The following is a 72089-nucleotide window of genomic DNA, read 5'->3' as shown; positions in this document are numbered from 1 at the left end:
GATATTTCTGATACCCTGTTGCCGAACCCTGCCTGTACCTAGACTCTGCCTCTGCCTTCTGAATCTGTACTTTATCTGTCCGTGTGTTACGACCTGGCTTGTCCAACCTTGAGAACCGACCTTACGATTGGAGGCGGTTCCTCCTGAGTGTCACTTTCAGACTAACCTTTCTACTCTCAGCCTGAGTGCTCCCGCCTTGGAGAGTTCACGTCTTCAGAAGGAAGCCGTGCAGTACCCCTCACTGCACTGAGGCCCAGTCCTCTAAGTGTTACTGTTACACCAAAAACACTACACTCTACTCAGGTGAACAGAGGTTAGCTGGTATATCGGATTATCGGTGATACTGCAGATCACTTATAATCTGGTATACATCTGTATTCCCAGTGATACTGCAGATCACCGGTAATCAGATCCTCTCTGTGCTTCACCGTTCGTTACAATATGCCAGGATTATGCATAATTGTTTCTTGAAACAATTTGCATTAGTTACAATCAGAAGCTGCTATTTTTTTTTTTTTTCACAAATGCTAGAATACCCTAAACTTTTCAACATATTCATTTCTTATGCAATCTTTCTGGCTGAACTAATTACATGAGCATAATGAGGACCTACTGCAAGGCACTACTCCACCCAAAAATTACTCTTGCCAGTTGCCCAGTCAGGTAGGGTCAACTGCTATGGCTGAATAATTTCCATAGGTACACACTCACTTGTTCCATAACTGTAAATTAAGCTCAGTAGGCCTACTGAGCAGAGAAGTGCGAGTTTCTCAGCCCACAGCCTTCAACTTTTTTGTGCTAGTTTACAATGTGTTTTTCCTAAAGGACAACGCATCTTGGCCATCACCATCACTAAACTGGAAGATAAGATATGAGCAGCTCAGTTAACCCAGTTCAAAACCTGACTTCCACCCTTTAACAGTGCCCTCTAATACAATTTACCAGTGTCCTCTATAAAAGAAAAGCAGGTGTAGTATGGATTTGGTGTACCACTCTGGAGGTGTGTGCACTTTGGAGTAGATGCATTCTGTTAAATGAATGGAAACACATCTGCTTTTAGGAAAAAAAAGTTGTATATACCAAGTTTTGCATTAAAGTCAATGGCACAGAATCTTGCATTTCAATTTTTTGTTCAAGTATTTATATAGCGCTGACATATTACGCAGCGCTGTACAGAGTTTATAGTCTTGTCAAGCCAATTAACTTATCTGTATGTTTTTGGGATGTGGGAGGAAACTGGAGTGCTCAGAGAAAACCCACACAGACACAGGGAGAACATACAAACTCCTTGCAGATGTTGACCTGGCTGGGATTCGAACCAGGGACTCAAGCAAGTGCAAGGCAAGTGCGCTAACCACTATGCCACCGTGCTGCCCACATTGAAAAAAAACCCTACTGTATGTGCTATTGTCACCATATTTGCTAGGTATGTTAGGGCCAGTAGCATGTACAAGTCAGGAAGACCGACGCCATCCATTGAAATTTGCTCTTTTATTTTCTTATAAGTAGCATTACAGCAGTCAAAGCAACATTTCAGGGCAACCGCCCCTTTATCAAGCTGTGCTGTCAATGAACATTCATACACTGAACACCTACTTCTATATATACCCCAGCAGTAGCAAGGAATAACTAATCATAGAACAATATCAGGCATTTGATCAATCATCTTGGTCCCGCCTTGTGCGGACCTGATGGGGAACTTCTCAAGTTACCTGCTATTAGAGCATTCAAACGCGGGCCTCTCCCACCTCACCAGAAACCGCCCACAGCCCAGCCTTCCACAGGGGGTGCCAGGTCATCACTGCAGTACCTCCCACCAGGCCACCGCACTAGGGATGATCGGAAAGAGCAAATTCCATTCCGCTGGAAATCACGGATTCCGTCAGTGTTAAATTCCGTCTCTATGAAAATTCCACCGGATTTGTGCGGAATTCCGGATTCCGTCGGAAAATTGAAAAAATCGCTAAAGTTACCTTGTTTATCCTATATTATAGTCCGTAGACCCTATTAACTGGTCCTTTTCCTCCCTTCCTCGGAGGGTCTCATCTTCTAGGGAATTGTACTATTTCAAAAGCCAGCTTACATACCATGGCTGGGAATTGAACCCAGGTATCAGTGTGTGGTAGGTAACTCGCTTAACTACTATACCACCAACACTACATGCTGAAGCCAGCCTAGCATGTAGCAATATGATCAATCCAAGAGAAAAATTAGCTTGCTTAATCCACGGAATTGAACTATTTCAAAAGCCATTTTACATACCGTGGCTGGGAATTGAACCCAGGTCTCAGTGTGTAGTAGGTAACTACCACACACTGAATTGAAATAGTTCAATTCCGTGGATTAAGCAAGCTAATTTTTCTATTGGATTGATCATAATGGTACATGCTAGGCTGGCTTCAGCATGTAGTGTTGTTGGTGGTATAGTGGTTAAGTGAGTTACCTACCACACACTGAGACCTGGGTTCAATTCCCAGCCACGGTATGTAAGCTGGCTTTTGAAATAGTACAATTCCCTGGAAGATGAGACCAGGTAGAAATTAGTTAGGTTCTGGCCGGAATCACGGAATTTACAATTCCGCGGAATCCAGCGACCATACCTACACCGCACCGGTGGATATGATGGGGAACCTGCCTGTGTGACGTGGAGAGCGGGGCTAAGCCTAGTCCACCGCGTCTCCCTAGCAACCACAAACGCAGGCGGCGGGGCAACCACCACTCTGCGCTGTGAGATGTAAACAGAGGGAGTGTCGGCCAATGGGAGGAATGCAAATCGGGAATGTAGACAGTTCCCTGTTGGTGCGATCTGGCAATCCTCCTTGGGCAGCTCTCAGTATCCACTAGAGAAAGTAAAAACATGCAAAAGAGAGAGCGCTCTGAGTGACAAATAAATAAGAGCATCGGCCCTGCCAAGGACAGGTCTCACCTGTTCAGAAATGGCTGCTCGTAGGACACAGCCTCTGATAGCGTTTGTCCCTTTAGGGGCCAGGGACCAGGCTCACGATCCAGCTCCAGGCGGGGAATCCGGAGGGCCACCAGGGAGTCACGGTCTCAGTTTGGACACTTCCAGGGAGGCTGTAGGCAGGCCAAACGTTAGATCCTGGCGCACGCTCACCTTGCGGGACCAAACGGGAGTGAGCGGCGTCTATGCGATGTCAGTAGCGTACTGAGTAGTATTATGCGGTTAGCAGATATAACCGCTGACTTGCCGCAAATAAAATAGAGAGTGGTGAGGTAGTATGGTATAAAAGGGGGGCTTATTTATTGGTAAAAACAACGCGTTTCTCAGAGAAAACGTTCTCTGTTTCATCAGGCTAATATAAAACAAGATGGCGGCATCTCTTTTTATAGGAAATGCTAAACATTGGTCTTTGGGATTGGCCAAACCACATTACATGGGCAGTACTATGCAAAATAGTGTGAGGTCATAAAGGTGGTGCTAATGATGTAACTTCCACTAGGTGGAGTATGTAAATAAGAAGGAGGAGTTAGAAAACTGCTCCTTTATCACAATACTATAAAGATCACTGAATAAAATAATTGAAAGTTGTATATATAGCAGTAACATTTTTTAGAAAGGATCTTCTTAATTTATATTACTCGATCTTAAAAGGAAAGTAATTTTGAAATTTCCCAATAATCAGTCACCATAATGGGGTACCATTAATGGTTCCCTAGGGTATATATAGATAAAAAAAGTGAAGTGGTGTAATGTGAATTCGCTCACAATTTCACATGGTTACAAACAAAACAGGCATCATGCACACAGATCCACATATGTATGTATATGTAGCATGTGGATTTGCCTACCAATGGCTGTACCCCACAGCCACACATACCTGTTGTTCACAATCCAATCTTCCATTATATACTTTGTAAATAAGGAGGGGAGGGGAATAAAATAGGAAACAGAACAGTGAGATTGATTGTCATCAAATATAAAGTGTATGCATTAATATCCTATATCCCTATTAAGGAATATATGGGGCCTGACCCACAAAAGAGCGCCAACTCCCAGCACGGCCACCCCCACGCGAACCCCCGCAGCGGTTATATCTGCTAACCGCATAATACTACTCAGTACGCTACTGACATCGCATAGACGCCGCTCACTCCCGTTTGGTCCCGCAAGGTGAGCGTGCGCCAGGATCTAACGTTTGGCCTGCCTACAGCCTCCCTGGAAGTGTCCAAACTGAGACCGTGACTCCCTGGTGGCCCTCTGGATTCCTCGCCTGGAGCTGGATCGTGAGCCTGGTCCCTGGCCCCTAAAGGGACAAACGCTATCAGAGGCTGTGTCCTACGAGCAGCCATTTCTGAACAGGTGAGACCTGTCCTTGGCAGGGCCGATGCTCTTATTTATTTGTCACTCAGAGCGCTCTCTCTTTTGCATGTTTTTACCGGCCAATGGGAGGAAACCTCCCTGTACAGTGCTGTGACTGATGTCCTGTTAATACAATACAATTGCATACTAGTATAATAAGGTTGCATACTAAACATAAGCTAACATAGGATAGGATAGCGGCCTGGTGGGAGATACTGCAGTGATGACCTGGCACGGGGGAAGGCTGGGCTGTGGGTGGTTTCTGGAGAGGTCTGCGTCTGAATGCTCCAATAGTAGGTAACTTGAGAAGTTCCCCATCAGGTCTGCACAAGGCGGGACCAAGATTATTGGTCAAATGGTGTGTGTGTGTGTGTGTGTGTGTGTCACAGCTTGATACAGGGGTGGTTGCCCTGAAACGTTGCTTTGACTGCTTTAATGCTACTTATAAGAAAATAAAAGGGCAAATTTCAATGGATGGTGCCAGTCTTCCTTACTTTTACTACTGAGCGATACGGAGTGCAGCTGGTTCTACCGAGACACATCCACTAATTTAATAGAGGTGTGCTCCACTACTTCACTTACAGGGCCAGTAGCATGAACATATAAAAACAGTAGGTTTTAAGAAAAACATTTTTTTAATGTTAAAAGGATTTTTAACCATCCCAATTCCAAAGTGTTGCCAACATAACTTCTGTTGCACTGTTCCCTAGTAGTTAAGTCTAGTCGTGGTGTTGGCCCTTGGATGCCTTGGTCCAGCAGGTAGTAACTGACCCCATCAGCTCTGCTCTTCTAATCTCTCCATGTCGAGTGGTGTTCCACAGTGTTGCACACATGATCACCAAGGTCTTCATGATGGGACCCTTTTTTTTTTTTTTTTTTTTAGATATTTTTTAAAGAAAGTTAAGCTAATTATAAAAAAAACACATTACAAATACAGATTAAATACCACCAATTAGCAAAAATCTCAACACCTGAGATGAGCAAAATGTCTCTAATTACATCCGGTAGCATAAAATTGCAAAGGATTTATTAATTTAGAGTACATAATATAATTAAATAATTCAGAGATTCTAAGAAAGCTGACACAAAGGACAAGGCCGAATGTCAGGATTGGTTAGCCTTAATCTTTGGGCCCTCCAGCATCACTGCATTAAAATTGGAACTATTCTGTAGTGAAAATCACTACATGGGCTTTCATATAGCAGGCGGTCATTGCTTCATTGTGATACGCAAGCCCCTTCACCGCGGCAAGGTAATTATCACGAAAGGGAATTGGCACATGTACATGCCTTTTTGTTTTGTTGTTGCCGCTGCGGTGCAGCCAGAAAAATTAGGCAGGCATGTACACGCACCAGGAAAATTTATTATACTTAAAAATTCAGGAATCCACCTGGAGTCCTGGACCCTGTTGGTGGTGGCGGAGAAGGCAGTCAAGCGGCCTGTTGGCCGAGGTGCTGTGTGGGGAGCGATTTAGTCTTTGGGGCAGGCAGTCACATGGCGTGCAGGCAGAGATGCTGTGTGTGGGGACTGACTTAGTCTTGGGGCGGGCAGTAGCCCTCTGGGATCCATGCCTCATTTATTTTGATGAGTGAGGTAGGTACTGAACACTAGAGATGGGTCGAAAGGTTCGCCGGCAAATGGTTCCAGGCGAAGGCGAACTTTCCTGGAAGTTCGATTCACCCCATAATGCTCCATTAGGGTCAACTTTGACCCTCTACATCACCGTCAGCAGGCACATTGTAGCCAATCAGGCTACACTCAGTCCTGGAGCCACTCCCCCTATATATAAGGCAGGCTCTGCTGGCCATTACACTCACTCATGTGCCTGCTATAGTGAGAGTAGGGTGAGGTGCTGCAGACTGTTTCTCCTAATAAAAGATTAGTTAGGTTCTTGGCTTGTTAGCTTGCTCCTGGTCGATTCTTATTGCTATAATAGCACCCCACAACAGCTCTTTTGAGAGCTAATCTTGTTCTTGTGATTTTTTTTTTCTGTGTGTCACTGACACTTGTGTTGCATTATAGACAGCCTTGATAATTCATACTGTGTTCGTGCCAGTCCAGGCACAGCACAGACAGTGAGTCAGTGACTAGTGACACTGACTACCTGTGTCAGTCAGCTGCACATTGTGTAATACCCATTATTACTGCACTTGTGTTGCGGCGACAGCTTTTGTAATTCATACTGTGTGCAGTGCCACATTCTCGTTTAAGGATGTAAAGTTGCTTAATTTCACATACACAGCAGGGCCTCGAAAGTCCTCCCGTATTGTTATTTTTGGTCACTACCTCGGGGCGGGCATGCCATGCCTGCTGCCTTCCTTGCCTGGATGTGTGGTGGTAGCCGTTTCTTAGGCTCCAACTCCGGAACGGAATAGAAACCGGATTCCCCGGCCATTACCCGTGGTCAGTCACCATGGTACTGAGAAACTAGTACCATTGAAAGTTTCACACAGTTGAATGTATGGCAGACTTGCCCTCCATAAAACATTCTTGGCAAATTCTTTCGAGTTGGTTTGTCTTCCGCTGGGTCAAGGGTCCATCTGACCACAGATGCCTGGTCTGCAAAGCACAGTCAGGGCAGGTACAGCATCGGTCTCAGGCTCCCACTTCGGACCGGAATCGAACCTTGATTCCCCGGCCATTACCCGTGGTGACAATGGCAGACTTGCCCTCCATAACAGATTCTCATTGCAGGTACTGAACAGCAAGTAGAAAATGTAATTTAAAAAAAATAGATGTAAGCTAAGCTTTAACAATGGTAGAAAAAGAACCATCGAAAGTTGATAAGGCAGTCAGACATTACCTAATATCACTGAGGAAGAGCAATCTCGCCATGTTGCGCACCAGTCCAGCACGGCCGTCACTACACAATCAGCTATTTGCGGTGCGTTACACAATGAGTTTGGTCTGTCAGTGTGAAGCAGTACACTAATTACACTACCTGATTGATGTATACACATGCAAGATGTGTTAAAGCACTTTAGGCCTGCAATTTAGCATTCAATGTGATTTCTGCCCTTAAAACGCTGCTTTGCGTCAAATCCAGATTTTTCCCCCGGGACTTTTGGCATGTATCCCACTCCACCATGCCCCCCTCCAGGTGTTAGACCCTTGAAACATCTTTTCCATCACTTTTGTGGCCAGCATAAGTGTTTCTAGTTTTCAAAGTTCGCCTCCCTATTGAAGTCTATTGCGGTTCATGGAACATTCAACAGAAGTTTGTAAACCAAAAATTGGAGGTTTGGCCCATCTCTACTGAACACTTTTGTGACTTAGGCGACTTTTCTTCTCGGTGGCAATGCCTCCAGCTGTGCTGAAGGTCATTTCTGACTGGAGGCTTGAGGCAAGACAGAAGTTGGATGGCAAATTGTGACAGCTCTGACCACAGGTTAAGCCTGCGCACCCAATAGTCCAAGGGTTCATCGCTGCTCACAGTGTCTACATCCACACTTAAGGCCAGATAGGCGGCTACCTGCCAGTCCAGGCATTGGTGGAGGGTGGATCCGAAAGCGCTAAGGCGAGGCGTTGGACTAAAGAATGTCCGCAGGTCCGACATCACCATGAGATCGCTGGAGCGTCCTGTCCTTGCCTGCGTGGACATGGGAGAAGGATTACTGGCAGTGGTACCTTTTATTGCGTTGTGCTGTGACATCACCCTTAAATGCATTGTAAAGCATAGTTGTCAGCTTGTTCTGCATGTGCTGCATCCTTTCTGCCTTCAGGTGAGTTGGAAACATGTCCGTCACTTTGTGCATATACCGAGGGTCTAGTAGCATGGCCACCCAGTACAGCTAATTTCCCTTGAGTTTTTTTTATGGGGGTCCCTCAACAGGCTGGAAATCATGAAAGACGCCATCTGCACAAAGTTGGATCCAGACGTACTATCCATCTCCTCTTGCTCTTCCTCAGTGATGTCAGGTAAGTCCTCCTCCCCCCAGCCACAAACAATACCACGGGAATGTTGAGCAGCAAAAAAACCCTGCGACACCTGCTGCCTCCTCCTCCTCCATAAAAAACACCTTCCTCATCCGAGTCTGACTCCTCTTCCCCACACGACTCTTCCTCCTCCTCCCCCCCCCCCCCTGTGCTGCGCAGGTGTTGAGGAAACATCTGTTTCTGATGCGAATTGAGTCCACAACACTTGCTCCCATAACTGTTCCTCTTCACTCTTCTCCACAGCTTGATCCACCACTCTACGCATGGCACGCTCCAGGAAGTAACTGTAAATCGCTGATGGTGCCTTCACTGCGACTCACCAGGTTGGTCACCTCCTTAAACGGCCGCATGAGCCTGCATGCATTTCGCATGAGTGTCCAGTTGTTGGGCCAGAACATCCCCATCTCTCCAGATTGTGTTCTTCTACTGAAATTGTAGAGGTACTGGGTGATGGCTTTCTCTTGTTCTAGCAGGCGAGAGAACATAAGGAGGGTCGAATTCCAGTGAGTCGGGCTATCGCAAATGAGACGTCTCACCGGCAATTTGTTTGGCCGCTGAATCTCGGCAAAGTGTGCCATGGCCTGTAAGACTGCCTGACATGCCCACACAACTTCCTGGCCTGCTTCAGGACGTCCTCTAAGCCTGGGTACTTGGACACAAATCTTTGAATGACTAGATTCAGCACATGTGCCATGCAGGGCACATGTGTCAGCTTTCCCAAATTCAAAGCGGAAATGAGATTGCAGCCGTTGTCACACACCAGGTTGCCGATCTCCAGCTGGTGCGGGGTCAGCCACTGATCCACCTGTTTGTTAAGAGCAGCCAGGAGAGCTGCTCCAGTGTGACTCTCCGCTTTGAGGCAAGACATGTCTAAGATGGTGTGACACCATCGTACCTGGCATGCAGCATAGGCCCTGGAAAGCTGGGGCTGTGTAGCTGGAGAGGAGATTGCAGCACCAGTAGAGTTGAACTGCCACTCAGCCAAGGAGGAGGAGGATGACAACAGTGAAGAGGATGTAGCAGGAGGAGAGGAGGTGGCAGGAGGCCTGCTTGCAAGCCGTGGAGGTGTCACAAGTTGATCCGCTGTACAGACATGTACTCCCTGCTTGCCATTGGTCACCAGGTTGACCCAATGGGCTGTGTAAGTTATGTACCTGCCCTGACCGTGCTTGGCAGACCAGGCATCCGTGGTCAGGTGGACCCTTGACCCAACGCTGTGTGCCAGAGATGACACCACTTGCCTCTCAGCTTCACGGTACAGTTTGGGTATCGCCTTTTTAGAGAAATAATTGCGGCCTGGCATCTTCCACTGCGGTGTCCCAATGGCCACAAATTTACGGAAGGCCTCAGAGTCCACCAGCTGGTACGGTAAAAGCTGGCGAGCTAACAGTTCTGCCAAGCCAGCTGTCAGGCAAGAGGGTGACTGGCAGAAATTGGCTTCTTCCGTTTAACGATTTCCTTCACAGACACCTGGCTGCTGTGCAGGGGCAAATCCAGGATTTCCAAGGGGGGGGTTCCTGAAAGCGGTGTGTGGGCGTGGCCAAAACATGGTGTGGGTGGAGCCAAATACTAGCAGTTTCTAGGCTAAATTGCACCCAGGGTGAGGGCGTAAAATGCGCCCCCAACGTTTAGACAGGTATAGGTGCCCGCAGTATAGGTAGCCAGCTATAGGTCCCCCACCCAGTATAGGTAGCCCATATAGTTGCCCCCAGTATAGGTTAGATAGGTATATGCCCCCAGTATAGGTTAGATAGGTATATGCCCCCCAGTATAGGTTAGATAGGTATATGCCCCCCAGTATAGGTTAGATAGGTATATGCCCCCCAGTATAGGTTAGATAGGTATATGCCCCCCAGTATAGGTTAGATAGGTATATGCCCCCCAGTATAGATTAGACAGGTAAATGCCCCCCAGTATAGATTAGATAGGTATATGCCCCCCAGTATAGGTTAGATAGGTATATGCCCCCCAGTATAGGTTAGATAGGTATATGCCCCCCAGTATTGATTAGACAGGTATATGCCCCCCAGTATTGATTAGACAGGTATATGCCCCCCAGTATAGGTTAGATAGGTATATGCCCCCAGTATAGGTTAGATAGGTATATGCCCCCCAGTATAGGTTAGATAGGTATATGCCCCCCAGTATAGGTTAGACAGGTATATGCCCCCCCAGTATAGATTAGACAGATATATGCCCCCCAGTATAGATTAGACAGGTATATGCCCCCCAGTATAGATTAGATAGGTAAATGCCCCCCAGTATAGATTAGATAGGTATATGCCCCCCAGTATAGATTAGATAGGTATATGCCCCCCAGTATAGGTTAGATAGGTATATGCCCCCCAGTATAGGTTAGATAGGTATATGCCCCCCAGTATAGGTTAGATAGGTATATGCCCCCCAGTATAGGTTAGATAGGTATATGCCCCCAGTATAGGTTAGATAGGTATATGCCCCCCAGTATAGGTTAGATAGGTATATGCCCCCCAGTATAGGTTAGACAGGTATATGCCCCCCAGTATAGATTAGACAGATATATGCCCCCCAGTATAGATTAGTTAGTGTATAAAGTGGATCAGCACCAATGGATAAATGACGTGCAGTGATCGCCCCTGGAGTGCACAGGGATATCCAAGCAAATAAGTTCTCAGGATCCGCACCGTCTAAAATCTTCTTTTATTTCAGCTTTTTAAAATTCCATAGCAGGCATAAATATGTGTATCACACAGCCATGGCTGTGTGATACACATATTTATGCCTGCTATGGAATTTTAAAAAGCTGAAATAAAAGAAGATTTTAGACGGTGCGGATCCTGAGAACTTATTTCCCCAGTATAGATTAGACAGGTATATGCCCCCCAGTATAGATTAGATAGGTAAATGCCCCCCAGTATAGATTAGATAGGTATATGCCCCCCAGTATAGATTAGATAGGTATATGCCCCCCAGTATAGGTTAGATAGGTATATGCCCCCAGTATAGACTAGATAGGTGGAGGAAGGTGCCCCTGTGTGGGGAGAAGATTGCCCTGGGAAGAGAAGAGAGAAAAAAATTGTGGCGGCGCCAATAAGGGATGCGGGAGCCGGCTTTATTCCTCGCTCCCTCCCTCCCTCTGAATTCCCCTCACCTGCGGTGATTGTGTGCCCAGCTCCCCCATGAGTGTGTGCGCAGCGGAGCGGTAGGTCCTCTTACCGCAGATCAGGCGCATCGGCAACTGGAGTCTCCTGCTTCCTGTTTACCATGACGTCACAGGAAGCATAGAGACTAGTTGCCGGTGCGCCTGATCTGCGGTAAGAGGACCTACCGCTCCGCTGCGCACACACTCATGGGGGAGCCGGGCACACAATCACCGCAGGTGAGGGGAATTCAGAGGGAGGGAGGGAGCGAGGAATAAAGCCGGCTCCCGCATCCCTGGGCCCCTCGCTCTAGTCAGAGTCCTTCTCGCCGCACACAGATATGAGCAGGCGGCAGCTGTGCATCTGTGGCTGCCGCTGCTCAGATTTAGAGGGAGACTTCCGGTCTTGGTGCAGGGGGGTGTTCTGTACACCCGGAACAACCCCTTCCGTGCGCTTCTGCTGTGGGCAGAGGAGCAGGAACTGCTCAAGGTCAGAGGCGAAGTGGAGGAGGGTGGCTGTGAAGGTGCAAGGGAGAAAGCGTCTGAAGATGATACACCTGAAGGAGGAAGAGTAGAAGGAGGGTGGCTTTTCTCTTGTGTGCCGCTTTTGCTCAGGTGCTCTTCCCATTGCAGTTTGTGCCTTTTTTCCATGTGCCTTCGTAAGGCAGTTGTCCCTACGTGTGTGTTGGCCTTTCCACGGCTCAATTTTTGGAGGCAGAGAGAACAGATGGCATTGCTCCGATCTGAGGCAGACACATTAAAACATTTCCAAACCGCTGAGCCCCCCCCCTGGGGTGATGGCACTATCTATGGTGGCATCAGCAGCTGACGTTGAAGGGCATGTTGGCTGGCTGTACATAGGTGGCAATACATGACGTCGGACACTGCTACTAGCTGTTTCTGATGACGAGCTCCCCCTGCTTCTTTCAGGAACTCTATTTAAAATGGAAAGGAGGCACCCGGTCTAGGGTATATCATAATGTAGGTAATACTATGTAGAGATATCTAATAGTGACTATTCATATCACTTAACGTATGGGAAGACAAAGGTGTCCTACCTTGTAGTTGTTTGACAGAATATAACAGCAGGAAGAGGTTTAGGATTAAGAATTCAGTTTTTTTATTGGTGCACTTTGACAACGCGTTTCCCGGCCTACAGCCGCTTCCTCAGCCCAAAACAAGTGCCTTTAAGAACAAATGGCAGCTCTCAGACACCGATAAAACAGATTAAAACACATTTAAATCACTTTTGTACATTACATCATGTATTTTCATTACATTGTGAGCTATATAACACACATGCACAATTATCAACCAAAAATCGGATATATATATATATATATATATATATATATATATATATATATATACTATAGATAGATAGATAGATAGATAGATAGATAGATAGATAGATAGAGATAGATATATATATAGTTGATATCCCTCATATATGTTCTATATCGAGGGTGATTTAGTCGAAAACCTCGAAGAAAAAATAGTTTTTTTGGGAGCAGCGACCGTCTAAAGGGCAAAAGGCCGAGTGGGGACGGTTTTTCCCCACTTGTGAACACGAGTGGTTGCCTTATTGCAACCCAGCATTGTGAGTATATATTCTCAATTGTTTTTTGAACATATCCATACTAGAGATGTCGCGAACCTCCTCTGAAGGTTTGGTTCGCGAAAAAGTTTGCGAACCACAATAGACTTCAATGGGGAGGCGACCTTGAAAAACTAGAAACACTTGTGCTGGCCACAAAAGTGATGGAAAACCTGTTTCAAGTGGTCTAACACCTGGACCCCCAGGTGGCGGAGTGGGATACATGCCAAAAGTACCGGGTAAAAATCTGGATTTGACGCAAAGCAGCGTTTTCAGGGCAGAAATCACATTGCATGCTAAATTGCAGGCCTAAAGGGATTTCAAACATCTTGCATGTGTATAGATCAATCAGGGAGTGTAATTAGTGTACTGCTTCACACTGACACACCAAACTCACTGTGTAATGCACCGGAAACAGCTGTCTGTGTTGTGACGACCGTGGTGGACTACTGCGCAGTGCGCACCATGGCGAGATTGCTCTTCCTCACGCAGTGATGTCTGGTTAGGTAATGTCTGTCTGCCTTATCAATTTTCGATCGTTATTTCTCTACCATTGTTAAAGCTTACATCTATTTTTTTTACATTACATTTTCTACTTGCTGTTCAGTACCTGCAGCGAGAATCTATTATGGAGGGCAAGTCTCCCATTGTGACCAAGGATAATGGCGGGGAAACCCTTCCTGGTGTGATTCCGGTCTGGAGTTGTAGCCTAACAAACGGTCGGCTACCACCACACATCTAGGCAAGGAGGGCAGCAGGCATGCACGCCCGAGGTATTGACCAAAAATAACAATACGGGACTTGGGAGGCCCTGCTGTTTTTGAAATGAATTGACTTTAAATCCTTTAACGAGAATCAGTTATGGAGGGCAAGTCTGCCATTGTCACCACGGGTAATGACCGGGGAATCAAGGTTCGATTCCGGTCCGAAGTGGGAGCCTGCTGAGACCCATGCTGTACCTGCCCTGACCGTGCTTTGCAGACCAGGCATCTGTGGTCAGATGGACCCTTGACCCAGTGGAAGACAAACAAGTCGAAAGCATTTGCCAAGAAAGTTTTATGGAGGGCAAGTCTGCCATTTTTTTTAATTGTGTGAAACTGTAGATGGTACTATTTTCTCAGTACCATGGTGACTGACCACGGGTAATGGCCGGGGAATCCGGTTTCTATTCCGTTCCGGAGTTGGAGCCTAAGAAACGGCTACCACCACGCATCCAGGCAAGGAAGGCAGCAGGCATGGCATGCCCGCCCCGAGGTAGTGACCAAAAATAACAATACGGGACTCGGGAGGCCCTGCTGTTTTTGAAATGAATTCACTTTAAATCCTTTAACGAGAATCTGTTATGCAAATTGATAAAAGACAGCGCTCCTCTTCAGAACTTCCTTAGATCTATAAAAGAAATCAATATACTGCACATAGTGCGTTACTGTAATTAATGTCAATAATTTCACTCCCCAAGTGAACAGTGATGCACACGTGATAAAAAACTTCAATTGTGAACACAGCAACCTCTCCCGCAATAATATGCGCTCACCAGATCCTTTCCACCTCAAATCCAGGTGGATCTAGCACTTAGTACACCATAAGCAGGCTGCTGCTGCTTCCATCACAAGTAGTAGGTTTTTTAATCCAATAGCCATGTAAAACAGATAATAAAACCACTCATAGCGTAACATATAAAAACAACAATAAAGTGCCTGCACTATCCAGCGCATTTACATGATCTAAATGATATTTGCGCCTATCGGGCAGTTTGGCGTCGGCGTCCCGTCAATCCTCCACGGTGGCTCCCCTGTTAGTTTCCGCTGTTCGGATGCTGCTAGAAGCCGCCCACTAAAGCAAGGAGCTTTCCACTATGCCTATTACGTAGATCTACTGCCTTCCATTACCTCTCCTTCTCCAGATAGTTATCCACTAAACGCTACCAATGTGAGGAGCCCCTTTGCTGCAGGCCATCTATGGACACGCCGCTGATGTCCGCTTGATTTCTGTGCCGTGGTGGATTGACGGGACGCCGACGCCACCAGAGAGGGGGTAACTGCTGGGCTAAACTTTTTTATCACGTGTGCATCACTGTTCAATTGGAGAGTGAAATTATTGACATTAATTACAGTAACGCACTATGTGCAGTATATTGATTTCTTTTATAGATCTAAGGAAGTTCTGAAGAGGAGCGCTGTCTTTTATCAATTTGTATGAACTCCTATGGACTTGTGACAGCGAAAACTCTAATTGTGGTGATCAACACTGACCATTTTCATACAGGGCAGGCACAGTTTGTGATGTTAATGAGAATCTGTTATGGCAGACAAAGATAACACCACTTGCCTTTCACGAGAATCAGTTATGGAGGGCAAGTCTGCCATCCATTCAAGTGCAAGGTATGCACTGACTGCCAGGTATAATACAATGTGCAGTCACAGATGCAGTGAAAGGTATGCAGTGACTGCAAACAGCCGTTTGTGTAGTGACGGCCGTGCTGGACTGGTGCGCACCATGACGAGAGTGCAGGTGATAGTGGCTTTACAACCCGTATGGTCGCCCCGGTTGATGTAGCTGAATGACAGAACCGTGACTGTCCAGCTAATCAAATTTGGTCTGACCACAATGAAGCAACGACTTTATTATCTTTGGTGTGCCACCCCCACCCGAGACACTCATATAGCCGGCGGTCATTGCTTAATTGTAATACACAAGCCCCTTCACCACGGCAAGGTAATGGTCATAAAGGGGGATGGGCACATGTACTAGCAGCGGCCTTCAGGCACGTGCAGAGGGGGGTGCTCTGGGTGCCCAGGCACCCCCCTTTTTAAAATCAGCAAAAAAGGCCCCTCTGATCGCGCAAAATAAGCCACGCCCCCTACCGCGGTAAGCCCCGCCCACCCGCGAGAAGCTCCGCCTCCGTCTGGGGCACTTTCAGGTGAAGAGGCCTGGATAGGAATCCTAGTGTGGCATACTGACCTCACCCTCCACCTAGGACCCATACTGACCTGTACCTCCCTAAGCACCCATAGTGACTTCTCCCTCACCCACAGGGACCTCTCCATCCACCTAGCACCCACAGTGACTTCTCCCTCCCCAGCACCCACAGTGACCTCTCCATCCACCTAGCACCCACAGTGACCTCTCCCTCCACCTAGCACCCACAGTGACATCTCCCTCCACCTAGCACCCACAGTGACCTCTCCCTCCACCTAGCACCCACAGTGACCTCTCCCTCCCACAGTGACCCCTCCCTCCACCTAGCACCCACAGTGACTTCTCCCTCCCCAGCACCCAAAATGACCTCTCCCTCCACCTAGCACCCACAGTGACCTCTCCCTCCACCTAGCACCCACAGTGACCTCTCCCTCCACCTAGCACCCACAGTGACCTCTCCCTCCCACAGTGACCTCTCCCTCCACCTAGCACCCACAGTGACTTCTCCCTCCCCAGCACCCACAGTGACCTCTCCATCCACCTAGCACCCACAGTGACCTCTCCCTGCACCTAGCACCCACATTGACCTCTCCCTCCACCAGCACCCACAGTGACCTCTCCCTCCCACAGTGACCTCTCCCTCCACCTAGCACCCACAGTGACCTCTCCCTCCCACAGTGACCTCTCCCTCCCACAGTGACCTCTCCCTCCACCTAGCACCCACAGTGACCTCTCTCTCCACCAGCACCCACAGTGACCTCTCCCTCCCACAGTGACCTCTCCCTCCCACAGTGACCTCTCCCTCCCACAGTGACCTCTCCCTCCACCTAGCACCCACAGTGACATCTCCTTCCCCAGCACCCACAGTGACCTCTCCCTCCACCAGCACCCACAGTGACCTCTCCCTCCCACAGTGACCTCTCCCTTCACCTACCACCCACAATCACCTCTCCTTCCACAAATCTAGCAGTGATCCTGCCTATCCCAGCACCCACACTGACATATCCCTCCCCCAGCACCCACAGTGATCTTTCCCTCCCCCAGTGGCTACCCTCCTGTCCCCTGCAGCACTTACAGGGACCTCCCATCCCAAAAGCAGCGCCCACACTGATCTCTCCCAACACACAGCATCCACAACTACTCCCTCCTCCAATAACTACAATGACCTCTCCCAGCACCCACAGTGACCTCCCCTTCCTCCAGCACTCATACTGACCTCTTCCTTCCACAGAACCCACAGTGACCTCCCCTTCCTCCAGCACTCATACTGACCTCTTCCTTCCACAGAACCCACAGTGACCTACCCTTCCACCAGCATCCACACTGACCTCTACCTCCCCCAGCAACCACACTGACCTCTACCTCTCCTAGCAGCAACTATGCCATTCATAGCAGTACCCACAGTGATCTCCCACTCCCTGCACCCACCGCAATCCCACCAATATTCAGCACCCACATTACACTCAACCAGTAACCCCCACTATAGCAAGCACCCAGTACTTGCACCAAGCACCCTGCACCCAATACTTATATCCAACCTCCATATGGCACTTAGTACTTGCATCATTCACCCTATAGCTGGCTCCCAGTACTCACACCCACTTGGCACAGTACTTGCACATTATCTGAACTCACATAAACCAGTACTAGCACCCAAAGTACCTGCACTCAGAATCCACAAAACACACAATGCCCACCCATAGCTAGCACCTAGTGCAGGCAATGCACCAAGTATTCGCACCAATGTACCTGCACCCAACACCCACATGTTTCATCTGCAGTAGTTCCAGTTGCACTAAGCCTCCACTTGGTGCCCAGCACAAACACCAAACACTCACATATGACATCTAGTACTTGCACCCAGAACTCACAAGAGCTTGAGTAGCTGCAATCAACACCTACATGATGCTTGACACCAACCCATACAGCCAGAATGCACATGACACCCTGTGCCAGCACCCAGAACCCACATGGCACCCAGCATCTGCCTTTAGCACTCACATGACAACAAATACTAGCCAGCACCCATTACCCAGATGTTACCATGTACTCGCTCCCAGTACCCACTTGGCACTCAGTATTTGCACCTAAGACCCACATGACACCCTATAACCCCCATAATCAACACCCACATGGCATAGTACTCACACAGCACAAAGTTCCAAAGCCATTATATGCACCTAGTACCCATCCATGGCCAGCACTCAAATAACAACCAGTACCCACCCTTGGTCTGAACCCATATGAGACTCAGTTCTCTCCCATGGCACACATCCAGACCACACATGGCACTCCCTGCTCACTCATGTCCAACCCTCACATGGCTCCCTGTACCAATTAGCACTCACATGGCACCCACTATTGTTTATCGCCTTCTGCTACTCATTCAGCACCCAATACAGCATAGCATCCACTGCAAATAAACACCCAATACAAACTGGACCTTGGTACCCACAGCAGCTTGACACGGACTGTACTTTGGCACATCGGCACCCACTGCAAATTAGCACAAACTGGACCTTTGCGTCTTACCACCCACTGCATCTGTGCACCCACTGCACCTTGGCACTTACTGCAGTTTTGCATCTACTAATGCTTAGCAACCACTGCATATTGGCAACCACTGCTTCTTTGCCTGAAAAGAAGCTTGGGTGCTGATCTAGAGGGACAGAGGTCCCAGTAATGAAAGGTGAATCCATGCCTACATCAGGCTCCACTGTGCCCACTCTAATAGTGCGCACCTATGACTGCTGATTTGAGGGTGGTGGCACCAAAAAAGTTGGTTGGAAGAAGACACAAAGTCTGCCTGATACTTCTATAAAGGTGTGTGTGTGTGTGTGTGTGTGTGTGTGTGTGGTGGGGGTGGGGGTTAAGATTGCCTAGTGCTTTCTTGAGAAGGGGTATTACATACACAATTTAGCACGATTTATCGATTAGGGCCCCTTTTTCAAATTTGAGCACCCCCCCCTTGAGAATCCTCTGCACGGCCCTGGCGGCCTTAAGAATTCAGGAATCCGCCTAGAGTCCTGGACCCTGTTGGTGGTGGCGGAGAAGGCAGTCAAGCGGCCAGCAGGCAGAGATGCTGTGTGTGGGGACTGACTTAGTCTTCGGTCGGGCAGTAGCCCTCCGGGATCCATGCCTCATTCACTTTGATAAAGGTGAGGTACTGAACACTATTGTGACTTAAGCGACTTCTCTTCTCAGTGACAATGCCTCCAGCTGCACTGAAGGTCCTTTCTGACAGGACACTTGCGGCAGGGCAAGAGAGATGTTGGATGGCAAATTGGGACAGCTCTGGCCACAGGTCAAGCCTGCGCACCCAGTAGACCAAGGGTTCATCGTCGCTGCTCGCAGTGTCTACATCCACAGTTAAGGCCAGGTAGTCGGCTACCTGCCGGTCCAGGCGTTGGTGGAGGGTGGATCCGGAAGGGCTACGGCAAGGCGTTGGACTAAAGAATGTCCGCATGGCTGCTGGCAGTGGCACACACTGTATGAATTAGCAATGCTGTCTATGCAACAACACAAGTGTCAGTTTGACACACAGAAAAAAAAAACTCTGAAAAGAGCTGTTGAATGAGGGGTGCTATTTAAGCAATAAGATTCAGCCAGGAGCAAGTTAACAAGCCAAGAGCCTGACTAATCTGTCCCTAGGAGAACAAGTCTGCAGCAGCTCGCCCTATTCTGACTAGCAGCAGGCACACGAGTGAGTGTAATGGCCGCCGGAGCCTGCCTTTTATATAAGGCTACAATGTGCCTGCTGACTGTGATGTAGAGGGTCAAAGTTGACCCTCATAGAGCATTATGGGGCGAATCGAACTTCCTAGGAAAGTTCGCCCTTCGAAGACGAACGCGAACCACCCGAAGTTTGCCTGGAACCGTTCGGGACATCTCTAATCCATACCAACTAACAATATTGCACCAGATTGGGCTCCCGGACTTGTTTTGTGTTCTTTTCCTCACTACCCTACACTATCAGGAACTCGTCTCCTACTCCTCTCTGACTCCCCCTCTGAACTGTCCCCCTGTTCATCTCCTCTATTGGGAACATACGTGGGATCCGAATCATCGTCATCATCATAATCATCCTGCCCAGTTTCGTTTGCCTCAGACACCTCCAAAACTGCACCAACAGCAGGTACTTCATCATCCCCCTCCGCACACGTTACGTCCATAGTGTTGCCGAACTAAGACATATGAAGTGGTGTAACTTGCTTAGCTTCATCTGGTTGTAACAATAATGGCTGTGCATCAGTGATTTCCCCACCAAATAACTCCTGCGAACTGTCAAATGTAGCAGATGTGGTACTTGGAGGAACGCTGGTGGCTGCGGAAGATGATGTGTTCTGTGTTAAATAGTCAACCACGTCCTGACAATCTTTTGAGTTGATGGGACGTGCCTTGTTCTGAGCACTGTACTTTGGTCCAGGGCCGCACAAAATCACATCACCACGACCTCGCATAGACCTGCCGGGTGGCCTTCCTCTGGGTCTGCCTCTACCTCTTCCTCTACCTGTTTTGTCCGTTTTGTCCATATTGGAGGGGGGGGGGGGGGGGATGAAGTGAAAGGTATGCACTGACTTGAGTAATACAATGTGCAGTCACACAGGTGCAGTTAACAGGTATACATGGAGTGGTATATATCACAGTGCGTGCACTCACGTAAGTAGGTGGGTGCACTGAACACAACAGGTAGGTATATGCAGTGATGCGTATTACAAATGTGCAACTGTCACACACACACAGGTACCGACCAGGCACAGTGACACTGCATGCGCTCACGTAGGTGGGTGGGTGCACTGAAGTGAACAACAGGTAGTAGGTATATGCAGTGATGGGTATTACAATGTGCACCTGTCACACACAGACAGGTACCGGACAGGCATAGTGACACTGCGTGCGCTCATGTATGTGGGTGGGTGCACAGTGAACAACAGGTCAGTATATGCAGTGATGAATAATGTGCACCTGTCACACACACAGGTAGTCACTGAATGTGCTGGGCCTGGCAGTGGCACACACAGTAGGAATCACCAAGGCTGTCTATGCAACATAAGTGTCAGTGGGACACACACAAAACAAAATATATCGCAAGAACAAAATTAGCTCTCAAAAGAGCTGTTGTGGGGTGCTTTTTTAGCAATAAGAATCAGCAAGGAGCAAGCTAACAAGCCTACAAGAGCCTAACCAAGCTTTCCCTATGAGAGTCTGCAGCAGCTATCCCTTTACTAATTACTGCAGGCACACGAGTGAGTCCAATGCCTGACGCTGCTTGCCTTTTATAAGGGGGGGGGGGCTCCAGGAGGGAGTGTAGCCTAGTTGGCTACAATGTGCATGCTGACTGTGATGTAGAGGGTCAAAGTTGACCCTCATGATGCACTATGGGGGCAAACCAAAGTTCCGGAAAAGTTAGTGGTTCACCGTGATCGCGATCCCCGGAAGTTTGCCGGGAACTGTTCGCCGGCGAACCTTTCGAGCCATCTCTACTTGCCTATACTTCTGTCACCCCAGCCGCAACTACTTAACATCTCCACCTATCCTCCCGCCCAGCTGTAACTACCTTGCCTACCTACAGCTGCAACTACCTTACCTACCACCTACACTCCCTCCTGTCCTACAGCAGCTACTTAATCTCTCTACCTACCATCCCTTCCAGTTGCAGCTATCTAACCTTCCTACCTACCTACCTACACTCTCCCCTCCCAAGCCCCAAATACTTAACCTCCCTGCCTATCATCCTGCCCAGCTGCAGTTACCTTACCTTCATACCTACCTACACACTTTCCTGTCCTACTGCAGCTACCTTATCTCTCTACCTACCTTCCTAGTTGCAGCTGCCTAACCTCTCTTCCTGCCTCCCCACACTTTCTTCCTCCCCCCAGCCACAGCTACTTAACCTCCCTACCTATCTTCCAGCCCAGCTGCAGCTTCCTTACCTCCCTACCTACACTCCCTCCTGTCCTACATCAGCTACCTAATCTCTCTATCTGCCCTCCCTCCCAATCGCAGCTACCTTCCCTTCCTATCTACCTACTCTTCTTCTCCCCCAGCTGCAACTACTTCACCCCCTTACTTATCCTCCCACCCAGCAGCTACTTTACTTTTCTACCTACCCTCCCTCTCAGTAGCAGTTACCTCTGCTCCCTACCTACACTACCTCCCCCAGCTGCAACTAATTAACCTCCTTACCTATCCTCCCACCCAGCAGCAGCTACCTTACCTTCATACCTACCTACACTCCCTCCTGTCCTGCAGCATTTACGTAATATCTCTACCTACCTTTCTAGTCACTGCTACCTATGCTCCTTATCTACCTAAACTGAATTTTAAATGTGGGTTAATTGCTACACACCATTTGTGGGGCTGATAAATGCATTTAAAGGTGGGGTAATTGAGTTATTTCATTTGTGGCAGTGATTGGTGCAGTTTAAGTGAGGGGTAATTGCTCCATTTCATATGAGAGGTGATTAATGCATTTTAAATATAGGGGTAATTTCTGTATTTCATAAGTAGAGGTGATTGCTGAATTGCTGAATTTTAAATATAGTATGGCCTTTAATGTATGAGTTGTTGTTTTTCTAACTAAAAATGCAGTATTCTGTATAAATTGCTGTGTTGGCACTATGTGAAAATAAGTGGATTTGGGGTCACAGTTTGGGAACTCGGCCTCTAAAAGGTTCACCATCACTGGCCTAGATGGATTCAATCATGTGGAAGCTATAAGTCCTCTATATTCCAGGTGACCAGAACATCCAGGTAGGTGTTCTATCCAGATATCACTTCACTAAAAAGAGGATATGGTCATTAAAAGAGGATATTTTTTCAATGTCAGGCACTCCAATCTGGAATACCAGAATTGGATTTGTTCACACATAAAGTTAATTTGTCTTCTCTCAACTCCCATAGAACTTAGCAGGCACAAATACTCTTTCCTATCCTTGGCCTATATACCTCATCTATCGCTTTCTTCCAGTATGCCTGATGTTTACATTCCTTAGGGGATTAGAAAACACTAAATATAATGTTGCTTTGGTAAAATTAAAACTTTTTTTTTTTAACTTTTCGCCCTCTACGAAAAAACAAAAAAACAAGTTATTTTGATTCTCCATGCTGGTTTTGGTTCTCCAAACATAAACTGGTTACTACATAACACTTAAGTATTTAGCAGTATTTAGCCACATTAATCTGTGTTATCTCATTTTACAACTACAGTTAGTAAAATAAAACTTACCAGAATACAATCAACAAAAATATGTTGTATGTACTGTGCACCAGTGGTGGAATGGGCAAACATGAAATGTTCTTTAGATATCGGTTCACAATTACCCGATTACAACTTTTCTCCTAGCTTTGTTTTTATTACTGAATATAAAAATAAATGCAAAAATGTGATAAATTCCATAATTCAATCTAGAAGTACAAATGTAATTGCTGTGACTGTTTTTATTATTTTTCTCATGCTAGAGAAGCTGTAGGAGCAGTGTGGCAAAAATGTGAAAAGAAGTCAAAATTACGTTCCAGGGTTAAGCTAACAAACGAGTATTTCAAAACACTGCTTTCCCAATAAAGAAAATACTTAATGCATGTGTGTTCACAGCTTATATCACACCTTGCTCCAGTTCAGGAAAAGTTCATTCCCAGTGCACAGCAGACCAGCTACCAAAACGTCCTGAAATAGCTTACTGAGATGGCTGTACATGGTTATGATTCTGCACATTTCTCTAAGTGATTTAAAGTAAAGCGAACAATTTGAAGATGAATGTAACATGTCTGTGCCAGAACACTGGATATTTTTATTACACCCTCATAAATATGAAATAAAGCCTTATGAGAAAAGATATGTTAGGAAGTATTTGAACATTGCAGCTCTGTAGATGGAATATAAGCTACCACAATTTAGAAGCGTATATGAACCTTGAATTGTGCACAGAAAGTGACAAACAATGTTGCGGTAAGTAAATACTGACTCAAATAAGCTGGATATGGACTTGTGAGAATAGACACATGTTCAAGCATAGTCTGAACACCTAACCTTAGTAAGACAACTTGGCCAACAGAAGTACTTGGCTTGGCCAAGCAGCTCCTGTTTGTGCTGTGGATGGAGGATTGGGGAGAGTCAAGTGATGCTGCAATCTTGATTATAAGAAGCAGGGCTGGTTCTCTCATGAAGCAAGGTGAAATATTTGTATCAGGTGCAGAGATTACAGGGGCAGCATGTTTTTACTTACATCATGCTGTCAGAGTAGGAGAAGTGAATGCATCTTCACAAGTTTGCTTCAGGCAGCAAAAAGTCTAGAACCAGCCCTGATCAGGAAAATAACAGCAATGGGCAAAGTCTTCCAGCCTCCCCTTATGCTTTTCCCCATTATGAATTTCCCCCTGATATCATTTTGCTAGGAGTGTCTGCCAAGAGAACATAAAGAGATGAGTTTGTCTTTATGCATAAAATGGCTAGATGGGGCTACTGTCATCTTCTTAAAAAGAACCTGAACTGAAAATAAAAAGTCAAAATTAATATACACAGGTCATACTTACCTCCCATGTAGTCTACTCCTCAATCTTTTTCTCCTCTCCTGTGTCCTGTTTGACCACTGTGATCAATGGAATTCTCTGTCCTCCATTTTGAAAATGGCCATTACTCCATAACAGCTTCCTGGTCTGCACATTGTTAAACTGTAATATCCCTTACTTGAGCCATAGGGAAGCATGGACATTACCTTGCAGATTCAGTTGTAACTGACAGCTGCTGATATATAACTGACAGCAACTGGTATATTTCAGTTCTGACAAAATATTGTCAGAACTGGAAGGGATCACTGTAAGAAGAACATGATGAGCTTCTGAGAGGAACTGACGGCGAGGTTAGTATGTAATATTCATTTGCAGGTACATCATGTGTTTATTTTAAATAATTTTACTCGCTTCAGGTTCCCTTTAAAGCCACATTGCTGTATTTTTTTTTCCAGTAGGATGATTACAGGTAATTAAAGCCATGATATTTTGGTCGGCCAAAATGACTTTCTGCTGCAAGAAAGGTATTTTATTTGCAGTAAAGAAATTTGTCAACCAACAGAAATCATGTGGGGTGTATCTTGTTGGCCAAGTACTGCGTTACCACCAGTGATTTTGAATTGCAGCATCTCTGAGTGGTGAGTGGAAAGCCTCCATTTACTTCCCTATTTTGTGTTCAGCAACAAGGTCAACAGGCTGTGGTTCAGCAGACATGTCAAAGTTTTTTTGTTGGTGTTGTGCTCCTGCTGCAATAAGTCTCCTCATAAACAGGTGATTTATACTGGTTCCCTTTACCTTGACATGGCACCCTCACACCAAAAATGTAAAAATATATTTGGTAAACAAAGTGCTTCTACAGTCACCAAAAGACAGTATCACAGTTCCAGAAACTTTTAACAGCCCGGGTTATTCAATACAGCAATTTGTTAGCCTTTATTTTCGTATCCAAATGAAAACAATCACTATGCCTTGGAATAGCATTAGAAAGAACAGAAGATAGTGTAATATAGTGAGTGACTATATTGAATAGATACTTTGGGCAGTCCCTTATATTACAAAGAAATGGTAAGATTGGAATAAAAAGATTGGATCATTAGTGACCAGTATTACATTTTTTTTTTAAACTGTATAATAAAACATTCAGTAATGCAAACTTTTTGAATATCTCTCATCAGGGCAATGCAGCCTTCTGCAGGTCCCCATGAGGGGATAGGTTGGCTTAAATTAACCTTCTGGTTAGTCTGACATTGGGCAGATTAAACCACGCCTCCTACAAGTCTGTTGAAATTAAACAGAGATGGCTGGACTTTTACAGATGCTGAAGACAGCCGTTTTTAGAAAACATAATAATTATTTATACCTAAAGTACATCAAGTGCTAAAATTGTAATACTGTACATAATTTCTTTTGTAAAATTCTTCTACTGGAAATGGAATACCATGTTCCAAAATAAAGAAGCTTTGCAAGCAATACTATTTTAAGGCCTGACAGGTTATGTCCCCAATCAGTCTCTATGCCCCAATCTATTGCCACGGCTCTGATCCCGGACCACGGTCTTCACCTATAGACAAGCTCCCGCGTGAACAGTACACTTTATTTGTCTCCTGACTACGGTTCCCCCAAGGTCTTAACGTGCAAGGCATACAGACTGGAGTAGAGAGGATAATAACCCACCACAACCCCACTGAGACTAGTAACACAGTTCAGTAGTTCACAAGTATCACCCACGTCTATTACCTTGATATAGGAGGATGAGGCCCTCAGCGTCGATTGTCAGTAATGACAGATGGTTCAGGAACAGGCAGTGGATGATCCAAGCAGCACGTGAGAGAGTTATTGCAAGTTCCACATGCAAGATTATCCACGCAACAAGCAAGGGTCAGTCCAGGTATAAACTAGTGTCCAGTAAACAAGCAAGGGTCAGTCCAGGTATAAACTAGTGTCCAGTAAACAAGCAAGGGTCAGTCTAGGCAGCAGGCAAGAGTATCCAGGTAACAAGCAGAGGTTGGTCCAGGCAGCAGTCAAGAGTATACAGGTAACAAGTAGAGGTCGGTCCAGGCAAGAGGCAAGAGTATCCAGGTAACAGGAGGAGGTCGGTCCAGGCAGCAGGCAATAGTACCCAGGTATCAAAGCAAGGGTTAGTAACAGCAGACAAGAATAGCCAAATACAAGCCAAAGTCGAGTTCCAGTAAATCAGACAATGTGAGTGCGCACCCAGCAACTAGCCACAGCTATGCTCATTGTGGGCGATGACTGGGAGCACTCTGCAAGCTTAAATACAACTTTCATCCAATCAGTGGCCGGCCACATTCCACACATCCAATCACACAGTGGTACACCTACCTAGGTGGCAGCTGTAGTGTCAGCTGACACCACACTGTCAGCTGACCGCAGTCAGCTGACTATTGTTTACATTTGTGGAGGGCGTACTGGGAACGCGCCCTCCGCCTATCAGAATGTGCGGCCTGCATTCCAGCAGCTGCGTCATCGCACCTATGCCGGCCTCTTTATGGGCCGCTGGGAGGCAGATTACATCTATTCATCGAGGAATGGGTTCCTGGATCGGATAAAACTCTGGATCCGCTACATAGACGATATACTAATTGTGTGGGAGGGGCCACAGGATGATTTCAATCAGTTCATGAAATATTTGGGCTCCAATGATGTTAATATGTCTTTCACTTGTACCTGGGGTGACCAACAACTAGAATTTCTGGATTTGGACATTAGGATACAGGAGGGAATGATATCTACCAAAACCTTTAGGAAGCCTACTGCGGTTAACTCCTTATTGAGTGCCAAAAGTTATCACCCCACCTCCACGCTCAGGGGGGTTCCCTATGGGCAGTTTTTGAGGCTGAGGAGAAATGCCAGCTGCTGGGAAGACTTTTTAGAACAGTCTGAGGATTTAGGACAAAGGTTACTAAGTAGGGGATATAAGCCACACACTATTCAGCAAGCTTTCTCAAGGGCCTCTTCCAGAAATAGGACCTCACTGTTAGAACAAACTAGGGAGTGTAGAAAGACCAACCACCAAGAGAGGTTTTTCATGCATTTCACATACTCACCAATGTTTCAGTACATTAAAAACACAATTAGAAAAAATTGGTGGATTATTCAACAGGACAGGATGTTAAAGTCTAGAGGTGCTCTTCTTCCCTGTGTTTCTTATAAACGAGTCCCTAATTTAAAGGATAAACTTTCCCACAGTGAATTCACCAGTCCTCAATCTTTGACCTGGTTAGGTTCTAACCGTCCAAAAGGGAATTTCAAATGCCAAAAATGATCTTGTTGCAATTTCATTGAACTCGGCGATACTTTTACCCGCTTTGGACGAACGTGCAGGATTAGACAGTTCATCAACTGTCGGTCTAGAGGTTTGATCTATGCACTTGTTTGCCCCTGCCAGTGTATCTATGTGGGTGAAACCACAAATATGCTGAAGGATAGATATCAGGCCCATTGCAGGTCTGTCCACAGTGGAGAGGGTTGCCCAGGGGTGATTAGCCATATGCGGGAGGTTCATAATGGAGATGTGACGAAATTGAGATTCCTGGGATTAGAGCAGGTGAGACATGATAGAAGAGGGGGTGATTGGCACCGCAAACTTTTGCAGAGGGAGAGTTATTGGATCTCTTATTTTGATGCGGTTGGACCTTTGGGCCTAAACGAAAGGAATAATTTGGCCATATTCATCTGAGAATTAGTGGTTTGTTTCTAAGTGATATTAGTATCCTTTTTGTTTTGATCTCTCTGTTGGTTTTTATTTATTTGTTTGTTTATTCCCACAATAGATATGCCCTAGACTTTGCGTCCGGTCCGTCTCAGTGGGTGGTGAGTAAATAATGTAATCATAGCAGTTTATTCTTTTTAACTAGCCATCCTGCTCCCCCCCCAATGTGATGGACTGTTGTCAGTAATTTAATGGGGCATGCCTATATAGTTATTGGATGGATTAACATCTGCAACATTTGTGTAGTTTCATCCAATGTATAGTCGAGTCTGATGAGCAGCTGCCATTTCAACTACAATTAGAGAAATCCATCTGCTGCTGTAAGTATAGGATGTTCTCATTAGAAGTTATAATATATTTGCCCACTAGATGTCAGCAGATGGGTTGGCTCTACAGCCCGGGATTTATATACTTTGTTATTTGGTTGCCGTCTACCCTCTGGTGGACAGCTGTGGGATATACGCACTTTGTAGATCATAGGCGTCATAGCGGACGCTTTGACTTAGCGTAACGCGTCATTTTTGACGCTTTCCGGATGTGACGTAATTTTTACCTCCGGTCTCCCATGCGCTCCACGGGGAGGAAGTCTTAGTTTGGCAAGGCGGCCGGCGTGCGCTCCAGACGCGACAGGCGCTCCCAAGTTCTGGCAATGGCGGCTGCTGTGCAGACTCCTCTGGGGGTAAGTGATACCTATATAAGGGGAGATATCAAAGGGGGTGGTTGTCCTGATGATGCGCCACTGTACCTAATCGGCGCGAAACGGCTGTCGACCTCCCTCTATACTGCCTGTACCTCTCTTTCTACCATATGGATATGTAAAGTATGCCTGTTTTTGCTACAAGTAAATTAAAAGTGAAGTTTTAACTTGGGATGTGCAAGGCCTCTTTCTCTTTGCAAGTGGAACTGTTTCTAGACGTCTTGGCTATTTGCACTCCCTAAATCTATCTATACAGCTCTCTTGTGCATGGTGCCTTCTCTACATATACTGGATTAGACTGTTTTGTTTTCTGCTCCGGTGCACAGACCCTGGATCCCACAGGGAAAGCTTTGTCATGGCAATGTCTGCATTCAGGGAGGGACGGAAAGATGTGGACTCTTTTCTGAAGGAGGATAAGGATGTTGGTGTCATCTCCACTCCCCGTCCCCAGGAATTAAAGAGCCTTGAAAGCAGACTTTATAACCTAATGGAAAGAGAGGTACGTAAATACTGGACTATAATCACTTTACAAAAATATAAGGCAGTTGGGAGAGCCCCACGAGGGATACGATTCTATAAACACCTATCTCAGTCCAAGGTCCGCCCCTCTGCAAAGACCAAATGTGATGCCCTATTCGATAAGTGTGTATTGCTGTATCAGGACTTGGTGATTGAGGAGAACGAAATTGATTATCAAGAGATTCTAGAGGAGATGGAAAGTACTAAGAAATTAATAATTGCCTTAACGGATGAGGACAGTTTGAATCTACTTGTCACCAAGTTCGAATTACGCTTAACCCCGATACAGGAACAGATTAAAAAGGATAAAAATGTCAAGTTCGCCCGAGACCGGTTGGACTATGAACAACAGCAGGTCTTTTCCTGGAGAAAGGAAAGACCCTACCGTAGCCCTAATAAGAGGAATAAGGGGAGGAAGAGACGTAATCCCTCTGGAAATGGTTCATGGAGAGCTTCACCTGATAGTTCCCCGAATAGCTCACATGGATCTATAAGACATACTGGATCATCTTCAGAGGACGATGTCCCTTTAGAAAGAAAAAGGTCAGGAGAGGCAAACGAAAATCAAAAGAGTATTTTGAAACAGGTCTCATGGACCAAGCCTCAACCGAGACGGTCGGAGAGAAACAGGAAGAAATAAAAATCTACAACCTGTCAGGGGTAGAATTAAGCGATGCAGTATACTCCCTCTTGAACAAAGGGTTGAATTTTTGTCCTACTGTCGAATTTGATTTTGTTAAGTTTGAACAGGAACTATTTTTGAATACCAGGAAATTATCACTACACAGATTTTTTGCAAATAAGGAAAAACCGTCAGATCGACTGCAGGATACAGATCTAAGAACCATTCCCCTACTAGTTGACACTTCTGAACACCATTGGGATCGCGATACGTTACGAGACCTCTGTGAATTATCGGAGGCACACATCCCCAATCAAGTAGAGGTCAATCGTAAACTTCCTTTTTACATAGGCAACAGATCAGTCTTTAATCCCCCAGCTTTACCAGGTGGTTCAGTTGAACTGTTCTACTCTAAAGTGTTGGAGGACTGTAAATCATTGATCTACCCAAAGGATGCTTCTAATTTGTCTTGCCAGGAAAGGGAGGCCTTGAAATGGCTGCAGTCCAGGACTGACTTAACCATAAAGGAAGCGGATAAGGGGGGAGGGGTGGTTATATTGTCTACTGAGCAGTACCAAGCAGAATGCCAACGTCAACTTGAAGATAGGGTCACCTATTCCAAACTCCCGGTAGATCCGACTTCACAATACACTGTGGAGCTAAAGAAGTTGCTACATAAAGGAGTCACTGATGGTGCCCTTGATAGAACAGTGGCAAATAAGTTACTTCCTCAGTTCCCCCGCAGCCCGGTGTGGTATTGTATCCCAAAGATACACAAATCATTGGACAACCCACCGGGCCGCCCTATTGTTTCGGCAATTGGATCACTGACAGAGGCACTTTCCCAATATGTTGACTTTCAGTTGAGACCCTTGTTAAGATCTGTACCATCATATGTAGGTGACACCACAGAGGTGTTGAATGTTTTAGGGGCCTTTGAATGGCAATCTGGTTATCACTTGGCATCAATTGATGTGGTTTCTCTGTACAGTCGTATTTGCCACATTGATGGTTTAAAAGCTATTGAGTCTTTTATACCTGAAGTAATTAACGATGAGCCCTTGCAGTGGTTTGTCTTGGCGGGTCTGGAGTTTGTCCTAACTAGGAACTCATTCCTCTTTGACCGCCAGTGGTACCATCAGGAGGTCGGCACGGCGATGGGGAGCCCATTGGCCCCCACCTATGCCGGCCTCTTTATGGGCCGCTGGGAGGCAGATTACATCTATTCATCGAGGAATGGGTTCCTGGATCGGATAAAACTCTGGATCCGCTACATAGACGATATACTAATTGTGTGGGAGGGGCCACAGGATGATTTCAATCAGTTCATGTCTTTCACTTGTACCTGAGGTGACCAACAACTAGAATTTCTGGATTTGGACATTAGGATACAGGAGGGAATGATATCTACCAAAACCTTTAGGAAGCCTACTGCGGTTAACTCCTTATTGAGTGCCAAAAGTTATCACCCCACCTCCACGCTCAGGGGGGTTCCCTATGGGCAGTTTTTGAGGCTGAGGAGAAATGCCAGCTGCTGGGAAGACTTTTTAGAACAGTCTGAGGATTTAGGACAAAGGTTACTAAGTAGGGGATATAAGCCACACACTATTCAGCAAGCTTTCTCAAGGGCCTCTTCCAGAAATAGGACCTCACTGTTAGAACAAACTAGGGAGTGTAGAAAGACCAACCACCAAGAGAGGTTTTTCATGCATTTCACATACTCACCAATGTTTCAGTACATTAAAAGCACAATTAGAAAAAATTGGTGGATTATTCAACAGGACAGGATGTTAAAGTCTAGAGGTGCTCTTCTTCCCTGTGTTTCTTATAAACGAGTCCCTAATTTAAAGGATAAACTTTCCCACAGTGAATTCACCAGTCCTCAATCTTTGACCTGGTTAGGTTCTAACCGTCCAAAAGGGAATTTCAAATGCCAAAAATGCTCCTGTTGCAATTTCATTGAACTGGGCGATACTTTTACCCGCTTTGGACGAACGTGCAGGATTAGACAGTTCATCAACTGTCGGTCTAGAGGTTTGATCTATGCACTTGTTTGCCCCTGCCAGTGTATCTATGTGGGTGATGTAATGATCGCTGCTGCAGCAGCTATTGCTGGAAGTAGTAGTGCTGCAGCTCAGGCAGTTCTGATCTATTTCCATGCAAGCTGCATAGATTTGTCTGTCTTTCCCTGCTGTCAGCTTGTGACTGATTATCATTCACCTGTGTGGGAATCTGCATGTCTGCTCCCATTGGATGACCTCAGTATAAAGATCTGCTTCCTGCAGGGTTTCCTTGGGTTTTCATAGCTTCAGTGTAAGCCAGTCTTGCTGTCGCTTTAGCCCCCGATCGTGTTTCTTGTTATAAAGATACTTTGCTGGTCTTTGCATCATATATTGGTTCATTGCCAATATATATGCATACCAGCACGTTTATTATTTTCCTTGTATTTGTGTTACGTTGATACATCAGTTTTGCTGATGTATACGTACACAAACTGTTTATATCCTGTGTGCAGTTAGTCAGCTTTCCAGCACGTTTTGGTAGGTTGCGCGTACCGTGACCACCCGTGCTGAGGTAGTTACCCTGCTCCTGGTTCTGTTTGTGGATTGCGTTCATCTCTGCGAAGAGATAACGAATCCTTCTGAATCCTGTTCTGTTACTGTTTGTGGATTGCGTTCATCTCTGCGAAGAGATAACGAATCCTTCTGAATCCTGTTCTGTTACCGTTTGTGGATTGCGTTCATCTCTGCGAAGAGATAGCGAATCCTTCTGAGTCCTGTCCCCTGTATTACTCCAGTCTTAGTCAGCGTTCCTGCTTATGTCATATATCGGTTCATTGCCGATATATACATATGTTAGTCAGACGTTACAAATAGTTTCATTGATAGCTGTAATTGTAATACGCTAGGAAAACATACTTATTGTATATTTATCTGTGTTACGTTCATCTATCTTAATCCTGCTATTTTCTGACTATCCTGTCCTGTCTTTGTGAGGCACGCCATCGCCGCAGCGCATTGGCTGCCTCATTCCAGTCTGTCTGGTTTTGGACGCTTGCTGTCGCTAAGTAGCCGCTTGCTAGCAAGCGTTCATTCTGTCTACCTGTCCTGATCTCCTCAGTTCTGGTTTGTGCGCTCAGCGCTACTTTGCGCTGAGACGTTATAACGAAAGCATTGTTTGTGGCTGTCAGATCTGCACTGGCTCTGTGCGCCACAATCTCCTATTGGAGTCAGTCCTCCCCTCCACTATACTAGGGATAGCCTGTTTCCTGGTGCTAGTGTGTGTACCTCCTCCACGCCAGCTCATGCGTTGCATGCTGACTGTGGAGAATACACCACCAAGCCTTACAGGTGAAACCACAAATATGCTGAAGGATAGATATCAGGCCCATTGCAGGTCTGTCCACAGTGGAGAGGGTTGCCCAGGGGTGATTAGCCATATGCGGGAGGTTCATAATGGAGATGTGACGAAATTGAGATTCCTGGGATTAGAGCAGGTGAGACATGATAGAAGAGGGGGTGATTGGCACCGCAAACTTTTGCAGAGGGAGAGTTATTGGATCTCTTATTTTGATGCGGTTGGACCTTTGGGCCTAAACGAAAGGAATAATTTGGCCATATTCATCTGAGAATTAGTGGTTTGTTTCTAAGTGATATTAGTATCCTTTTTGTTTTGATCTCTCTGTTGGTTTTTATTTATTTGTTTGTTTATTTCCACAATAGATATGCCCTAGACTTTGCGTCCGGTCCGTCTCAGTGGGTGGTGAGTAAATAATGTAATCATAGCAGTTTATTCTTTTTAACTAGCCATCCTGCTCCCCCCCCAATGTGATGGACTGTTGTCAGTAATTTAATGGGGCATGCCTATATAGTTATTGGATGGATTAACATCTGCAACATTTGTGTAGTTTCATCCAATGTATAGTCGAGTCTGATGAGCAGCTGCCATTTCAACTACAATTAGAGAAATCCATCTGCTGCTGTAAGTATAGGATGTTCTCATTAGAAGTTATAATATATTTGCCCACTAGATGTCAGCAGATGGGTTGGCTCTACAGCCCGGGATTTATATACTTTGTTATTTGGTTGCCGTCTACCCTCTGGTGGACAGCTGTGGGATATGCGCACTTTGTAGATCATAGGCGTCATAGCGGACGCTTTGACTTAGCGTAACGCGTCATTTTTGACGCTTTCCGGATGTGACGTAATTTTTACCTCCGGTCTCCCATGCGCTCCATGGGGAGGAAGTCTTAGTTTGGCAAGGCGGCCGGCGTGCGCTCCAGACGCGACAGGCGCTCCCAAGTCCTGGCAATGGCGGCTGCTGTGCAGACTCCTCTGGGGGTAAGTGATACTTATATAAGGGGAGATATCAAAGGGGGTGGTTGTCCTGATGATGCGCCACTGTACCTAATCGGCTTGAAACGGCTGTCGACCTCCCTCTATACTGCCTGTACCTCTCTTTCTACCATATGGATATGTAAAGTATGCCTGTTTTTGCTACAAGTAAATTAAAAGTGAAGTTTTAACTTGGGATGTGCAAGGCCTCTTTCTCTTTGCAAGTGGAACTATGCCTTGGAATAGCATTAGAAAGAACAGAAGATAGTGTAATATAGTGAGTGACTATATTGAATAGATACTTTGGGCAGTCCCTTATATTACAAAGAAATGGTAAGATTGGAATAAAAAGATTGGATCATTAGTGACCAGTATTACATTTTTTTTTAAACTGTATAATAAAACATTCAGTAATGCAAACTTTTTGAATATCTCTCATCAGGGCAATGCAGCCTTCTGCAGGTCCCCATGAGGGGATAGGTTGGCTTAAATTAACCTTCTGGTTAGTCTGACATTGGGCAGATTAAACCACGCCTCCTACAAGTCTGTTGAAATTAAACAGAGATGGCTGGACTTTTACAGATGCTGAAGACAGCCGTTTTTAGAAAACATAATAATTATTTATACCTAAAGTACATCAAGTGCTAAAATTGTAATACTGTACATAATTTCTTTTGTAAAATTCTTCTACTGGAAATGGAATACCATGTTCCAAAATAAAGAAGCTTTGCAAGCAATACTATTTTAAGGCCTGACAGGTTATGTCCCCAATCAGTCTCTATGCCCCAATCTATTGCCACGGCTCTGATCCCGGACCACGGTCTTCACCTATAGACAAGCTCCCGCGTGAACAGTACACTTTATTTGTCTCCTGACTACGGTTCCCCCAAGGTCTTAACGTGCAAGGCATACAGACTGGAGTAGAGAGGATAATAACCCACCACAACCCCACTGAGACTAGTAACACAGTTCAGTAGTTCACAAGTATCACCCACGTCTATTACCTTGATATAGGAGGATGAGGCCCTCAGCGTCGATTGTCAGTAATGACAGATGGTTCAGGAACAGGCAGTGGATGATCCAAGCAGCACGTGAGAGAGTTATTGCAAGTTCCACATGCAAGATGATCCACGCAACAAGCAAGGGTCAGTCCAGGTATAAACTAGTGTCCAGTAAACAAGCAAGGGTCAGTCCAGGTATAAACTAGTGTCCAGTAAACAAGCAAGGGTCAGTCTAGGCAGCAGGCAAGAGTATCCAGGTAACAAGCAGAGGTTGGTCCAGGCAGCAGTCAAGAGTATACAGGTAACAAGTAGAGGTCGGTCCAGGCAAGAGGCAAGAGTATCCAGGTAACAGGAGGAGGTCGGTCCAGGCAGCAGGCAATAGTACCCAGGTATCAAAGCAAGGGTTAGTAACAGCAGACAAGAATAGCCAAATACAAGCCAAAGTCGAGTTCCAGTAAATCAGACAATGTGAGTGCGCACCCAGCAACTAGCCACAGCTATGCTCATTGTGGGCGATGACTGGGAGCACTCTGCAAGCTTAAATACAACTTTCATCCAATCAGTGGCCGGCCACATTCCACACATCCAATCACACAGTGGTACACCTACCTAGGTGTCAGCTGTAGTGTCAGCTGACACCACGCTGTCAGCTGACCGCAGTCAGCTGACTATTGTTTACATTTGTGGAGGGCGTACTGGGAACGCGCCCTCCGCCTATCAGAATGTGAGGCCTGCATTCCAGCAGCTGCGTCATCGCGGGGAACTAGCGCAGAGACCCGGAAGTGGCGGATTCCACCTGGGTCTCGGCAGGAACATTATCATCAACAGGCAGGTTCCTTATAACTGTTTATGTTATACCAAAAGATAAAATACAAATACTTTAACTTTATTCATTACAGGATTACTGAAAATGTTGCTGCCATTGCTAAATTGTTGAATTAAGTGTAGCCCATACTAGGCAGATGTTTCAATGAAAGTATCCACAAACTGAGATTAGAAGGGTTTAGTCTGCTGTTTTACTGAGGAACTCGGCTCAACAGCCTCTTTCACTGTTTTTCTTTGCTTCTATCAGTTATGCTAATAGCAGAAATGCACAGTACAAGTTTTTCCTCCTGGGATTTAGAAAAAAATCCCTTAAATAGATTTGTATGGGATTTTAAGAACAAGGTTATTTTGTGTTAATAATAGGCATATATTAGGCTTTAGATAATTACTTTATAAAACTTTTCGGATTTCAGCTAAATAAACACAGTTTATATCCACAGGTGTATTGTTCTCCAGGGCATTTTACATGCAAAAGGGAGGCAGTTCTTTTCTGATAGCGATTTTTTTTTTTTGTATAATTTATTAAAAACAGGTGCTGGGCTACTTGAAGATAGACAGGAAACTGAGGCAGACAACATGCTTAACCACCATTAAAAAGTGCACGTTTTAAAGACAATGTTTCATGTGTCTACGTGAGATGTTTGATATAAGTTGTCCACATGATGGAAAGGTATGAAAAGTATGAAAGGATACTGTAGTGAATCACAAAGAGAGCTTTGTTCAAAATGTTAAAACACTTTGTTAACAAGAGATGCATGTTGGTCTTGCCACAATTAATTATTCATAAGGAAATCATAGTACCTAAAATAATAGCATAAAGGATATAGTGAAACACTGTTGGCCAGCTGACGGGCCAGAGACCACGTGTCCTCCAAGTTACTCACATATGAGTCATTGCATTGAACAAGACAAGTGGATCTATCTGAGAGCTGTTTCAAAAGCTAAACCAGGCCTTTAAAACTAAATAAATAAATATATCTGTTTTACATGTGTAAACATCAGCAGTCTGAACTATACAATCGGTTTATTTAGCAATATTTAATGTAAGAATAATTGAGAAGAAAGAAAGGAAAAAAGATAAGAAAATCAAGATCCCTTTTGCTAGAGGGACTATGCTGTGTAGCCATGAAGCAGTAAAAAAGGGGGCCACTATAGGCGCATATGATAAAAGCAGCACTTAGCAGTATTAGGGGGAAATTTGGGCAGCTGTTAGCGGGCACCTCAAGGCGCCCTATTTTACAATGTTTGCCACAAAGCCGGGATATGCAGCTATGAAGGTAAATTTGAGCGTCTGGAGTGCTGAGCGCCCACCATGCAATGCCGCAATATAGGTATCTGCAAGCCATTTTTTCCTGCCATCCTGTGCAGAAAAAAATCTTCATAGCCACATATCGTGGCTTTTGCGGAAGAGGGGGGGTTAGGCTTAGCACCATGGGGGGGAGGGTAGGTTTAGGCACCAACAGGGGGGTTAGGGTTAGATACCATATGGGGGAGGGGGGTATAGGATTAGGCACCACCAGGTAAGGGTCTTAGGGTTAGGCACCACCAGGGGGATTTTAGGGTTAGGCACCACCAGTGGGAGTGTTACGGTTAGGGGCCCTTTTTCCGCATGACTTTTTTTATGTATGCCTGTAGCCATATTTAACATCTGTTTGCCTATATTTCCATTGCTTCTTGTTCAGTACTGCTATATATTCATTCAGAAATATGGAGTTTACCGAACAGGATGTGCATTATAGAGCAGAAAACGATACTAAAATTCATTGTAAAAAAAAAAAAAAAAAAATGTCTTTTATTCAACAGACTATTTAAAACAAAGATACATTTTCACTTTAAAGCAGAATCCTTCCCGGAAATGCCTGAACATCACATTACTATAAACTGCCAGTGCTAAAAACATGCAAACATATCTATAATGCAGAGGAGTATCTGGGGAAAACTGTGCCTATGACAAAAACTGAAATCAGTGTTGGGCACACCCTCCAAATATTTTAACATGACGTGATCATGGCCTGTAAGAATGGAGTATCACAATAGGTCAGCCTACAAATATCCCCCAAAGAACAGGCAGCTTGTTTACCTGAAAGACGTAACCATGAAGAAAAATGTCCTCCAGATAAAAACTAGTGTTTGTATGGAGAACACCAAAGATGCTATGGAGCAGTGCTCCCAGTACGAGGTGCCCATGGCACATTCTATATCTACACCCCTGTAGATACGCTTCTGCTGCAATGTATCTGCAATTAAACATATCTGATGAACCTGAATGCCAAGATAACTTTACATGGTCCTTAAAGGATTAATCTTGTATTGTAAGTATTGACCACACTGAAGCAACACATTGGCACACCATCTAGAAGTATTAGATGGACTTGAAAAATATAGCGTGGACTGCTATCGGCTGCAACAAGGTATAATTATAATCTAATACAACCAGTAATCCCCCGATTCTTTTTAAGAATCCCCCCACCCCCTGCCACGTGCATGGCCACCACAGAACCCGGGCGTATAACCGCCACACGCGTTTGCGGGCCTTCTCCCCTCATCTTCACGACACCGGGTGAGTGGGGACATGTGGTGGCTTGTGTTTTGCACGGCATGGACTCAGTTGCTGTGTATGCAGCTGTATCCAAGTTGTGCGTTACTGTACAATAGATATGGCATCATGTGGCTCCATAGTTTCACCTCTCCTTTGTAATTCTATACCACAGCCTATGTGTTATGCTCCAAGTCTGGAAATGTTCAAATGTACTCTCAAGACACACCTTTTCAGACAAGCTTGTGATTTTCCATAACAAGAATTTAACCTTTTCACCTCAAAGGGTTGTTCCTCTCAAAAAACCAGAACAATTTTAACCCATCAGCGCTCCTTCCATTCATTCACCTATAACTTTATTACTACTTATCACAACAAAACAATCTATATCTTGTTTTTTTCGCCACTGATTAGGCTTTCTTTGGGGGGTACTTTTTGCTAAGAATTATTTTATTCTAACTCAGTTTTAATTGGAATAATAAGAAAAAAAATGAAAAAAATCATTATTTCTCAGTTTTCGGCAATTATAGTTTCAAAATAAAACATGCTACTGTAATTAAAACACACACATTTTATTTGCCCATTTGTATCAGTTATTGCAATTTTTAAAAATTTTCCCTAGTACAATGTATGGTGCCAATATTTTATTTGGAAATAAAGGTGCATTTTTTAAGTTTTGCATCTATCCCTAATTACAAGCCCATAATTTATAAACTAATTGAAGTATACAGTTTTTGTATACATATTAAAAAACTTCAGTCCCTAAGGTAACTATTTATGTATTTTTTTTTATTTGTAATTTTTTTTACTTAAAAAAAATAAAACAATGGTAACTTTAGGGGAGTGTGGGAGGTCAGGGTTAATTAAAAAAAATAAGTAACTAGGGATGATAAACTAAAAAATAAAAAAAGGGGATGTAATATTACAATTTGGCCACAAGATGTCCTCAGTGGTGACTTCAGCTCCATACTGTTAGTAGGGAAACGGAAGCACTATGCGCACAGGATTCATGAATGGTTGAGCCGTCTGTATAGACGGCTGCAGCCATTCACACGGGGAATTAGATCAATGAATGGGATTTGTTTTCCCATTCATTGATCTAGCGGCAGGGGATCGGCAGTAATGAGCGGCGGTACAGAGCGCGGGGAGGGGGGGGGGGCGGCGAGCGGGGGGACGTGGTGGGAGGGACGTAGTAGCTACGCCCCTGCACAGAGTTATGGCATTTTGCAGGGACGTAGTTACTCATCCGGGGGGAGGTGAAATGGTTTTAAAGCTCACTGCCTCATCTGCTAACCCATTTTTCCACCCCCCGCACATCTAAACCCTACTACTCTCTAGATTGTAAGCCCACAAGGCTTATCAAATAAACATCTATTAGTATCGGTAATGGTATACAAACTGCTGATCAATTGTATGTATCGGTACTTGTGTCAATGGTTGTGTGCTTTACTGCAAACATATGATTCTGGATGGCAGCACTTTTGATGAATTTATTTTGTACAATGCATATATCTTCATAATAGCCATTAATTGTCTTACTATTGAATTATTACATGCAATATCAGGAAACCCACAGGATCAGATCGTAAGATAAATTTTCTATTGCCCATCACAAGATATGAATATTTTTCCATCATAAAGTTTTTTTATTGGAAAGAATGGATAACAGATAACATATCAAGCAAGAAAATTGTACAGTGATAGATGCATATTATACAATATCCGTAAGCATGTACAGTTGTATCTGCATATTATACAGTGTCAATAATAATGCTTTGGGTTCACTGTGCTCCTCTTAACTGTCATTTACTTAACCCTTAGGGCTGACAGGGAGGGCACCTCCTATGAAATTAACTGGCGGAATCAGGTGGCTCCATAGAGCCTCCGTCAGTCTCTTGCTAATTCCTAAGTATAACAATGCAGAGTATCATGAGTAGGTGGGAGGTAGAATTAAAGAAGAACATATCATAAACAAAAGCATAAACATACCCTATAAGAAGGGAACTTAGCATTAACCAGTTCTGGCAACAAGAGACAAGCCATGAAAATTGGTGTGATTTGGCGTGTGTGTATATATATAGGCTCCAGGGGGGTTTCCACTATGGAGTGGATATATTTCTTAAGATTAAGCCCGTAGTGAGATTGGTCTTCTGCCTATACTGCTTGTAAATGGGAACAGAGTTGCCTTTATCAGGGGGATTGGAGGTAAGACCAGAAGTGTTGGGGGTTAAAATTCTCATTCGCTAGGGAGAGTCTGGCTCTGATTTTATATTCCATGAGCAGGTTAGCTCTGGCATTAGCTAGCAGCTGGGAGATTTCAAATTTTTCCTGTGATTTCCAATTAGTTGTAATTAGGTGAAGAGCGCTTAATATAATGTGGGAGATGGTTGGTTGCATTGTCTGGGGAATGTTATTACAGTCCACTAGAAGGATGGCTAGTTGTGGAGTGAGATAGAAGTCTGGCATTAAAGAATGACGTATCAGGCACTCAACCTCATTCCAGAGTTCTGATACTAGTGGGCATTCCCAAAACATATGGATGTAGGTTCCTATTTGATTGTTGCATTTCCAACATGTATGTGTCGTTCCTTGTGTAAAGGAAGCTATCTTTCGTGGGGTTATATACCACCTGTATAAGATTTTTCGTACCATCTCCCAGTGTGTGTTGCATTTCGAGATGGACGATATTGCTCTGTGAGATTGGAGAAGTTGGAGGCTTGAGATATTCATTTGTAGATCCTCCGACCAGATATTAGCATATTTATTAAGTGCTGTTTGTGAATGTACCAGTAGAGCTTTATACCAAACTGATAACCCACCTCTGTAGTATCCCTTGTAGTTGAGCATGGTTGCGATACTGGGATAAAGTTTAGGAGGGGTTATTTTTAACCCTTTAATTATATGTAGTACTCTATGATATGTGAATATTTGCGTATGACTTAGGTTATATGTCTGTACTAAACAGTTGAAGGATTTTACTTTATTCCCTATAAACAAGTCGTTTATATCAGTTATGCCTTGATTGGCCCAAGAATTGAGGTTGAGGTCTCGGGAGCAAAGTTCGAGGGCTTTTATGTCTGCTTTGATTGATATGGAGGAGGAGGGGTCAGGGGGGTTTTTAGTGAAGTATTCCCATGAACGTAGGGTTGCTTGGATCGATAGGTATGGGGATTTAGGGGGTTTAGCGCCCATCTGAATGCTGAGAAGAAGATCTTTGAGGTCACACCCCAGCTCATTTCGTTCCAAGGCCACCCATGGTTGGACTGCCGATGTGGACCACCAAAATCTAGTCATGTCTAGGTTTGCAGCATGGTAGTATGTTTTAATGCATGGGAGTCCCATACCTCCTAGTTGTTTGGATAATGTCATAATTTGGAAAGAGGTTCTAATTTTCTTACCCCCCCAAACATATGTATTGATACATTTTTTGATATCTGTAAACCACTGTGCTTGGATAGGGATTTGGAGCGTGCGAAAAAAATACAGGATCTTCGGTAGGGTGAGCATCTTAAAAGCTGCAATCTTTCCTGACCAAGAAAGCCATATTTTGGACATGCCTGCACATTCCTGTTTAACTACAGATAGGAGTGGGAGAAAATTGTATTTATATAGTTCTGACGCTTTTTGCGTTAGTTGTATGCCTAAGTAAGACACCGCCCCCTCTGCCCAGGGGAACGGGAACCGGTGGGATATTTGGTCATGCAGTTTTGGGGGTATATTTAGACCTAGGATGTATGATTTGTGGTTGTTTAATTTATATAGAGATACTGCGGAGAAGGTTTGAAGGTCTTGTAGTACAGCTTGGAGGGAAGTTAGAGGGTTGGTTAAAATCAATGCCACATCGTCTGCAAAAAGACTAATGACATGGGTGTAGTCTTTGATTTTTACTCCTGTTATGTTGGGGTTGGAACGAATCTTTTGTGCTAATGTTTCCATAATTAATACAAATATAATGGGTGAAAGGGGGCATCCCTGGCGAGTGCCATTAGAGATGTTAAAGGGTTTAGATATAAAACCAGCTGCGCTGACCCGGGCAGAGGGAGCGGAGTATAGTGCCATAATTGCCGATAGAATCGTACCTGAGAAACCGAATTTGCAAAGGGTCGCTTTCAGGAATTGCCAATGAACTCTGTCGAAGGCCTTCTCAGCATCCAAAGTAAGGAGCAAAGAAGGCCTCCGACAGAGCTCTATGTGTTTCAGGATGTTGACCATGCGCCTGGTTGCGTCAGAAGCTTGACGGATTTTAGTGAAACCCACTTGATCTATTGCTAAGAGAGAAGGGGTGACAATCATCAATCTGTTGGCCAGAAGTTTAGCATATATTTTCACATCGGAATTGAGTAGGGATATGGGGCGATAGTTTCCCATTTCAGTTGGGGCTTTCCCCGGTTTTGGGATAACTGTTATGAGAGCTTCTAGGTATTCCGCTGGGAGTGAGGCTGATTCAGCAGTGTCATTGAATAATTTCGTAAGGAAGGGGGAGAGGGTATCTGAGAAGGTCGTGTAATATTCATTGCTGAAACCATCAGGGCCTGGTGATTTGTTATGTTTTAAAGACTTAATTACCTTGCTGATTTCTGAGGACGTAAAGGGCAAGTTTAATTCTTCTAATTGGTGGGGAGATAGTTGGGGAAGGTTAATGGAGCCCAGAAACGAAGCGATAGTTTCCTCGGTAGGGTGTATGATAGTTTTGTCAGATGTTAAATTGTAAAGCTTGGAATAATAGTCGCAAAACATATCTGCTATCTGTTTTGGGTTAGATACATTTTCCTTCGTTGCCGGATGTATTAGATTATGTATTTTGGATTTGGCTTGCCTATGTTTTAACATTTTGGCTAGGTATTTCCCCGCCTTATTACCTTGGTAGTATGAATTGGATTTAAACTTTTGGAGTAAATGGAGATATTGGTCCTGTAGTAGTAATTTAAGCTCTTGTCTTAAAGTAAATAGGGCTCGCTCATTTTCTATCGTGGACGCTGTTTTGTGGGCTTTTTCTTTTTCGCTGATTTGTTTCAACAGGCTATCATATTTTTCCGTCCTTACTTTTTTGGTGAAGGCTCCCTGTTTTATAAGCATGCCTCGGATTGTTGCTTTGTGAGCAGACCAAATAGATGTTAGGGCCATGTTTGGGGTACTATTAACTTCAAAGAATTCTCTGATCTCAGAGGCTAACTTATCTTGAAAGGGTTTACTTAACAACAGTGTGTTATTCAGTCTCCAAAAATATGGTTTGTTCAGAGCGAGATTGTCATCAAGTGAGATGTGGACAGGCGCATGGTCAGACCAGGTTCTCAGGCCTATAGATACTTTTAAAACTTTTTGCAATAGAATTTTATCAGTTAAGAAGAGATCTATTCTGGTATGAGTCTTATGTACTTGTGAGAAGAAGGAGTAGTCCTTTTCTGAAGTGTGTAGTATTCTCCAGGGGTCATACAGATCATTCCATCTCATTTGCTTATCTATGAGAATCGTTTGCTGGGGTTTTTTGGCTGATGTGTCTAGCTTAGAAGGGCAGGCATTAAAATCTCCTCCTATTAGGAGGCGTCCCTGTTGCAGTGGTTTAATCTTTGAGCATAATTTTTGGAGGAATGTTCGTTGGGCTGAGTTAGGGCTATAGATAGCTACCAGAGTTAATAATTCATTGTTGATGAGGCCTACAAAGATTATGTATCTCCCTTGCGGGTCAAAAGTGACAGATTTAGGTTCCACTTTAAGGTCACTGTGGAAGGCCATTAACACTCCTCTTTTTTTTTTTGAAAATGTACTGTGGTATATTAACGGATAGGAGGGATGTTTGCAAAGGCTTGTATGTTTTTCTAATAAGTGCGTTTCTTGTGCAAATATAATATGTGATTTGAATTTTTTAACCTCAGACCAGAATAGATGTCTCTTGTACGGAGAATTAAGGCCTCGAACATTATATGAAGAAATATTTAAAGGCATTTGTAATGATGGTGGCTGCTATCTAAATATAGTAAAACTGTAAAGAAGGCATATATCTTTAAAATAATTGTTTCACCATGGACACGGGCTATCCTTTTGGCAATAGTATGTCTCCCAGAGAGAATACCGGTAGTATAGGTGTTAGAGAAACTATAAATCAGGCTGGTGATAAACATCTTAAGTATAGAGAAATATATAGACACTAACGTTGTCAGAAGAACATACAGGTTATAACAAAAAGAAATTCTGAATGCAAAGTATAGGAGTAGAGTTTTCCTCTCTATATAGTACTGAAATAAGTGTGGCATAGTTCAGAAGCGCACACTTCAAACTGTGGGGGGAAAGTGTTGACTCTGAAAGTTTACAGAGTGCTGGCCTTTCAATGCAGAAGTATGTAGCTGTTTATTGCCTCCTTGTGGGTGTTTATTTCTTCTTTTGGGTACGCCATTCGTGCACCAGCTTAGATCTTCCAGGATGGTAGGGGGGTGGAGCGGAAGCTTCTGGGACAGAAATACAGAGCTGCTTGAAGAGTTTGTGTCCTGTATCAGAGGACGTTACTGCGTAGTGCTTGTTGTTGTATGAGAAAAGTAACTTGGTAGGGAAGCCCCATTTGTATTGAATTGAAAGATCCCTAAGTGCTTTGGTGAAGGGCTGTAGGGCTTTCCTTTGTTGCAGGGTGTGGGCAGATAAGTCAGCAAAGAGGTGAATGTTAGCGTATGGGTCAGGTAGAGAGCCAGATTTGCGTGTAGCTGTTAACAGGTCCTCTTTTACCTGGTAAAATAGGAAACGGGCTATCACATCTCTTGGAGTTGAGTCAGGTAGGTATTGAGGTTTGGGGAGGCGATGGGCCCGGTCTATTGTAAGTTCTATCTCAGGGGTATCCGGCAATATTGCTTTAGTGAGAGTCTGCAGATAATGTTTAAGATCAGAGGGTTGGATTTGTTCCGGAATTCCCCTAAATTTCAAATTATTGCGACGGTTCCGGTCCTCCATGTCTGCAGCCTTAGCTTTCAGCCATTCAATGTCAGTAGATTGAGATGTAGAGGAATCTACCACAGCATTGTGTTCTCTAATGAGGTTTCCTATAGCGTCTTCCGTGTGAGATACTCTGTCCCCCAGATCATTAATTTCAGACTGCAAGTTGCCTGTTATGACAGCCATGTCTGCTATCAGGGAAGATCTAAAGGTCATAAGGATGTCCTTAATGAAGGCCTGTGTGGCTGGAGTGTCTGCCGCTGGGAAAGCCTCTATGGAGAGTGGGCCTGATATAGTGGGTAGTTGGGCAGGAGGAAGGCTTACCCGCTCTTGTGAAGTGTCTCTCCGTGGTCTGGACTTAGCCGGGCTGTCTGAGGGAGATGTGTGGTCTGATCGCTCTGCTTCTGAGCGGTGGGCTGCTTCTCCGCTGTTGGGGTCAGCTGTTTGTCGCTGGGATGCGGCTGGGCCGGCGCCATCTTGAGCCTGTGTGGGGCGGCGGCTGCCTCGCGGCTGGAAGAAATCCAGGAGCTTTTTGGGTGGTTGCGGAGATTTCTTCCGCTTATTTGTGCCGGCCGTATCCATGGCTTCTTCCTCTGCCATCCTGGGCTGGGTTCTCTGCGGTAAGGAGATGCTTTTAGCCGCTTTTCTTCTGCACTGGAGCGGGAGCTCGGCTACAGCGCGTCCGTCTTCTCTGCTGCGTAGGCCACGCCCCCTCAAGATATGAATATTTAACATCTCTATGTAATTGTGACCTACATTGGATCCTTATGAAAAGTATAGCCTTAAATTGACCATACTGACTGTGTCATCTATTGGGTGCAATATGCTATCCCACTTTATATGTTGTGAGGCCACTTCTGAAGAGAATACAAGATTAATCTTCATTTAAAGGACACCCAAGGCAAAATAAACTAATGAAATAAACAACTGTATCTATCTTCCTTCTCCAAAAAAATGACTTTTTAAGATATTCCACAGTTTTATTGTATGTTTAAATCTACTTTTTTTAACTGTTTTATTGTTTTTGCTCAATGACACATTCATTGAAGTATGCCAGAGCTAAAATCTATGAACTATAGACCCTTTTTATCTATTTCCTGCTCTCAGAAGCCATTTTCTGTTAGGAAAGTGTTTTATAGTTGGAATTTCTTATCAGTGAGGGTCACACTGTAGTCACTTCCTGTCTAAGTCAGGAAAGAGTCAGCCACTTACATACCTGATATTTTACTCTTTCAGACAGAGAGAGAAAAAAAGGAACACAGCATAGTTATTTGTGTGCTAGGCACTGTACATATCCATATCTATCTCATCATGTCACATGTTACCTCGAGTATCCTTTAACTTAGCATTCAGGTTCATTGGTAATGTTATATTGTAAATATGTTTGCACCTTGATACCACTGGGTGTTCTTGCAAACTAAGTCTGTATAGAATATTGGTGAAATATAATTTTACTTTGGGTGATATGTTCAAATCTAGCACTCATTTTTTTTTATTGTTTAATTAAAATTCACACAAGTGTGCAGGAATGTTGGGTCTGTCTGTTTTTTTACAGTTACTGGGTTTGCCAGTGCTTGCACCTTAATATTGCAATCATCTCAGTTCTACTTAATATTTTTAGTATTACACATGACTGTACTATTTGTGATTACCTTATATACTCGCGTATAAGCCTAATTTTTTTAGCACAAAAAATGTGCTGGCGACACAAACAGACAGCATGTCTGCTTGTCCTTCGAGAGTCCCAACTCAAAAGCATTTTCCCTCCTTTATATAGACAGAATTCAATGTCTGCGTAGAACATGTTTCATCCATGCACCTGTGCAGATAAGGGTGCGTGATCACCATGTGCTTGTATCAGTGCGCCTGTGCAGACAAGACACATGACTGCGTGATCACAACGTGCTTTAGAAGCGTCACAGAACACGTCTGACTATTGTTGTTTATGTGAAAACTCAGCACATCATCTCATATTTTGACTAGTGTTGTAGATAGCAACACTCTCTCTCAAGGTCTGTCTTTCATGAGAATGTTATGGTTAGAAATATCTCATAGCCAGTTTTTGATGAGAATGAACAAATGTGTTATTCTGAATTATAACTGCCAGTGTTGTAATGAACTATCATAGAACATCCAATACTAAAAGAAGCTAACATATATATCGTGAACTGTAATCTCTTATCAATCAATCATACATTCATGTCACTTTTGTATCTCATTCGGCCCTCGATTAGTGTTCACGAACCATATGTTGCAAACCTAACCCGAGACCGACAACACAGTCGAAGCGACACATAGCAATTCCAAAGAGTCAAAAGTATTGCACAGATACACAGAATTATGACTGGATGAATTAAGAAGTCCAACACTTTGGTAGCACTTGGAGAATAACCCATAAAATATTCCACCAATGGTGAGAGGTTTCATCTGTAATTGCAGATCCAACTTTCACTAATTCTGAAACAATTGTGGTAGCAATGACATGTTGTGCAAAAGTCTTGTTTAATAAAACAATATGGTGTCGGATATCTTCAGAAGCTAATAATATATTGTGTAAACGCGTGAGATTGAAGTCCCAAATGGGCACCTCAGGCTTAATTAGTGACCAGAATTTGGTAACTTAGGTCTTCATATCCCCCTGCAAATGAAAGTTTCATTATGCCAAATTAAAGAAGAAATATTAGAAAGGCAACCTGAAAAGGGAGTCTGCATATGTGGAATCACTTCTGTATTTGTGACCAAACACACCTGTTGTGGAGCCATTTCAACCATCATCTCATAGGACAATGGAAGAATTGTCCATTTACATACATTGACCGTACTCTGCAGAAGACCAGGTTCATAGACTGCCGACTGCAACTTACAGATTTTACCTTCTAGAGTAGAATCGCAGGGTACCAAAAATGCTTAGACCCAGGAACTCCCATAATCAAAGGCATGACTACTAACTTGCACATGACAAAAGTTTTGGTCACATTATACAGAATGATTACACCAAAACAGGATGTATCATTGCACACCATTTTCTCAGCTTCCAAGTGTATCCACCAGTCTTGTGGAATTGAAGAATTAAACACTGTTCTCCAGACTTGCTCATTACCAGTCATAAGAGCCAGTTGCATAGCCGATTTTTGTTGAAACTGATGCATAGTTTGCAATGTACACACTTTCCAATTAACAAACTTAGTCTATTTAACATCAAACTCATTAGTAAAATATAATGAAGCATTAATCAAAGAGTTAGTACTGGTATCTACACCTGCAGATATTTTAGCAGGATGATATATAGTTGGCATCCATTTAGCTTTCAAAGTCAAAGCATCATTGATTTTACTTCAAGCATTATGTAATCTATTAGCAAGAGTCTCTATATCAAAACCATTAAGAGTTCCAGTAAGAGAACCGTAGCCACCAAGCAAGGTGCTGTACCAAACTCATTTGACTCGGCTCTCTGGACAAGTCTTTGAAGGAGGAAAAGTTATGTATGTAGAAGAGTCTTTTGGGAGTGTTGTCCCACCCTTTCAAAGGTGGAAGGAAGTCTCTTAATGTGTCCTAGATCAATCTTAGACATTAATGTTCACGAATTCTTGTAGTGGAATGGACACATTACAAATATCAGTAGCATTCTTACACATGTTTAATCCCACTCAAGCTGAGGTGCCAACTAGTGATACAGGTAGATAATAATATACGCATTTCACACTCCCATGCCCGCCTGCAGGATTTCTCAAGAGCTGCCCCCACCCTCTGGAATACCCTTCCACCACCCATCAGACTTGCTCCCTCTTTCAACACATTCCAACAAGCCCTCAAAACCCACCTCTTTATGATGGCCTACCCACCTCCTACCACACAGTAACTCTCTAAGGAATATTTAACAGCCCCACCTTGTGTTTCCACCCCTCCCTTTAGATTGTAAGCCTTTGGCAGGGTCCTCCACTCCCTAGTGTAATCTACAGGATCATGTGCTCCTGTCCTATGACAGCCTGTACTTGTATTACTGGGCCTACCTAACCAGCCCATATTGCATGATCATGTATTTTGTACAATTTGCATGTATAACTTTGTTCTATGTGTATAACCCTATGTATGTCATCCTTGTATCATTGTATATATTTATTGTTCAGCACTGCGTAATATGTTGGCACTTTATAAATACAATAAATAATAATAATAATATACCCCTCATCTCGATGCAGTGCAAAGAATGTTTCTACATCCTTAATCTTCTTATCATCAAATTGAAGTACACATGGGTAATGTGGTCTTTTTAGCAGGTCTAGGCGCCTGCCACACCATTCCAGGAAGAATTATATTAGCAACTGTACAGCAGCCTCCAGCTCAGCACTCCCGATTGGACTGGTCTTTGTGTAGTTTATCATCATTAATTGGGATGCAGTTGAATTTATAGGCACTAGCTTAGTGCCCGGAGTTCAGGCTCCAATCCCCAAAGTGACCTACAACACGATACCAAGCAGTCCAAGCATATGACATGCAAAACATTGATCTAAAAGTACAAATAAGTATAAATCATTCTTGAAAGTAACATTTTTCTTGCGGGACATGCTCCCACTGCTCTTTTCCAAACAAAATTATCAATAAAGTTTTTCTTCCCTACAGCAACTACCTCAGCTTGAACCCAAATTTTGTCTCCAACATTTATCAAATTAGTGGAACCAAAATATTCATCACCCCTTACTGAAGGGCTTCCCTCTCTACAAATAAAGGAATTAGGGTCCCTTTACACTTAATCAGCTGCTGTCAGCTGTAACCGAAATAACAACTGGTGTACAGTCCAGTGTCCGTGTCCCTGTATGGCATCTTTCACACTATACACTGAAAAATTGAAGCCTTTTCACAATGCATTGCCATTGGGGAAAACAAACAAACAAACAAAAAAACAACAAAACTGTATGCGTACTAATGCATACCAATGCATTAAGTGTAAAAGGGCCCTCAGGAGAACCTGGGCTATACGACTCTTTGGCCTGTGTGTACACAGTGTCCTCCCCTAAAAACTTTGATCCATCCTAGCTTTTACCACCCGACCAGCTAGATTCTGGTATATATCTGTTATCTTCACAGTTTGTTTGTATCATTGTATCATTCTAAATTAGAATATGCATACATTCTAGCATCTTTAACAGAGGTATTCTTGAACATATAATACACTCTATATCAGTAAGGTCTCAAACCAAACTTCATACAATTCATTAGAAACAACTCAATTCACACTTAATCATCAACACATTCTGCCACTTCATGTCATTCAGCTAGTCAGTACAACATTCAATCGTAGAGAAACCAGGCATTTCTCTGCCACACAAACCAATCTCATTTAGTAACTAGTGACCTTAGCCCGTTTAAAAACAAGCTAGGCCTTTCACTGCGTCCGCCGTGCGCATGCCCTCATACGCCACCGCGCACATGCCCGGAGCCTCTGGCCCCGTCCTCCCTCAGCTCTCCTCAGTGTCTTTGCGTCCCTCCCTGCACATGTGCAGCGCAAAAGAAAAACACTCTGACACAGTGACATAACAGACGCAGAGACATAGGCATATTATATAAAGAGATTGTGTTTTTCAGTCTAACTATGCAATATTTTCATGCTACATTGCCACTTCATATAAAATTTTATTTCTTTCCCACAGTCTCATCTAATCTAGCTTTTAGCTCAACGGGTAAACAATTTCACTCCTGCAAAATTATAGCTACAAAACAAGGAAACCAGGGGAAAAGTTGCTGGCACAGATATCACCCTCACGTCAAACATTCCTCTATGCATTCAATTAAACAAAACCAGACACATGAATACACGATTAATCAGGACTCGCTATAACGGATTCACCATATAAAGCTTTCACTAGAACAACAAAGTGAACCCACCTGTCTTGTCCAGATTATATTACCATTTCAACTCTGCCAGTGCAGTCTGGTACTGTCACTTTAAGGAATTTGCTTTACAAGTTTAAACACAGCACTCCAAGTTTCTGTGGAGAAAATACTCCAAAATCTACGCAACAAAGACACAGACTGTGTTAAAAAAAAACTTAGTAGGAAGAGCTGAGATTCACAGTCAGGTCCCTTGTTTCCCATCCCTATTTTATCATCCAGAGTATGGGATTTTCTTTAACAGGGACCCCCTCTAGAGTCTTATCTACATCTAGTGAGAAAAACAACATCACCCGCTTTAACATTAAGGGGTTCTGCCCTAAGGCAGTTGCATCACCTTACCTAACAGGGACCTCCTCTAGAGTTTTCACTACATCTAGGGGTTCAACATTTCCTAATTCACTCTCCCATGACTCTGCAAGCCCACAGCACAAATTTGCTTGTGCCAAAATATCGTAGGGGGTCGTTCCAGCCGGGAATCTCTACTACTTCTTTGATTTTTTGATCCATTCTTTTAAACATCTTAGCTACTGTGAAGGGGGCTATACTGGGGAGAAGGCTTATATATAAGTCAATCACTTTTTCCCGGTTTCTGAGGGCAAAGTGCCTCGGCTTATATGCGGGTCGGCTTATATGCCAGTATATACGGTAATAAGGAAAATCATTGCAAGAGCCTTAATTTTCATCTTGGTCAACTGGTCACATGACATCCACCAGGCCATTCTTAGATCTACCAGCTCCCTTTCTGGATGATAAAATATAGAGAAACCGAGAGCCCAATATAGTGTAGTATGTTAAAACATAAACGAAGTAAGGCAAATCAGTGAGAAGAATATACTCACAAACGTGGGTTACCACACAGGCAACCACTGTATAAGCAGGTGAGGAGATTAGACCTGTCCTCACTCAGGATTAAGAAGTCGCTCTCTGTAGATGAGAAAAAGGGGTAGATCACCCCTCCACCAGGGGTGGACACGATTTTGCAGTAGGAGAACAGAGGCGCCAGCAGAATAAAAGTGGATAAAACCTTTAAAATTTGCTTGGAGGAAAGGTGGACTTACCTCAATAAAGCAGACACGAAAGACTGTCTGAAAAGTAGCAATCACATTTATTATATGGTACCCCAAAAGTGCAACGCGTTTCGCAGGCTGAGCCCGCTTCATCAGGCAATAAAGTGGGGACAAAACAGAATTCCAGCAGTAGCAGGTGTAGCGCCTTTCTGGATGAAGTGCAGCATTCAAAATCAGTGACTCTGCCTGGTAGTAGTTTATGGGAGGGGGTGTGTCCCTGATTTTTCAACCCCCTTCAGCATGACAAAACATGGAGGAGGTGGCCCAGATTCCCAGGCTCCCAGAAAATGCAAGACAGAGCCTTGTAGTCCAGACTGAAAAAGAAAGTTCACCAGTCACCATAAGTAAAGATTAAAATTAAGGTATATGTAGGTATTTTTTTATAATAACTGTAATGTTTGAAGAAGAAGGTGTAGAAGAAGAAGAAGGAAAACATACATTGAAAATTTCATTTTAATGGTGACAACTAAGTTTAGTTCTTCCAGCACTACTATCCATACGTTCAGATAGTGATTATTAATATTGCAAGAAACTAAAAAAAAAACATACAGAGGTTTGGAGAACTTCCACTGATATTTTTTTTTACCCTAATTAAATGATTAATTCAATGTCTATACTGTGAACTGTATGTGTTTATATCACAAAGAGTAAACACACTGTAAATCAAGATAACAAAGCGATTAATTTTATTTACATAAGATGTACAGTAATATGCCCCTAATTATGAGATGTGTACATATTAATTCCTAGATGTCGAGGAACATGTTACATAAAAAATGAAAAGGTTTTACCTTAACCCACCACCTGTCAGCTGAAGGTCATGATTAATTGCTGAGATTAATTCATGAACTTGAAAATATATTTGTAAACTTTTGAATTGTCTCCCAAACTCATTTATCCCCAGAAAATGATGTCATAACAGATGGAACAGCTGTGGCGTTATCCTCACAATTACCGTACTGAAGCATGGAAGAAGAATTTATTTTGAACTGGAGCTATACCATATTTGTTAGGCCACATTTTGGACTTGATTTACTATCACAACCAAGAAACATTCTTGCAGTTGTGCAAGTAAAATAGATGACCAAGGTTTATTTGAAATTGCCGCTGCCATTGATGTAACTCAGCCACGTCACCCCTCTGAGATTATGCATAAGCATGGCTGGAAGGACTACATCAGTTGAGTGATGAAGCTCAAAGAGGATTGATGCTGTTGGCTGTGATTTAACTGCCCATCCAACAGTACACGTTTTGACTTTTGTACTTGATTATAAAGGATTTTGGGATTTAAAACAGACATCATAATACATTTACAAGATTGCCATCTATAATTTGTGTGGATTCTAGTTCAGTCCTTTGTGAAGAATTGTTTTTGACTGCTACACCTCATTCTATGGCTAACATAATAATTATATATTTTAAGAGCATTATGAATATCCCTTGCAGTCAATGCATCTTACTGTGAAGACTTCAAGCAATACAAAGGAGTGCTGGCTTCAAACATTAAGATTCTTCAAGCAATACAGAAAAAAACATCTAGCAACTTGGAATTCTAAAAACTTTGCAAATGACACCTAGCGAGTGACTTAGGAGATGACTTCCAGCAATGTCTGAGTGGAATATAATATTAATATACCTGTGCGGTTTATTAAGTATTATGTCACACATACAGCACAGGTTAAGAGTTTGTTGAAATACCTCTATTACCTACTTACATGTATGGAGGTGGCTACTGTGCTGCTACCCATTTATCTATTTAAAATGGTAAAATAGTCCCCCACCCTCCCCCATTGAATTACCCATAGATCAGGCACATGCCCACAAGGCAGATCTACATCTTCCTGGTCATTCAACATGTATTGTGGATGCAGGGGTTTATAGTATTTTGGAGTAAGGCTATGCTTTTTTTTTTTGTAAATAACAGAAAATTCCCACCTTTCACACACTGTGTATGCAGGTCCAAAGCGGTGTTCTCTGGCATTACCTGCTAGCTAGGCTGCAGCGCATCAGTGCAATGCCTGGCTCGGAAAGTGAAAATGTGAGCACTGTATACTTTTTCTCTATTCATTTTGATGGAGTCTGTCGTGGTTCCAAATTTGTGCAGAGTCTGTGTTTTCTGCATATAGTGGCCACATCATAATAATAATAATCCGAACATTTGTATAGCGCTTTTCTCCTGTCAGACTCAAAGCGCTCAAGAGCTGCAGCCACTGGGATGCGCTCAGGAGGCCACCCTGCAGTGTTAGGGAGTCTTGCCTTGAACTCCTTACTGAATAGATACTGACCCTAGCCAGGATTTGAACCCTGGTCTCCCATGTCAAAGGCAGAGCCCTTAACCAGTACTCCATTCAGCCACTGAGGTTGGCAGGATGTGATTAGGTCCACCTTGATTATTGCACCAGCAACAGGTGTAGTAAATCAGTAATTGGGTGATTTTTGTGAAAATTTTACCTGTGATAGCAGATCGGACAAGATGGAAATAATCATCCAAATCATTTGACAGAAAATAGCATCCTGTGTACCCAGTATAAGTGTTTTTGTTTACTTGGCACGTGAAGATCTATAGAACTGAACATGACAGGTTAGGGCCATGTTTACATTAAAAGTATACCTACTAAACCAGATCAAATTTTCTTCTAGTCTGCACCACACCAGTCCTCTCTTATTTCTACTGGCATTGAAGTAAATGTAAATGCAAAAACTCTGTCAAATTTCTATCTCTTGATTATTAATGGTGTCTTACCCCCTCCCCCCTTCTGAGTGGAAGTCCAAGCACAGTCTTGCATTCCTAGCTGCTCCAAACATGATTTTATTGGTATATCATGGAACAGCAAATGTGGGACATGCCAGGAATGGTGGGCACCATTGAGTGGTCCTTCACAAGTAAGATAGGCGGTGTGGTAAATTAATTTAGGGCTAGCAAGTATGTTCTTATCTAGATTTACTCTAGTTTCAATTTGAGTATATATACAGGATCTTCTAAAAAAAATTAGCATACTGTGATAAAGTTCATTATTTTCTGTAATGTACTGATAAACATTAGACTTTCATATATTTTAGATTCAAATACACACAACTGAAGTAGTTCAATCAAGCCTTTTATTGTTTTAATATTGATGATTTTGGCATACAGCTCATGAAAACCTCAAATTCCTATCTCATAAAAATAGCATATTTCATCCGACCAATAAAAGAAAAGTGTTTTTAAAACAAAAAAAGTCAACCTTCAAATAATTATGTTCAGTTATGCACTCAATGGAATCCTTTTGCAGAAACGACTGCTTCAATGCGGCGTGGCATGGAGGCAATCAGCCTGTGGCACTGCTCAGGTGTTATGGAGGCCCAGGATGCTTTGATAGCGGCCTTAAGCTCATCCAGAGTGTTGGGTCTTGCGTCTCTCAACTTTCCCTTCACAATAACCCACAGATTCTCTATGGGGTTCAGGTCAGGAGAGTTGGCAGGCCAATTGAGCACAGTAATACCATGGTCAGTAAACCATTTACCAGTGGTTTTGGCACTGTGAGCAGGTGCCAGGTCGTGCTGAAAAATGAAATCTTCATCTCCATAAAGCTTTTCAGCAGATGGAAGCATGAAGTGCTCTAAAATCTCCTGATAGCTAGCTGCATTGACCCTGCCCTTGATAAAACACAGTGGACCAACACCAGCAGCTGACATGGCACCCCAGACCATCACTGACTGTGGGTACTTGACACTAGACTTCAGGCATTTTGGCATTTCCCTCTCCCCAGTCTTCCTCCAGACTCTGGCACCTTGCTTTTATCCAAAAAAAGTACTTTGGACCACTGAGCAACAGTCCAATGCTGCTTCTCTGTAGCCCAGGTCAGGCACTTCTGCCGCTGTTTCTGGTTCAAATGTGGGTTCATGCTTCCATCTGCTGAAAAACTTTATGGAGATAAAGATTTCATTTTTCAGCACGACCTGGCACCTGCTCACAGTGCCAAAACCACTGGTAAATGGTTTACTGGCCATGGTATTACTGTGCTCAATTGCCCTGCCAACTCTCCTGACCTGAACCCCATAGAGAATCTGTGGGATATTGTGAAGAGAAAGTTGAGAGACGCAAGACCCAACACTCTGGATGAGCTTAAGGCCGCTATCGAAGCATCCTGGGCCTCCATAACACCTGAGCAGTGCCACAGGCTGATTGCCTCCATGGCACGCCGCACTGAAGCAGTCATTTCTGCAAAAGGATTCCCGACCAAGTATTGAGTGCATAACTGAACATAATTATTTGAAGGTTGACTTTTTTGTTTTAAAAACACTTTTCTTTTATTGGTCGGATTAAATATGCTAATTTTTTGAGATAGGAATTTGGAGTTTTCATGAGCTGTATGCCAAAATCATCAATATTAAAATAATAAAAGGCTTGAACTACTTCAGTTGTGTGTATTTGAATCTAAAATATATGAAAGTCTAATGTTTATCAGTACATTACAGAAAATAATGAACTTTATCACAGTATGCTAATTTTGTGAGAAGATCCTGTATATGGCATGACCTCAAGAAAGTGATTTACACCAGACATCCCAAGAATATTGCTTAACTGAAACAGTTCTGTAAAGAGGAATAGTCAAAAATTACTCCTGACCATTATGCACATCTGATCTGCAACTCCAGGAAACATTTGATTAAAGTTATTGCTGCCAAAGGAGGTTCAACCAGTTATTAAATCCAAGGGTTCACATACCTTTTCCACCTGCACTTTCAATTTTTCCATAATGTGTTAAACAAAAACATGGAAACTTAATTATTTTTGTGGTATTAGTTTAACCACTTGAGGACCACAGTCTTTCTACCCCTTAAGGACCGGCCACTTTTTTTCCATTCAGACCACTGCAGCTTTCACGGTTTATTGCTCGCTCATACAACCTACCACCTAAATGAATTTTGGCTCCTTTTCTTGTCACTAATAAAGCTTTCTTTTGGTGCTATTTGATTGCTCCTGCGATTTTTACTTTTTATTATATTCATCAAAAAAGACATGAATTTTGGCAAAAAAATGATTTTTTTAACTTTCTGTGCTGACAATTTTCAAATAAAGTAAAATTTCTGTATACATGCAGCGCGAAAAATGTGGACAAACATGTTTTTGATTAAAAAAAAACCATTCAGTGTATATTTATTGGTTTGGGTAAAAGTTATAGCGTTTACAAACTATGGTGCAAAAAGTGAATTTTGCCATTTTCGAGCATCTATGACTTTTCTGACCCCCTGTCATGTTTCATGAGGGGCTAGAATTCCAGGATAGTATAAATACCCCCCAAATGACCCCATTTTGGAAAGAAGACATCCCAAAGTATTCACTGAGAGGCATAGTGAGTTCATAGAAGATATTATTTTTTGTCACAAGTAAGCGGAAAATGACACTTTGTGACAAAAAAAAAGAAAAACAAAAAGAATCCATTTCTTCTAACTTGCGACAAAAAAAAATGAAATCTGCCACGGACTCACCATGCCCCTCTCTGAATACCTTGAAGTGTCTACTTTCCAAAATGGGGTCATTTGTGGGGTGTGTTTACTGTCCTCGCATTTTGGGGGGTGCTAATTTGAAAGCACCCCTGTAAAGCCTAAAGGTGCTCATTGGACTTTGGGCCCCTTAGCGCAGTTAGGCTGCAAAAAAGTGCCACACATGTGGTATTGCCGTACTCAAGAGAAGTAGTAGAATGTGTTTTGGGGTGTATTTTTACACATACCCATGCTGGGTGGGAGAAATATCTCTGTAAATGACAATTTTTTCATTTTTTTTACACACAATTGTCCATTTACAGAGTTATTTCTCCCACCCAGCATGGGTATGTGTAAAAATACACCCCAAAACACATTGTACTACTTCTCCCGAGTACGGCGATACCACATGTGTGGCACTTTTTTGCACCCTAACTGCGCTAAAGGGCCCAAAGTCCAATGAGTACCTTTAGGATTTCACAAGTCATTTTGCGGAATTTGATTTCCAGACTACTCCTCACGGTTTAGGGCCCCTAAAATGCCAGGGCAGTATAGGAACCCCACAAATGACCCTATTTTAGAAAGAAGACACCCCAAGGTATTCTGTTAGGAGTATGGTGAGTTCATAGAAGATTTTATTTTTTGTCAAAAGTTAGCGGAAAATTGATTTTTATTGTTTTTTTCACAAAGTGTCATTTTCCACTAACTTGTGACAAAAAATAAAATCTTCTATGAACTCACCATACTCCTAACGGAATACCTTGAGGTGTCTTCTTTCTAAAATGGGGTCATTTGTGGGGTTCCTATACTGCCCTGGCATTTTAGGGGCCCTAAACCGTGAGGAGTAGTCTGGAAATCAAATTCCGCAAAATGACCTGTGAAATCCTAAAGGTACTCATTGGACTTTGGGCCCTTTAGCGCAGTTAGGGTGCAAAAAAGTGCCACACATGTGGTATCGCCGTACTCGGGAGAAGTAGTACAATGTGTTTTGGGGTGTATTTTTACACATACCCATGCTGGGTGGGAGAAATAACTCTGTAAATGGACAATTGTGTGTAAAAAAAATCAAAAGATTGTCATTTACAGAGGTATTTCTCCCACCCAGCATGGGTATGTGTAAAAATACACCCCAAAACACATTGTACTACTTCTCCCGAGTATGGCAATACCACATGTGTGGCACTTTTTTGCACCCTAACTGCGCTAAAGGGCCCAAAGTCCAATGAGTACCTTTAGGATTTCACAGGTCATTTTGCGAAATTTGATTTCCAGACTACTCCTCACGGTTTAGGGCCCCTAAAATGCCAGTTCAGTATAGGAACCCCACAAATGACCCCATTTTAGAAAGAAGACACCCCAAGGTATTCCGTTAGGAGTATGGTGAGTTCATAGAAGATTTTATTTTTTGTCACAAGTTAGTGGAAAATGACACTTTGTGAAAAAAACAATAAAAATCAATTTTCCGCTAACTTTTGACAAAAAATAAAATCTTCTATGAACTCACCATACTCCTAACAGAATACCTTTGGGTGTCTTCTTTCTAGAATGGGGTCATTTGTGAGGTTACTATACTGCCCTGGCATTTTAGGGGCCCTAAACCGTGAGGAGTAGTCTTGAAACCAAATGTCGCAAAATGACCTGTGAAATCCTAAAGGTACTCATTGGACTTTGGGCCCCTTAGCGTACTTAGGGTGTAAAAAAGTGCCACACATGTGGTACCGCCGTACTCAGGAGAAGTAGTATAATGTGTTTTGGGGTGTATTTTTACACATACCCATGCTAAGTGGGAGAAATATCTCTGTAAATGACAATTGTTTGATTTGTTTTACACACAATTGACCATTTACATAGAAATTTCTCCCACCCAGCATGGGTATGTGTAAAAATACACCCCAAAACACATTATACTACTTTTCCTGAGTACGGCGGTACCACATGTGTGACACTTTTTTGCAGCCTAGGTGCGCTAAGGGGCCCAACGTCCTATTCACGGGTCATTTTGAGGCATTTGTTTTCTAGACTACTCCTCGCGGTTTAGGGCCCCTAAAATGCCAGGGCAGTATAGGAACCCCACAAGTGACCCCATTTTAGAAAGAAGACACCCCAAGGTATTCCGTTAGGTGTATGGCGAGTTCATAGAAGATTTTATTTTTTGTCACAAGTTAGTGAAAAATGACACTTTGTGAAAAAAACCCAATAAAAATCAATTTCCGCTAACTTTTGACAAAAAATAAAATCTTCTATGAACTCGTCATACACCTAACAGAATACCTTGGGGTGTCTTTTTTTCTAAAATGGGGTCACTTGTGGGGTTCCTATACCGCCCTGGCATTTTACGGGCCCAAAACCGTGAGTAGTCTGGAAACCAAATGTCTCAAAATGACTGTTCAGGGGTATAAGCATCTGCAAATTTTGATGACAGGTGGTCTATGAGGGGGCAAATTTTGTGGAACCGGTCATAAGCAGGGTGGCCTTTTAGATGACAGGTTGTATTGGGCCTGATCTGATGGATAGGAGTGCTAGGGGGGTGACAGGAGGTGATTGATGGGTGTCTCAGGGGGTGGTTAGAGGGGAAAATAGATGCAATCAATGCACTGGGGAGGTGATCGGAAGGGGGTCTGAGGGGGATCTGAGGGTTTGGCCGAGTGATCAGGAGCCCACACGGGGCAAATTAGGGCCTGATCTGATGGGTAGGTGTGCTAGGGGGTGACAGGAGGTGATTGATGGGTGTCTCAAGGTGTGATTAGAGGGGGGAATAGATGCAAGCAATGCACTGGCGAGGTGATCAGGGCTGGGGTCTGAGGGCATTCTGAGGGTGTGGGCGGGTGATTGAGTGCCCTAGGGGCAGATAGGGGTCTAATCTGATAGGTAGCAGTGACAGGGGGTGATTGATGGGTAATTAGTGGGTGTTTAGGGTAGAGAACAGATGTGAACACTGCACTTGGGAGGTGATCGGACGTCGGATCTGCGGGCGATCTATTGGTGTGGGTGGGTGATCAGATTGCCCGCAAGGGGCAGGTTAGGGGCTGATTGATGGGTGGCAGTGACAGCGGGTGATTGATGGGTGGCAGTGACAGGGGGTGATTGATGGGTGATTGATAGGTGATTGACAGGTGATCAGTGGGTTATTACAGGGAAGGACAGATGTAAATAATGCCCTGGCGAATTGATAAGGGGGGGTCTGAGGGCAATCTGAGTGTGTAGGCGGGTGATTGGGTGCCCGCAAGGGGCAGATTAGGGTCTGATCTGATGGGTAACAGTGACAGGTGGTGATAGGGGGTGATTGATGGGTAATTAGTGGGTGTTTAGAGGAGAGAATAGATGGAAACACTGCGCTTGGGTGGTGATCTGATGTCGGATCTGCGGGCGATCTATTGGTGTGGGTGGGTGATCAGTTTGCCCGCAAGGGGCAGGTTAGGGGCTTATTGATGGGTGGCAGTGACAGGGGTGATTGATGGGTGGCAGTGACAGGGGGTGATTGATGGGTGATAGGTGATTGGCAGGTGATTGACAGGTGATCAGTGGGTTATTACAGGGAAGAACAGATGTAATTAATGCACTGGCGAATTGATAAGGGGGGGGGGGGTCAGAGGGCAATCTGAGCGTGTTGGCGGGTGATTGGGTGCCCGCAAGGGGCAGCTTAGGGTCTGATCTGATAGGTAACAGTGACAGGTGGTGATAGGGGGTGATTGATGGGTGATTGATGGGTAATTAGTGGGTGTTTAGAGAAGATAACAGATGTAAACAATACATTTGGGAGGTAATCTGACGGCGGGTTTGCGGGCGATCTAATGGTGTGGGTGGGTGATCAGATTGCCCGCAAGGGGCAGGTTAGGGGCTGATTGATGGGTGGCAGTGACAGGGGGTGATTGATGGGTGATAGGTGATTGGCAGGTGATTGACAGGTGATCAGTGGGTTATTACAGGGAAGAACAGATGTAATTAATGCACTGGCGAATTGATAAGGGGGGGTCAGAGGGCAATCTGAGCGTGTTGGCGGGTGATTGGGTGCCCGCAAGGGGCAGATTAGGGTCTGATCTGATAGGTAAAAGTGACAGGTGGTGATAGGGGGTGATTGATGGGTGATTGATGGGTAATTAGTGGGTGTTTAGAGGAGAGAATAGATGTAAACAATGGATTTGGGAGGTGATCTGATGTCGGATCTGCGGGCGATCTATTGGTGTGGGTGGGTGATCAGATTGCCCGCAAGGGGCAGGTTAGGGGCTGATTGTTGGGTGGCAGTGACAGGGGGTGATTGATGGGTGATTGATGGGTGATTGACGGGTGATTGACAGGTTATCAGGGAAGATAGATGCATACAGTACACAGGGGGGGGGGGGGTCTGGGGGGGGGTCTGGGGAGAATCTGAGGGGTGGGGGGGTGATCAGGAGGGGGCAGGGGGCAGGGGGGGGGGTAAAAAAAAAATAGCGTTGACAGATAGTGACAGGGAGTGATTGATGGGTTATTAGGGGGGTGATTGGGTGCAAACAGGGGTCTGGGGGGTGGGCAGGGGGGGGTCTGAGTGGTGCTGTGGGCGATCAGTGGGCGGGGGGGGGCAGATCAGTGTGTTTGGGTGCAGACTAGGGTGGCTGCAGCCTGCCCTGGTGGTCCCTCGGACACTGGGACCACCAGGGCAGGAGGCAGCCTGTATAATACACTTTGTATACATTACAAAGTGTATTATACACTTTGTAGCGGCGATCGCGGGGGTTAACATCCCGCCGGCGCTTCCGTAATGGCCGGCGGGATGTTACGGCGGGTGGGCGGAGCCAGTTGCCGGGGGAAGCGCGCGTCATCAATGACGCGATCGCTCCCCCGGCATGCCTAAAGGACGCGCCGCCTGAAGGCGTATTGCGGTCCTTTAGGCGTCCACTTTGCCGCCGCCCATGGGCTGTGGGCGGTCGGCAAGTTGTTAAGCAGACTGTTGTGTATTGCTGTAACTTAGATAAAGATCACATCACATTTTATGACCAATTTGTGCAGAAATCCATATAGTTCCATATTGTTCACATACTTTTTATTTTATATATATATATATACACCAAGGGGTAAGCAGCACAAACCGAGCACAAACCGAAGTTTATGCAATTCTATGCAAAGCATGCATGCAGCACTGGAAGTCCCCAGTACTGGAAAAAAGGAAATTAAACACACCTTACCTTTCACTTCCTAGTAGCTAGTGAAAGGTAAGGTGTTTGTAATTTCCTTTTTTCCCATTTAGTTGACTCTTGGGTTTTTGGTTTAGTTCCCACTAGACTGCTTATAAAAACTGGCATTTTGCATGGTAGAGTAGGACTCACCAGATCGGGGACACTTTGGCGCAGTTGGTGAGCTTAAGCGCGTTAAAGCGTAACCAAGAGCCCCTGTCACTGTTTTCCTGTTGTGTGCTGCAGCCCCTCTGTAATTATATATATATATATCACGCACGCTTGCACACACACACACACACACACACTCACACACGCTACTCAAAAAACACATCTGTGAAATCAAACTGTCTACTTAGGTATCACAACTGATTGACAATCAGTTTCACATCACATGCTGCTATGCAAATGGAATAGACAACAGGTGGAAATTATAGGCAATTTGTAAGACATCCTTTATAAAGGAGTGGTTCTGCAAGTGGCGACCACTTCCCAGTTCCTAGGCTTTCTGGCTGGTAGTTTGAGCGCTTTTGAATGCTGGTGGTTCTTTCACTATGGTGGTAGAATGAGATAGAGTCTACAACCTACACAAGTGGATCAGGAAGTGCAGCCTATCCAGGATGGCACATCAATGCGAGCTGTGGCAAGAAGGCTTGCTGTGTCGGTCAGCCTAGTGTCCAGAGCATGGAGGCTCTACCAGGACACAGACTAGGACATCAGGAGATGTAGAGGAGGCCGTAGGAGGACAACAACCCAACAGGAGGACCGCTACCACCACCTTTGTCCAAGGAGGAACAGGAGGAGCACTGCCAGAACCCTGCAAAATGACCTCCAGCAGGCCACAAATGTGCATCTGTCTGCTCAGATGGTCAGAAACAGACTCCATGAGGGTGGTATGAGGGCCCGACATCTACAGCTATTTATTTTTGGCATTTGCCAGAGAACACCAAGATTGGCAAACTTGCCACTGGCGCCCTGTACTCTTCACAGATGAAAGCAGGTTTACACTGAGCACATGTGTTAGATGTGACAGAGTCTGGAGACGCCATAGAGAATGTTCTGCTGCCTGCAACATCCTCCAGCATGACTGGTTTGGCAGTGGATCAGTAACGGTGTGGGGTGGCATTTCTTTGGGAGGCCACACAGCCCTCCAAGTCTTTGCCAGAGGTAGTCTGACTGTCATTCGGTACCGAGATGAGATCCTCAGATGCCTTGTGAGACAATATGCTGGTGAGGTTGGCTCTGGGTTCCTCCTAATGCAAGATAATGCTAGACCTCATATGGCTGGAGTGTGTCAGCAGCAGTGGCATCTCCAGGGGTGTGTGGCCAGTACGCTACACCCCTGGGTGTCAGGAAAGAGGGGAGTGTTGCCAGGACTGGGCAGAGACTCGCCTGTGCCTCCCCTGGACTGCCAATAATGCAGAGCTGTGCGCGGACGGAAGCAAGCTGGTATAGTTAAGGTACTCGTCTTGCCTCTGTGAGAATTCATCTTCTTCACTCTGTTCCAACGTCCCTCCCTCTCCTCTCTATTGCGTCCTCTAGTGGCACCTCTCATTATTGCACCACTGAAGGAGTGAGAGAGGAGATGGAGGGACTGTGGGACAATGTGAAGAAGTTGGATTCTTGCGTTGGCAAGACAGGTAACTATACCGGCGCGCTTCCATCTGCACACAGCTCTGCATATGGGGGAGGGTAGGCTGACCAATACAAGGTTGACATCTGGCTATGCCTAATCTAAGGGGGAGATCTGGGGGGGGGGGATGCCTAATACAAGGTGGACATCTTGCTACTCTGGGTGGCTATCTAATACAAGGGGAATCTCTGGCTATACTAGGGAGTGGGGTGGGAAGGACGGCATCTGGCTACACTTTGTGGGCTGCCTAATACAGGGGGACATCTGGCAACTCTGGTGGCTACCTAATACAAAGGGATACATCTGGTGGCACTTGGGGGCTGCCTCATACAAGGGGGGACATCTGGCTACAGTGGAGGCTGCCTAATATAAGGAGTGACATCTGGCTACTCTGGGGGCTGCCTAATACAAGAGGGACATCTGGCTACATGAGGAGGCTGCCTAATATAAAGGGGTACATCTGGCGACACTGGGGGGTTGCCTAATACAAGGGGAACATCTGGCTGCACAACAGTAAATCAGAAGAGGTCTGAACACCTAATGCAACATCTGCATACAAAAAAATACATGAAGTGAGCAACGTGGGTGCTGGGCTAGTAAACTGGACGTTTGTCCTACAATATACCAACAAGTATAATAAATTACCCGCACACCAGGCTTATGAATGATCAAGAAATCAAATGTATTGAAAAAGCATAAGAGACAGAATTTGACATCAACAGTACAAAAGGTTTTGACAAATTGCTACAGTCAATTATCATCATCAATTGAGTATACATAGAGCATATACATAATATGTGGATTCGAGCAGCAGGTTCACACAAGCAGGGCAAATAGCTGAGTAAAAAGTCCATGCACTATGCATCGACATAGATGCTATGCAAAAACAAGCAACTTAATGTGGCTAAATATACAGCTTATTGTGGCCAAGTGAACCTCAAGACAAGAGTCCCTGACCGCGCTGTTTCGGATACCTTTTTCAAGGGGCACTGGAGGATCCTTTCAGGCTGGCTGAAAGGATCATCCAGTGCCCTTTGAAAAAGGTATCGGAAACAGCGCTGTCAGGGCAATTTGTCAAAACCTTTTGTACTGTTGATGTCAAATTCTGTCTCTTATGCTTTTTCAATACATTTGATTTCTTGATCATTCATAAGCCTGGTGTGCGGGTAATTTATTATACTTGTTAAACATCTGGCTGTAGCCTTTGGGCTTGATTCACTAAAGTGTGCTAAGTGTTAGCATGCCAGTGAAAAGCCACTTAGCACGTGCAAACTGGCTTTGCACGCGTTAATATGAGTGCAAAAGTTTGCGCGTGCAAAGTTATGCATGCACCGCTTCACATGCAAAATCAGCCGCTTCACGTGCTAAGTAGCATGATAAGCAACGTGATAAGCATACTTTGCATGCGAAACGGCTGATTTTGCACGCGAAAACTTTTACGCATGCAAAAATAGCACGCGATCAGAAACAGCTTTGCCGTGCAAACTACTTAGCACCCTAGTTTGCACGTGCAAAGCTTTAGTGAATTAAGCCCTTTGAGTTACACTTTTAGATTGCTGTTAGCTCCACCCCCATCCTATGATGGCCCATCTTTTTCCACAGCACCCTCTGTGTGACGCACTCGCTCCTTTTCCTGAACATTTTTCCACAACAAACATACTGAGCATGGGGGGGGGGGGGGGGGGGGGGGTTGGGCTGTCTGTAAGAAATCAGCACCCGGGGTCAAATACCCTAGGTATGCCACTGGTCAGCAGTTCCTGCAAGATGAAGGCATTGATGCTATGGACTAGCCTGCCCCTTCTCCAGACCTGAATCCAATTAAGCACATCTGGGACATCATCTTTCGCTCCATTCACCAACACCGCATTGCACCATCGACTGTCCAGGAGTTGGTGAATGCTTAAGTCCAGGTCTGGGTGGATATCCCTCAGGAGACCATCCACAACCTCATTAGGAGCAGGTTCAGGCATAGGAAGGTCAGGCACATGGAGGCCACACACACTACTAAGCCTCATTTTGTCTTGTTTTAAGGATATTCTATCAAAGTTGGATCGGCCTGTAGTTTTTTTTTCCACTTTAATTTTGAGTGTGACTCTAAATCCAGACCTCCATGGGTTGATAAATTTGATTACCATTGATAATTTTTGTGTGATTTTGATGCCAGCCCATTCAGCTATGTAAATAATGAAGTATTTAATAAGAAAACTTCATTCATCCAGATCTAGGATGTCTTATATCTGTGTACCCTTTATTTTTTGAGCAGCATATATATATATATATATATATATATATATATATATATATATATATATATACATACACACACACACACACACACACACACACACACACACACACACACACACACACACACACACACACACTAGTTTCCTACTTTGTACAGCGCCATGGAATATGTTGGCGCTTTATAAATCAACTAGTAACCTCAGCCCATTTGAAAACGGCTAGGTCTGCCTGCACTACCCCAGGCACACATGCGCACGCCTGCACGCCGCTCGTGCATGCGCCCGCATGTCTGCTGCTCGTGCACGCGCACACCCGCCCCTTCTGGCCCCGTCCTCCCTCAGTTCTACACAGTCTCTGCATCCCTGGCTGCACGGACACACACACACAGGAAGTCAGGCACAGGGACGAAGAGACACTTGCATACTATTATAGAGGATAATAATATTCATTATTATTGGTTTATTTCATGTTGATTTTACTAAAAAAATGTACTTTTGTTCGGCAGAAGCCGAAGTTCTATACTACAAAAATACCTCTAAATATGTTAAAATTACACACAACTCTTAATCATTCCTTTTTTTTTTTTTTTTTTTTAAAGGAATATCTATGTTTATTAAATAGAGATGTTTAATTTGCCTGGAGTTTTACTTTAAATAAAACTGTCCTGGCTGAACATGAAAAGTTCATGCCATTCGCCAAGCTACGAGAGCATCTGTTTTCTGGCTGTTTGTGTAAATAGCGTTCCTTTTCCCTTGTTTTCTCATAAAATTTGATTAGCGCTCACTCTTTCTTCCTGGACTCCTCTGGAATCAATTGCTTGTAGAGGAGTTCCCTTTCTTTGATATAAGCTCTTGTTGTTACATTTAACTGTAAGCAGACACAGCAAAACTGCATGGAGAATACTAATGGTTTCCCCTCTGCTCAAGAGTCTACCCTTTGGTTATAAAGTTCTATTTTGTTGATTTTTATTCAAACAAAACATTGTGGAATTTGCAGTTTTGTTTATACTGTCCTCATGATCCATGAACAGCACTTTTTTTATTTTAATAAAATATAGAAAAACATATTCTGCCTTTTGATTGTGACTGATATGCAATAAAAGTGGTTTTACTTTGTTTCAAGAGAAAACACTGGTAAATTAAATATATAAATATAATATGTACCTAGCTGGAAGGACCTTTTATAATATCTTCACATCTAATCTGAACTATATGCGTACATGTACATGTAGATGTAATAATGCTTGAAAAAAATAATCTTCACACACCTCCCAGTTTTTGCTTTTAGACAAAGTTTGCCAAATTATTGTGAAAATACATTTAACATTGTAAAATCACCAATAAAATCTTTTTTTTCTGAACTTTTTAATTGAAAACTAAATTAACCACTTCAGGACTCAGCCTTTACCCCCCCCCCCCCCCTTAAGGACCAGCACTGATTTCGCTGATTTGTGCTGGGTGGGCTCTACAGCCCCCAGCACAGATCAAATACCAGGCAGAGCGACCAGATCACCCCCCTTTTTTCCCCACTAGGGGGATGATGTGCTGGGGGGGTCTGATCGCTCCTGCCTGCGTGTGGCTGGCGGGAGAAGGCACCTCAAAGCCCCCTCCACCGCAGGATTCCCCCTCTCCCTCTCCTCCCTCCCTGCCCCGGAGATCGGAGGCTGCACAGGAACGGATCTGTCCTGTGCAGCCTCTAACAGGCCCCTGCCTGTCATGTGACAGCGATCCCCGGCCGCTGATTGGCCGGGGATTGCTGATCTAGTACAACGCTGCTACTGTTAGCAGCGTTGTACAAATGTAAACAAAGCGGATTATTTCCGCTTGTGTTTACATTTAGCCTGCGGGCTGCGATCGGCAGCCCGCAGGCTATTCACAGAGCCCCCTGCCGTGAATTGACAGGAAGCAGCCGCTCGCGCGAGCGGCTGTTTCCTGATTAATTAGCCTGCAGCCGGCGACGCAGATGTGCGTCACTGGTTCCGCAGCTACCACTTTGCCGACGTGCGCTATAAGTGCGCGGTCGGCAAGTGGTTAAAGTCATATAACCAAATAAATGAATAAGTCAAAATATACAAAATAAGAATCTAACCACAGAGATTTATGGATCAAGCTCATCAAGCCAAACTATTGCATATGATCTCTAGACACGGCTTTAACTTTAGAATTTGGGTTTGCGAACTGCGGACGTAAACTTCCGCAAAAGTTTGAGTTCACGCGAACTGGGCGAACCGCCATAGACTTCAATGGGCAGGCAAATTTTAAAACCTACAAAGACTGTTTCTGGCCACAAAAGTGATGGAAAAGTTGTTTCAAGGGATCTAACACCTGGACTGTGGCATGCCGGAGTGGGATACATGACAAAAGTCCCTTGGAAAATTACGTATTTGATGCAGAGTTGGGTTATAATCCCTAAAGAGCAGAAATCACATTGCATACCTAAATTGGAGGCATAAAGTGCTTTAAAACATTTTGCCTGTGTATACATCAATCAGGTAGTGTAAGTATATACAGTTTGGGTATCACATTTTTGGAAAAATAATTGCGGCCTGGTGGTATCTTCCACTGCGATGTCCCAATTGCCACAAATTTTTGGAAGGCCTCAGAGTCCACCAGCTTGTATGGTAACAGCAGGCGGGCTAACAGTGCCGACAAGCCAGCTGTCAGACGCCGGGCAAGGGGGTGACTGGCAGGGATGGTCATAGTCAGCCAACTTAGCTACGCTGGAACTACGTGTAGTTTTACGCAATTACGCTTTGCCAAACTACGGCTTTGAAATCAAATATTCGCTTTGTTTGCGTTTCGTAAAATACGCAATTATGCGTATTGCGAAGCATAGTGTATGCGGATGCTTATGTCCCTGTGCAGAAAATTTTATGCATTAATTGCTCTAAATTGCTTATACCGGGAACTCTTCTATGCGTACATTCCCCTTTCCAATGCGTACATTTGTAAGCATACAATTGCACGTGGAAAATTAGACGTGAATAATACATTCGTAGTTCACTACGCAATACACATGTTAACTACGCATAGTGGGCGTTAGCTACGCGTAGTGGTACTTTGCTACGTATAAATTCGTAAGCGTAGTTTTAAAACTTCACCGACGAACTGCGTTGCGTAAATTCGCACTGGCATAGTTTCTGCTCATCCCTGGTGACTGGCAGACATTGGCTTCTTCTACTCAAATTTTTCCTTAATGGACACTGGCTGCTGTGGGCAGAGGAGCAGGAACTGCTCAAGGTGAGAGGCGGAGTGGAGGAGGGTGGCTGTGAAGGTACAAGGGCAGCAGAGGATAAAGCAGCTGAAGATGCTGCACCTGGAGGAGGAAGAGGAGGCGGAGGGTGGCTTTGCGTTTATGTGCTGATATTCCTCATGTGCTCATCCCATTGGTGTTTGTGCTTCTTAATCAAGTCCCTTCATAAGGCTGATGTCCCTAGGTGGGTGTTGCTTTTTCCATGACTCAATTTTTGGTGGCAGATATTACGGATGGCATTGCTGTAATCTGAGGCAGAGAGACAAAAAAATGTCCACACTGGTGAGCTCTGGGATGACGGCATTATGGTGGTGGCGGCAGCAGCTGACATTGAAGGGCGTGTTGGCTGGCTCTCCTTAGGTGGCGATACATGCCGCCGGACACTGCCACGAGCTGTTTCCAATGTGCTCCCCCTGCTTCTTACAGCAACTTGTCTCCTCCTTCTCCTCTCATGCTCCCCTTCTGAAGTGTCCCCCTGTTCATCATGTGTTTTGGGTTCCCACGTGACATCCATGCCATGATCATCATCATCATCATCATCATCATCATTCACAGCTTCGCTGGTATCAGACACCTCCAAAACTGCACCAACAACAGGTACTTCATCATACTCACACCTTACGTCCATCGTGACGCCTAACTAAGACATATGAGGTGTTGTAACATCCTTAGCGCCTTCATCTTGTAACAATAATGGTTGTGGATCAGTAAATTCACCACAAACATATGTGAATAACTCCTGCAACATCTGAAGTGGAGCGGCTGTGGTGCTAGTAGTAGCGGTGGTGGCTGCCAGCTGAGTATTAAGTAGTTGTGGGGTTCACGATTCCATGCGGAAGCTGAGGAAGATGAGGTGTTCTGTGTTGAATATTCATCTACGTCCTGACAATCTTGGGGGTTGAGGGTACGTGCCTTCTGAACACTGTACTTTGGTCGAGAGCCACACGAAATCATGCCAGCATGACCATGAAAAAAGACCTGCCTCTGGCTCTGCCTGTTATTTTTTTCCATATTGTGGGTATACAGTACTACTAACAATATTCAATAGTGGTAGACAGTGTGTGTAATCACAGTGGCACACAATCAGTGTCAAATACACAGCAGCTGTATGTTTGTGTGTGTGTGTGTGTGTGTGTGTGTGTGTGTGTGTGTGTGTGTGTGTATCACAGGGCTTTGTACTTTAACACACACAGAGAGATATCCTATAGTACGTTCAATCACAAATACAGTTGCAAGCTAAGCACTACTTATGATGCACAGTGTGCTGGCTTGCTTGCAATAGTTAGAAGAGTATAGTAGAACTAAAATGGCCAGCAACTGACTGTGGCCTGTATGCAGTGTGTAACCCACACAGATATCAATAACAGATACAGTTGGAAGCTAAGCACAGCTTATGATAGACAGTGTTCTGGCTTTTTTGCAATAGTTAGAAGAGTATAGTAGAAGTGCAAGGCTCAGCAGTGACTGTGGCCTGGCCTGTATGCAGTGTCTCACACACAAAAAAAAGAATATAACAATATGAGCCCTCAAAGGGGCTTTTGTTTTGGGGTGCCTTCAGCAATAAAGAACAGCCTAGCTAACTGTCCTTCAATAAAAATGGCCAGCCGGCCGTGGAATATTCTCACCTGGATCTGTGGCTGACTGTCCCATACGGGGTGGCCAGCAGAAAGGCTTTGTCCCACTTGGACCGGGGACCAAGTCTTGGCAGAAGTCCTCCTCCACAAGGCGTGAAGACGATAGCCTCCTTCAGAGCTGTGGTGCAGCTTAGCTACAATAAAAGTTTTTACTTTTGATTCACACG

Source organism: Hyperolius riggenbachi, chromosome 9 (genome assembly GCF_040937935.1).
Source record: "Hyperolius riggenbachi isolate aHypRig1 chromosome 9, aHypRig1.pri, whole genome shotgun sequence".
In the NCBI taxonomy this organism is placed as follows: Eukaryota; Metazoa; Chordata; class Amphibia; order Anura; family Hyperoliidae; genus Hyperolius; species Hyperolius riggenbachi.
This window is presented reverse-complemented; position numbering follows the sequence as displayed.